Raw genomic sequence first — 70,613 nt, forward strand, 5'->3', positions numbered from 1 at the left:
TCTTGGGAGACAGATATCCTTTTACAGGTGAAGAAATTGACTTAATGAGTAAGTGGCCCAGAGAGAACCTCAGTTTCCCTTCATGTGACTCCCAAAGTCCAAACAAGGTAGGCTATTTGCAAGGACAGAAAAGGCGGGCAGGGCATCATCCCATAGTTCCAACTCTGCTGTGAATCCACTGTCCATGAGCCTGCCTCCCCCAGGAATCTTGGTTCCTGCCTAGGTTGAATGCTCAGCCCAGTGACTGGCTTAGCTGCTCTGCCCACACTATGCTAGAACCTTAAGGTACTTCAAAGTTGATGGCCCATAGCTGCTGTCTCAAGGTGTCCCCCCTCACAACCCTCTCCCTGCTTCTAGTCACTGTCATAAGTCCCAGCCTCTTCCACATCAGGCTCAGCACACCACCTTCATGTCTAGTCTGACTATTCAGGACTAGGCTAGCTTCTGTGTCATCCATGATCAAGTGATGTGACCAGCTTACCCAGGCCGGGAGCCTCATCTATGAATAAAATGGGAGCTCTCCATCTGGAACTGCTTCTCCAGAGAGAGGTTTCGGACACTGAAGGATGCATCAGGCCCAGCCTGGGAGTTGGTCTTCCCTGAACCACTAGCTCCAAATGTGTCTCCCTGAACTGCTGCAGATCTGGTCCTTAAGGAAAGTTCGGTTCTAAGCCACTCTGTTTGACATGGTCTCCAATAGATGAGGCTGAGGCTGGTTCTGTGGGCTGATATGCAGCCTACTGTTTGGAAGAGACCAGCAAGCCCAATGACAATAAGAAGACAGAGCACAAGCTGCTCTCCTGCCTAGGCAGCCTCAGGAAGCAGTTGTAGGGAACTGTACAACCTGTAAGCATCATCCCTCAGCTCAGCATGGCTGTTTCCTGGGATGGGCTTTATTGCTTTCATTTGTAAGTGTTATGTGGGGATCAGAAACTGGGTACCCCCGTGTTTGGGAGTGTGAGCTGGGTATGTGGCTGCTTTTGAGTCTGTATATCAGCGATTGTAGTTTCCAGGAGTGGCTGTCCATGAGAGCACTACATAAGCAGGAGGGTTTTCTTGTCTGAGAGTTCACCAGATAGCTCAGACCTCTCTGGAACATGCTATGTAGCCAAACTAGGCTCAACTTAATGATCTTCTTGTCTCTAATTCCCAAGTGCTGGGATAACAAATGTGAGCCTCCATACTTGGTTAAACATGAGTGTTTTTATTGCTGGTTGAATGACAGTAGTAATTCCTGACCCTCTCTGCCTGTTCTTTTAAAACAAAACAAAGGGCTGGAGAGATGGCCCAGTGGTTAAGAGTGCTTGCTGCTGAAGCCAAGGACCTGAGTTCAGTTCCTGGCACCCACATGGCTCTCACAACTGCTTGCAACTCCACTTTGATAGCTTCCATGGGCTCCTGCACAAATGCAGTGCACATAAATTAATCCAAAAAAAAAAACCCCACATAACATAAATATATCTTTTAAAATTTAGAAGACAAAATACAAAGGCAGTCTACGAAGTGCTCAGACAAGTGTTGGGAGCTAGCTGCTTTTATTGGGTGTTCTAATTTCAAAGATAACTCCCACAGATCCATCTGTCACAGTCACGTGCCTTTGGTGCTTCTTCTAGTCCTAAGCAGGGTGTGAGAGCATGGAGTCAGCCAGGAGGCCTCAAATAACAGGCTTCAGTTGAAATTCTGGCATGTTCTGAAATAAGCAGTCAAATCTCTTTACCTCACTGAAGCTTTGTTTCCTAATCTGTAAGGTTTGGTGATGACAAGACCCACCTCTTGGGCGCATGTAAGCAGGCAGGGTGCTTAGCACAGGCCCCTCCCAAGTCCAGGTGTAGGTATTTCCTCTGGGTTTAATGAACATAACCATCACCATCATGCAGCTAAGCAGCTGTGGTGACCTACAGACTACACTGGCCTGCAACCACAGCTGTGAAATAAATAACAATATCCTGATGTGGAGGTCTATGATAATGGTTATAGGGTTAACAGTCCCCGCCGGGTAGGAAGCAGGTCACCCAGCCCTCACAGGAGATTCCAGCCACCACAGCCACCGCACCCAGCTGCACCATTGTCTTGGTATAGGAAGTAGAAAATCGGCTGGGGGTGTGAATTACAGCGATGCACCTTTCATGAGTTGTTACCTATCCTTGGGTAGGGGCTTGGAGTGATGCAACTATTTGAGAGTCACTTACGTTCCTGTAAGTAACCCCTCACCGTGTTACCATAATCTCAGAGAACTCACTGGTTCATCAGGCTAGACTTGAGTGGTCCTTTGGTCTGTAGTGACCTATCTGGGGTGAAGAGATGTCCGTTCATATCTCCCCAGGAAAAGTCACATGATGCTAGCAAGGGACCAAGAGCCAGCTTGGCTTCCTCCCAGCAGAATCCCACACACTCAGAGGCCTCCCAGGTGCCTCTGCTGCTTGAGCACCCTAAAGGATAGGTGGACCTGATACTTAGGTTCACCTGAGTACCAAGGTGCCCTGTCCACCCAGGGAAGAGAGCCCACCATATGTTCACTACTGAAGAGAACCAAGGTACGGGGCAGAAAAGCTGCCCTTCCTCCATTCCCCAATCCCTTCCAGCCTTTCCAAGGATTCCTGAGAGGAAAGGAAGAGGGAAGGTTTCTGGAATAAGGTTGGCCCTAAATGAACTGTAGGGCAAAGAGACAATGTATATAAATATAAATATATAGGCTGTATATATATTATAAATATCTATATATGTATATATGTACATGCGCAAGGGGGTTGATGGCAGCTGTGTTCCAGGATGGGGAGCAGGGTGGCCATCACAACAGTCATTGGAAGTTGAGAGTCCTGGTGTTGGGGATATAGAGGGACTGGGTCTGGCGGCTGCGTTGGCTGCGTTGTGGAGTGGCATTGAGGACATCCACACTCTTGCGGCTGGAGCATACTACATCAGCCACGAAGCTGGTGCAGTCACTGCAGACATCCTTCAGGACACAGCCATGGGCATAGATGTGGGGGAACTCCTCCTCTACGCTCCGCCACTTCGGTCCTTGCAGGGATCTAGGATGGAGAGATGCCAGGAGAGAACCATGAGAAGAGAGAACCCTATTTAGGCCAGGATCCTCCAGAGGCCTTGTCCTGCCACTTCAAAATCCCAAATCTTGCTTTTTATGTCTGCAGTCACCCCTCCAAGCTGCCTGCTGCCTCTTCTCTCCTTCCCATGACTCATCCACAGGAGTCTGACTGAATATACCTGTCAGTGTGCATCCCTGCAGAAGCTCTTCCTCAACCGGCATTGAGGTCCTGAGCCCAGACCACCCAAGCTCAATTCCCTACAACTCTGCCTCCAGAGCCCTGCCAAATGACTTGACTGTTCCTTGGAGAAATCCTCACAGTGCCATAGGCACCTGCCCTAGTTTCCTGGTTATTTTCAGTTCCTCACTACCACAGGATACCAGCAACAAGGCAACAGAACATACTGAAAGGCATCTCTCCTCAGCATTGGTGTGGCTTTGGTAGTTGGCACCTTCTGAAGACTCTCAAAGCCAAGTGTGTAGACAGGGATGTGTGCACACTTCTTAGAAGGCATCTTCATCTGCAACACAGGAAAGAGTGTGGACAAGGTTCCTCACCAACCATCCAGGCACCCCTGGGGGCCTAGAGACCCAAAGTGGCACCCCATACACTCATCTGAGGGCCCAGCATAGACTCCTCCCTTGTCACACCCCAACTACGTTTCATGCTCATCCAAACTGTAACTTCTTAGGGTTTGGGAACTATTTTATGCCACAATGGGTGTAATTTTAGGTTCTGCACACAACCAGTATTTCACATTGACAAGGATGGAGTGTTCCTGTGGTCCAGGGACAGATTAGAGAATTTGAGAAAAGTAGGTTCCTCTCTCTGCGCTGAGGCATGATGGTCAGTACACTTCCAAGGGCTTCTGTCCTTTACCTCTGAGTGGAAGCTAGCATCCAAAATGCAACATGGTCTTGCTGAAAGCTTTCTCATGGCAAAAGGAGGATTTTTTAGGAGAGAGAAAAGCTGTGGGTCTCCAGCCTACTCACATAGAATACTTAAAAACTGTTCAAATATTTTACTTATTTATTTTTACTTTATGTGTATGGGTGTTTGGCCTGCATTTATGTCTGTGCACTATGTACATGCAGTGCCCTTGGGAGACAGAAGAGAGTGTCAGATCTTCTGGAACTGGAGTTACAAACTTGTTAGCTGTCATGTAAGTTCTGGGAACCAAACCCAGGTCCTCTGCAAGAGCAGCAAGTGCTCTTAACTTCTAAGCCATCTCTCTAGCACCTTAAAAACAAGATTTAAGACTACTTATGAGGACTGGGCACAGTGGTGCACACATATAATCCTAGTATTCAAGGCAGAGGCAGGCATATTTCTGAGTTCAAAGCAAGTTTGCTTTACATAGCCAGTTCCAGGCCAGCCAGTGCTATACACAGCAAGACCTTGTCTCAAAAATATAAAAGAAAATACTACCTATGAGTGTTTTAAGAAACTATAGTCTTGGCCAGGCATAGTGAGTTCCAGATCAGCTAGGGTTACATAGTGAGACCCTGCCTAAAAGAAACAGCAAACAAACAAAACAAACTGTCTAATGTAATCCCAGCATGTGGAAGGCAGACAGGAGGAACTGGAGTTCAAAGTCATCCTCGGATACATAGAGAGTTTAAAGTCAGCATAGACTTTATGTATCTTACAAGCAAATATACTAATTGCAGTCTTGAGAAGTGTTAGATTCTTCTTAGAAGGGAATGGATGAAATGCCTCATAAGAGGGCGGCTGTCCAACACATCCAGTTGGAAGCAGCAGTACCCAATCCCACATCACCGAGACCTGAAGGTTTCCTGAATCCTCACCTTTACACTGCAGGAAGTGCACACAGCTCTGGAAGGAACAGAGAGAAAGCAGTGTCAGTGTAAGGAAGGCCTTCCCTGTCTGCTGCACACATCTGAGTCAGCCAGCCTTGCTTTTGGCCACATCCCTGGTCACTCGGTACTTCACTTTCACTTTACTCCAGAACCTTCCATCTTCCTGGAGCACATTCATTTACCTCTGCCTCTTATCTCTCTCGGGGATATCTGGTGCCTTTCACCATAGAAGCACCATCTACGTAGAACGGCTTCGAGTAAGATGTTCAGCTTTATATAGCAATTAGCATTTTCAAGTTTCCACATCCAATTTCAGAAGTAAATGCCTGCCAGGTGTGGTGAAAGAGACCTATAGTTCTAGCACTGAGGCTGGAGGATTGAGTTTGAGGCTAGCCTGAGCTATATAGTGAGGTCCTGTCTCATTAAAAAGAAAACAAAAACAAATTCCTTCTTGTAAAAATTCAACCCTAGCCGCGCAGTGATGGCGCACGCCTTTAATCCCAGCACTGGGGAGGCAGAGGCAGGCAGATCTCTGTGAGTTAGAGGCCAGCCTGTTCTACAGAGCAAGTTCCAGGACAGGCTCCAAAGCTACACAGAGAAACCCTGTCTTGAAACAAATCAAAACAAAACAAAAAACCTTCATTCTCAGAATAAGCAGGGAGATGTAGCTAGGGGCTGCATTTTGACAATCCATGCTTTAGGATTAGGATGAGGCTAGTTCTTTTCCAAGCTCTGTTCTTCCTTTTGCATGCCTGCTCCAGGCTCAAGGACATCTCGGAGGCATCTCCAGGTCTGTCTGTGCTGCTCTCTCCTCTCCTAACCCCTTTCTAAGATCTCCAGTGCCCTGGCCTCCTGCCCCAGCTCCAGTTGGTGAGCAGAAACTCCCAAGGCCAGCACAAACTCCCTCATCTGCCTCCTTCAGCTGCCTGTGCCCAGTGTCTTAAAGACTGTTGTTTTATAACCTTTGCTTGATTGTTTGGGGCTGTTTCAGCCAGAAAGTGGAAGTTACCCCATCTTGGCTAAACATGGGTGTCCCTTCACTATTTAAATTTAACCTAAACCAAATGTGGTGGCACGTGCCTTTAATCCTAGCTCTTTGGAGGCAAAGGCAGGCAGATCTCTATGGTTCCTTCCCCGGTCTACATAGTGAGTTCCAGGCCAGCCAGGGCTACATAGTAAGATACCGTCACAAAACAAAACCAAACAAATATAAATAAATTTAACCTAAACAAAGCATGGTGGCACTAACCTACAGTCTCTGCTACTTAAGCAGCTGAAGCAGGCAGATCATGAGTTTGAGGCCAGGCTGGGGTGTACAGTGAGACCCTGTCTCAGGGGTTGGGGATGACAGGAAGGAAGAAGACAAGACTGAATTGGCTGGGTGTGATGAAACATCCCCCTTGCTAGTCTGTCTGCTGATAAAGGCTCACCTCTTGCAGAATAGACAGGTCGGCGGCCAGGAAAACAGGGGAAACTTGGTTCTGCAGCAGCAACAAATCTGCAGGGAGAGGCGAGGTTAGAGCATGGCTGTAGAAGGCCACTGGAGTCCAAACCCAGTCCCAACAAGCGCTTGCCTCGGGGGCTTCTACCCAACCACCCAGACACCTGGTCCCACCCTCTGTTGCTCAGAACAGCCCCTACCCTGCTGCCCAAGGCATCCAAGTCTCACCTTCCCCCTCTTAAGGCTGCTAAAGAGCTCCTTGTCCTGAAGAAACTTCTCCATCTCTGCCTTCACCAGCACTCGGCGCACATCCACCACCTCCTCCACAGTCAGAGCCAAGCTCTCCACAGGGTGGCTGAACTCCTAGGGGCAAAGGGTAGGGTCCTGCTTGCTCAACATCCTGGGGATCCCACAGTTACCTGGTCTCAGTCCAAATAACCTGGCTACTTACTAAAGTATGTGAATCAGCTCACTCACTACCGGGGGCTGGATCTGCTTTAAGGAGGCCCTGCTGATGTAGCAAGGTTCCCCAGTGCCAGGGCCCCAGGACCCCATCCCTTGTCCTCACTGACCCCATGCCAGAAAACTCCATCTCCTGCTTGCAAACACACACCATGGCTCCAGCCTTCTCCAATCTGCCCACCCCGCTCTGCCCCTGATCTGTACTGTCCCCAAAAGCCCTGGGAATCATCTGCCCTACCTAACCGGAGTGTGCTCTTTCGTACTCAGCAGGCCATCTACCCTATCTGGCATTATGGTGAGTGATCCTGGTTTAACCTTACTAGTGTGTGGCATGAGACTAGACATTAAACCTTCCAAGCCTACTTTTTCTGTAAAATGGGGTTGCTTCAGCTCCCTTGAGGCAATACAACATATAATTCTTTTTTTGTTGTTTGTTTTTTTGTTTTTGTTTTTTGTCTTGGTACCTGTCCTGGATCTCGATCTGTAGAGCAGGCTGGCCTCGGACTCACAGAGATCCGCCTGACTCTGCCTCCGGAGTGCTGGGATTAAAGGCATGCACCGCCCAGCTCAACATACAATTCTTTTGTCTTTTTTTTTTTTTTCTCCAGAGCCAAGGACTGAACCCAGGGCCTTAAGCACTCTACCACTGAGCTAAATCCCCAACCCCTCAACATACAATTCTTAACATGGTACTAGGAACACAGAACTCAAAACACTAGCTCTTGTTCGTGGAGGCAGATGGGGAACAGCATTCTGGGTGCTATAAGGATGGTAACTGGATGTTTTTTCTAGGATGTGCATTGGTAGCCCTGTGCAGGGCTACTTAGTCCTGGAATAGCACTAGCATTTCTGCATGTCCCACAGGATCTGAGGCCCCAGGACTTCCAGCTTCTTTCTATTGTTAGTATTTACAGTCAGGAGTTGCCATGTCCAATGCAGAGGTTAGCAGCTACCTCTCAGGGGCTAGGGCAGGACTAAAAGCCACACCAGGTTCTCTGATTTTTATAACCTAACTTTCAAAAAGTACTTTTTGAGATCCCAGAACTGAAAGGCTACTGTGGGACTTGTGGAATTTTAAAACATGCCCCTTCCTTCCTTGAACAAGAAATGGTCCTTAATTTTCTAGCCGTAAGAAATGGCTAGATGGGCCAGGCGGTGGTGGCACATGCCTTTAATCCCAGCACTCAGGAGGCAGAGGCAGGCGGATCTCTGTGAGTTCAAGGCCAGCCTGGTCTACAGAGCAAGTTCCACGACAGGCTCCGTGGAAAAACAAACAAACAAAGAAATGGTTAGACTTGTTAACACTTGCAGTGCATAGTGAGAGTGTGTCAATGCAGACACTTGGTCATAAAATATGCTGTGGCTTTCAGCTGCCGTAGCATGCAATCCCTGTTTATATTCTACCTGAAACCTCAGGGAGACACTAGCCATACCCCCTAGTTAAATTGCTTCTGAGGCAGAAGTGGAGCAAAGCAAGTTTGAGGCTAGCCTAGGCTATGTGATTTGTTCCAGGCCAACCTGGGCTACATAATTTGCTCCAGGCCAGCCTGAGGTAGAACGTGAGACTGTCTCAAAAATAAAAATAAAGGGGCTGGAGAGATGGCTCAGTAGATAAGAACACTGTCTATTCTTCCAGAGGACCCAGGTTCAATTCCTAGCACTAACCCACCTCTTCTAGTCTCACAGGCATGGCATGCATGTGGTGCACAGACTTTCATGCAGACAAAACATCCAAACACATATGATAAGTAAATAACAAGTGAATAAGTGTTTTTTAAGAGCTGATGCTTCTGAAATTTTAATGCTCAGAAACTGTAAGAGAATGTTTATTATTTTTTTTAAGATTTATTTATTTATTATGTATACAGTGTTTTGCCTACATGCATGCCTGCATGCCAGAAGAGGGCACTAGATCTCATTATAGGTGGTTGTGAGCCACCATATGGTTGTTGGGAATTGAACTCATGACCTCTGGAAGAGTAGATGGTGCTCTTAACCTCTGAGCCATCTCTCCAGCTGGAGAATGTTTATTATTTTAAGTTGCCAAATTGAGAAGTCATTTTTTTTGTTTGTTTTGGTTTTATTCTTTGAGACATCGTTTCTCTGTGTAGCCCTACTTATCCTGGAACTCACTTTGTAGACCAGGTTGTCCTTAAACCCACAGAGATCCACCTGCCTCTGCCTCCCAAGTGCTGGGACTAAAGGCGTGCGCCACTACTATACAGCTAAAAACAGTTCCTTAACATGTATTAATCTTATGTGTGTGTATATGTGTGTGGAAGTTAAATGGCAACTTTTTGAAGGCGTTCTCTCATTCTACCATATGGACATTACCTTTCAATTAAAGTTAATGAGAGGGCTGGAACAATGGGTCAGTAGTTAGCATCACTTACTGTTCTCTCAGAGGGACTCAGGTTCAGTTCCCAGAACCCACAGATTGGCTCACTCTCATCTGGAATGACAGTTCCAGGGGATCTGATGCCTTCTGACCTTGGCAGGCACCGGCACGCACATGGTGCACAGACATACATGCAGGCAAAGTACTCAAATAAATAAATAGCTTTATTCTTACATAGAACTTACACTTTGTAAAGCATTTTAACACGTTTTAATCCAAGCCTCATGAGATGATGGTGTCACCCCACAGTTAATCTCCCTTCACACACATGTAGGATGCCCTGTAGGCTACCATCGGCTTTTACCTGTTACTTCATTTGATAAATCTGCACAGTGAAATTCGGGCCCAGGTCAGGGCTCCAAGGCAGAGTATCAGTTCTTCACACAAACAACACAAAACGCATAGCTGATGGGAACCAGCATGTCAAAGTCTCAGCCAACAGCACACTCCCTGCAACACTGTACTGCCTTCAAATCCCACAATTTTCCCACAGGGTTCAATATCCTGACCACCCTTGGAATTGAACAAAGAGCACTTTAGGCCAGGGGCAAATGGTTGAAAGACAATTCTCTGGGTTTGGGGTCGCAGTACCAATGTGCACCAGCAAGTGGCAGCAAAGAGCAATCTCCCCAGATACAAGGAACTGGACCCTGGTATCCTTAAAGACAAAGCCAGCCACATCCTGAGGAATGCTGCCCATCTCTCTCTTGAGCATCAGGCTAGTGAAAGGATGAAGAAAATGCTGAAGAGGCCATCAAGGGCAACCTACCCTGTCACTTACCAGCCATAGGTGTCTGGTATCTGGTGCAGAGGCCTCCGGTTTATCCACTGAGCTCAAGCTGCTGGGCAAGGCGGAGCTGAGGTAAGGCTGGGACTGGCCACTCGCAGGACAGAAAACTGGAGAAAGAACACAGGCCCATTGGGACCACCAGGCAGGAGTGCTGTGCCAAGTGGACAATGGGGTCAGCACGTATGTCCCAGTGGGGAGAGGGAACGAGCTTTAAGTGGAGCCGAAAGAGTTAGTGTTGGTTCTGTGGTTAAGAGCGCTTATTCTTGCAGAGGAACCAGCTTCAATTCCCAGCACCTACATGGTGGATCACAACCATCTGTAACTCCAATTCCAAGGAATCCAAAAGCCTCCTCTGACCTCAGCAGGTACCAGGCATCCATATGATACACAGACATACACAAACATGGTACATTTACATGCAAAACACCCATACTCATAAGATAAAAATTAAGTTAAAAATTTTAAATTACTTTTAAAATTTTGTAAGGAAGCTACATGACAGAAACCCACATTCTGCCAGAGTTTGTACTTCCTGATATCAAAACATATGCTCAGGGTTGCACTCAGTACTGAAAATTGCATTCTGCTCATCAACTGTCATTTTAATTAGGCAATCATGAAAGAGCATGAGACCAAGCTCTGACCACTCAGAGGCACAGGACTCCTTTAGAAATAAAAACTGAGCCTGGTGTGGTGGCCCATATCTTTAATCCTAGCACTCAGGAGGCAGAGGCAGGCAGATCTCTGAGTTCGAGGCCAGCCTGGTCTATAGATCGAGTTCCAGGACAGCTGGGACTGTTACACAGAGAAACCCTGTCTTGAAAAACAAAACAAAACAACACACACAAAAAAAAAAAAAAGAAAGAAAAAGAAGAAGAACTAAAAGCTCACTGGGGTCACCTCTGGATTTTGACATGGCCGTGCACCCTTCTGCAGAACTGAAACGTTTTGGCTTGCCCAAACCCTCTGGATTGTATGGTCGTGTTCTTGGAACCCCAGACCCATTTCTAACACTGACAGCTCTTGATGTAAGTCCAGCCACTGACTGATGGGACTAACCCTGTGCACCCAGGCCAGAGGGGCTATTTCTAGCTTGAGTCCTCTGGTGGGGGACGGTGGCTGGTGACAGGTCAGATGCTTCAAGAGCCCAGCTGTGCACAGAAAAAAGAAAGAAAGGATGCCAGCCTCCTTACTACATCTCAGGATACCACCACTAACAATTATCCCTACGGAACAGAATCATGAGAATTTGAATTTTCTTTAAAAAGATTTACTTAGCTTTCTTCCTTTCTTCTTCTTCTTCTTCTTCTTCTTCTTCTTCTTCTTCTTCTTCTTCTTCTTCTTCTTCTTCTTCTTCTTCTTTTTTCTCTTCAAGACAGGGTTTCTCTGTATATCCCTGGCCATCCTGGAACTCGCTCTGTAGACCAGGCTGGCCATGAGCTCAGAGATCCACCTACCTGCCTCTGCGTCCCAAGTGCTGAGATCAAATGTGTGAACCACCACACCTGGCCTGATTTACTTATTTTTATTCTATGTGTATGAGTATATGTATGTGTACTACTTGTGTGCCTGGTGCCCACAGAGGCCAGAGGAGGGCATTCGTTTCCCTGTAACTGGAATTAGAGATAGTTATAAGTCACCATGTGAGTGTTGGGAATCATACTCTGCAAGAGCAGCAAGTACTCTTAACCACAAAGCCATCTCTCCACCCCCCAAGGATGCAGAAATGTTTTGCTATGAATATGGGTTGGTTAGCTGGTTTAAAAAAAAAACCTCCATGGAAAGCAGGGATGCGTGCTTTAGGTGGTGAGGGACTCAGCACTACCCTTGCAGGCACAAGCTCCACACTGTGGGTACCTACCGGCTCGAGGAAGATGTGAGGCTGCAACACCGAGTCCATGGAAATGAAAAGAGCAGCTGGTGTGAAGACTTACCCTGGTCTTGGGTGCTGGGTCTCCAGGAGTGCATGCTTCCTGCTCTGGCCCGAGGTGGCTCCATCCCTCCTGGGGGCTGAGTGACTGACTGCAAACCAGAGACCATTTCACTCCGAAGCTGAGCTAGGTCATGTTCCGAAAAAGAGCGGTCCCGCTTCAGGGTCACCTCTCCACAGGGGGACTCTTCTTCCTGAAAGCACACCAGGCACAGCTCCTTCCAGACCGCTGCCCCCTCCCGACCGCTGCCCCACCCTGACCACTGCCTCTAGTTCTGACCACTGCCTCCAGCACCTCTTGCTCATCCTTGGACCAAGGCAGTGGATCCAGGAGTGCTAACTGAGCCCACCAAGACCTGCACTGTCCTCTACATATTGCTAGCTCATATCTCTTATCTTCTGGACAGTTCATGGCAAGTGTCTCTAGAGTCAAACCATTCCCTGAGGTCTTCCTGAGAACCCTGGAGACGACAGTTCTGTAGAAGGCTGAGCCCTCTGAGATGGCCAGCACCAAGGTCATCTTCCATCCTAGTGGGTCCGAGGTCCTCACCAGGACCAGCTTCTCACGCTGACAGAGGGCTACTCAGGCTACTCCTCCAGCCACAAGAAGAAAATAACTTACCCAACAGACCCCTGTCCCGTTAAGCCTTTCCCAGCCCCATCAGCATGATCTTTTGAAGAATCCCTATTCTCTGACCTCAGACGTGTTCATTTCTTCCATCTCTGCTAAGGTGGGGGCTTTAAGCAGGACCCGGGGCCGTGGACGCTGGCTTCCACTCCCAGCGTCTGTGACAGACAGGTTGATGCAGGAAGTGGACTTGATGTCCCCAGAGCAGGCATTGAGGATGCAGGGCAGAGAACCAAACCCTGAAGGCAGGAGAAACAAAGGCAGAGGTGGATGGTGAGTGGAGAGGGAGAGGAAGTGAACAGCAAAGGCAAGGAGACCAGGGCAAGGGTGGATGTGGGGCAGGGAGGGAAGGAGCACGAAGCCAGAGTGGATGATGAGCAAGGAAGACAAGGAAGCAGGGCAGGAACAGGGAAGGATGTGGAAGGTCAGGGAAGGAGTGGACAGTGAGTAGGGAGATGAGGAGGCCAGGGCAGCAGTGGACAGTGAGTGGGGAGGACGAGGAGGCCAGTGTAGAAGTGGACAGTGAGTGGGGAGGACGAGGAGGTCAGGGCAGCAGTGGACAGTGAGTGGGGAGGACGAGGAGGCCAGGGCAGACATGGACAGTGAGCAAGGATGAGGAGGCCAGGGTAGGAGTGGACAGTGAGTGGGGAGGACGAGGAGGTCAGGGTAGGAGTGGACAGTGAGTGGGGAGGACGAGGAGGCCAGGGTAGGAGTGGACAGTGAGTGGGGAGGACGAGGAGGTCAGGGTAGGAGTGGACAGTGAGTGGGGAGGACGAGGAGGCCAGGGCAGACGTGGGCCATGAGTGGAGAGGACGGGAAGAAGGTCAACATGGAAGTGAACAGCTTCCTGAGCACCAACCACTTGGTTTAATTCTCCACTTAGAAGGGGAAACGGAAGGCTGCTGAGCCAGTTAACAGTGAGTATTCTAGCTAAAGAGGAGAGCCGCCTAGCCTCCCAAAGGCCTGCCAGAAGCAGGGTTGAAGTCCACCATGCTTAATTTTGCAAGGAAGAACAAGTCTCAAATATCTGAACGTATGTCTGGCTTCCAGTCACTTAGAAACTTGACTTTTATTTCATTTGACTCCCAAATGTTGAGATCTGTCATCCACTATAACAACATATAAAGGCAAAATCTGATCAAAACCTACAGGACAGCATTATTTCACTTCACAGGGCCATTATAACTCCTCTAAGTTTACAGTTAAAAAAAAAATTAAGGGGTCCTGGGTCCTCTACCCATACAGGACTCTCGGGGCTAACAGTCCTCAGATTTGATCTGTAGCCCCAGCAAGGTCTCCCCCATCACTCACCCCCGCCCCTACTCACCACGGGCACCCAGGTGCTGGGCCCCTACTGGACGAAGCCTCCGTTCCTGCTTGATTTCCTCCAGGATCTTCTCATGCAGCGTTCTCTGCTTTTGTGGTATAGGGCGAAGCCGTCTCTCCGAGACCTGCCGCCGACATGACACACTAAGTAGGAAGGGGAGCCAGGTGGTGACACGGGCCTGCTCTAGAGTAGGGACATGCTGGAGTAGTCCGGGAGACTCAGCGCTACCTCTCAGTACCTCAGAAGGAAGCACTAGCCAAGGAGGCTTTGTGCACACCTGGTATGAGGTGTAAAAATGGCTAAAAGTTCTCCCCAAGAGGAAGAAGACACAGACCCAGAAGCCCTGTGCCAGAGATCATGTCCAACCATCCAGCCAACAGGCAAAAGAGCCCCCAATGGCCTCCCTCAGAAAGTGGACGTGATAAGACACCTCCCGGGTTGGTCACAGCAGAGCAGCAGGCCCCACAATCTCCAGAGGACGAAGTGCAGAGCTGGTACCTGCTTTAGTGGGGGCCGTGAGCGGATGAAGTCCAGGATGAGCTCGTGTGCATCCTTCTTCACTCTGGGAGGGATGTCCCCATCAACCTGCCAGGAGAAGCAGGGTCACCCTGAGCTCGCAAGGGCCAGCTGCTGGTGTTAGGGTGACCAGGAGGGACTCACACAGCCCTGACTACAGCCTCGTCTTCACAGTCAGCTTCCCTCCTATGGCCTCTGTTCCCTGGAACTCAGCGGCTTCTCTAACGTGGGCCACATCCAGCAGTGGCTACAACATTCAAGGTCTAGTGAGTCCTAAACTCAGCAGCCCGAGCTTCCTGAACCTAAGATTCTTCAGGAAATGGGGCTGTAGGACCCATCTCAGGGGTTGTCAGAAGAGTGACACCAGTGCACATAAGGCTATGCATATATGTGTTACATGGGAAAAGGTGGCTGGCTCTTAGGGCCCCTCCTGACCCTCAAGAACCTTCTCCTTTCCCTAATTATTATACCGTATTCCCAATACAACCAAGAGCTGTGGAAACCAGCCACATCTGCCTTATTCATATCTGCAGATGAGCATCAAACTCTACTCAAGCACAAGGAACAGGGCAAGGGTTGCTAGCAGACACAGAGGGCAGGGCCACTAGTCGACGGCAGCAGGGTAAGAACTTGCAGAAGGGAACAGGGCCAGGGGTGCTGGTGGAGGACAACAGGGCTATGGCTTACCATGACCTTGCGCAGCTTATAATTCCTGGCACGGATGTCCTGCATCAGCATCTCGAAGGGGGTGAGCTGGAACTCGGTGGGCAGTGGGTTAAACTCCTGCTCCTGCACTTTCTTCAGCTTCACCCCATGACGTAGCTCCCGCATGAGCTGGACCCAGAGCCGGGCCTGACCCAGACAAGAAAATGGCCTCAGCTCTGGCACCCGCGGCTCTTCCGGCACAAACCTTTCTGGGTGTATTGTGCTCTCCTCTGTCCCAGGTCAGGAGGGTCCATGTCTTACCCAGTCTGTGTGTCCCAGGTGGTCGAGCTCGGCCAGTGGCTTCTCTACCCGTGGCTCATCTTCCCCCAGCTTCTGCAGCATCTGGGACCACATGTCTAGTTAGTGTGGAAGTGGCAGAGGAGTGGCCACAGCAGGACCCTGCAAATCCCATCTAGCAGGAGGCACTTCTCTAGCACTCAGCCAGCTAAAAAGGAGTCACAAAGGCACCTGGCCCAGGCATTGGAGCTTGGAAAGATCTGAGGAAACTATACCATAGCTTTGGAATGGCACAGGGAACTTTTAATCTTCTCTCTAATGGCTTCTCTTGAGCAGGGCCTGGTGAGAGCCTAGTGTCCACATGCACTGGCTCCCATCTGACCCACATGCTTCAGAGAGGCACTGTCCTTCACAGGTGGCTGATGCAGAAGGGGAAGCACTCCCTGTTGCCCTCCAGATTTCAGTTCACCCAGCACCTCAGGACACCCTGGTCAACCCACAAGCCCATCCATCCTCATGGCTGCTTCTCTATATGCACGGCCCATACTAGAGGTCACCAAGAACCCATCTCTTAGAGGCTGTGTATGCTTCCTCAGCTGCTGTTCTAAGTCTGGAGCCCAGCACAGTGTGGCAAGTGTTAGTAGACTTCAAGGACTGGTGGAATTGATGAAGGCAGATGACCAGGATGAGTTAACCAGCAGGAGGCCGTCCAGATATGGAGTGCTAACATCATGGTGAGGGCCCAGGAAAGATGCCAGGGACTCAGGCAACTAGGAATTTGGGGAAAGATGCCAGACTTGCTGCTTTGATGGTTCTGGGTCTAGGGGGCAGCCTGGGGCTTCTGCTTTCACTAACTCCCCACAGTAGGGAAGCATCTGCCCTTCAGCAGCACCCAACGAAGACAGAACCAGTTACCCTGGCTTTCACCTTAAGCTACTTGCCAAACTGCGTTAAGACACACTATTGTGTGGGACTCCTGGGGCAAAGGGCATAGAAGATGGTTCTCCTGTCCTACTTAGAATAGCTACACCTGACCCTATGCACCTGTCCAAAATCGCCAGCCCAGACAAGCCCAGGTTTGTCTGTCCAGGACCCCGTATGCCCAGCACCCATCCCCTGACTGTCTCTGGGATCAGTGGAATGGAGTGTAGAGGTGTCTGTTCCTGCTAAAGCTCATTTGGGTAAGGAATTGATTTGAGCAACACAACAGACCATGTTCACAGAAGGACAAAAAACCCAAGGACCACCTGCCAGCCACAGGGAGCACAGGCAGATAGTGTCTCTGAGATGCCAGGGAGGAGCTGAGAGGGAAGGGGAGCTGAGAGGGAAGGTGGGGATATTGCACGGAATACTGGGAGCTAAGTGGAGAGCCTCCCAAGACTGGCATGTGACAGTTACAAGTGAGGATCAATGGGTTCAAGCTGGGTCCCAGATTCCATCACTCAAACATCCCTGAAAGCCTATGCAGGCTCCAAGGGTCAGGATGCTAGCTATGGCCCCTCTAGGCTACAGGAAAAGGGATACAGCACAGAAAAGGGCAGGGTGGAACCAGAAACCAACATCAACTAACTTAAAAATTAACTTCTGGTACCTGAGCAAGAGAGAATGACTTGACCCTCACCTGACCTGTTCCCAGTGCCCCTTTCATCATCAGTGAAATGTTCACAGAAGCCTGGACAGCCTACTTCACAGGGGAAAAAAATGGTTCTCCTCCAAGGAAGAATGGAGACAGTCACAAGATGCCAAGCCCTAACTCTGGGTCAGGGGAAGTCAGGACAGCCTAGAGGGAATCCAGTTTAGGAGCCGGCTGTATCCTAGACAGGCTCTGACACTGGGCTGAGGGACCCTGACTCTCAGAGGTAGCATCTGTTCATTTGTAAGACAGGAGACCACCAAAGAATGAAGTAGTGTAGTGGGTAGCCATTCCAGCTTTGATCTGGAACTTCCAACCCCCATTGAGACTTCGGCAACTGTCATGCCTACAAGGCGGGGCCAAGGGAGGCGCCTGGGGACCCGAGATCTGGATCGGCGGGCGCTCTCACTCTCTGTTGCGGGACCCTGGATAGTGGAGGTGGACCGAGCAGAGCTCCAGAGAACACCACTGAACTGCGATACACCTTCCCCAGACTCCGCGACCTACCTATCCCTTAATTTGTAAGTTACACCATTAAATAAATCTCCTTTTAACTACGTGGAGTGGCCTTAATAATTTCACCAATAAAGTAGGACTGTGGCAAGCACAGTAAATGCCTTGAGGGGTTCTCACCAGCCCACCCCAAGTCTCCAAGCCCATGGGCCTGCCTGTGTGGTGGCCCAGGGAAGAAGTGGCTGTCTTTAGCATCCCATTTTCAGAAGGAACTGGGGCTTGGAGAAGCCAGCCAGTGAGCAGTAAGCAGATCTCCCTCTTGCAGAGATGAAGGAGGAGGCAGGGAGGGGAATGGCTAATTGAGAGGCAACAGGAGTGATGGCCAGGGGCTACTGACTGATTCCCTTCTCTGAAAACCCGGTGAAAAGAAGGCATGAAGTTAAAAATGTATGAAACATATTGGGCACTGCCCAGCATGGGGGAGGGGGAAGTTATGGGTATTCATAGGAAGGTGCAGTCAGGCACCAAAGACCTTAGCCCCTTTGGACAACTGAGGATGGGCCTCCATCGCCTCCCTAGCCTCATTCCCACCCGGTTTGCACCCCCATGTCCCACCCATCCCCCTCACTCCACCCAGCATCAGCCCTTCCATTTGCAGCCCATATCTCACTCACCTCCTTGGCCTCCCTCACCCGGGCCAGGAAGGCACGAAGCTCCAGCGTCTCCACAAAAAGAGCTCGGCACACTGCCTGGTAGTGGGCCTGTGCGCCATGGGGGTCGGTCAGGCGCGAAGCGCACAGCCGCATGGCCTGGGCAAAGGTTCGCACAGCTCGGGGGCCGCCCTCGGCCTCCTCCTCCTCTTCTGGACCCCCATAGCCCTCATCCGCTGCTCCACAGCTGCTGTCCTCACAGTCACTGTTGGCCATGAGGTCGATGAGCCTCTCCAGCTGTGGGCTCAGCTCTCGTTCCTCACTCTCATCTAAGCCCCAGTCCAGGGCACGGTAGATAGCGAAGCCCAGGGACTGCACCATCTAAGGGACAGAGATGTCATATGGTCAGCAGAGACAGTATTCTGAGCCACAAGGGCACTGGGGCCCACAATCAGCAGCACCCTCCATCATAAGACAGAGATGCCAGACAGAATGACAGGCAGGGAGAAGAGGAAATCACAGCATGGCTTATAATGATGATATAGAAATACCACCTCAGGGCTGGAGAGATGGCATAGGCTGCTCTTCCAGAGGACCTGGGTTCAATTCCCAGCACCCACATGGCAGCTCACAACTGTCTGTAACTCAAGTCCCAGGGGATCCGACCCCCTCACACAGACATACATGCAGGTAAAACACCAATTGATATACATCAAATAAAAACAAAAAATCATTAAAAAAAGAAATAACACCTCTTTGCCAGAGGGGAATCACAGCACAAACAAAACATGGACCACTGTTAAAAAGATGTCCCCCAAAGAGCACAGTCACTTCAGGAAAATTCTTACCAATATGCATGGAACATGTGATTCAGCACCTCCCCTCCTCCCTGGCATTTAACCCAGAGAATGGAAAAGTACATCCACCCAAGGTTTGTTCATAAACTACTCATGTGCTCTTCATAGTGGGGACAGGTATGTGCCCACAGCGGGGCACTATAGAACAGGAAACAGACAAACACACGCATATACCACACAGATCAGCCGAAAAACTGTTATACAGTGTCATCCCGTTAGCATGACTCAAGCAAGCTGACCCATCCAAGGCAAGAGAAGTTAGTAGCCCTCTCCCTGAGCTGGGGCACAGCTGGGATGGGAAGGCTCAAGATGCCTTTTACGTAAAAGGAGACGACTTGTCTTAACTCTGGTGCTGACTGCACAGTATGTATGACCCCAAAAAACATAATTAGGAATGAGATAACCCAGCTAAGTATTAGCTTCTCATGCAATATAACAGGGTGGCTGAAATCAAAGGAGAAGGCCCGGTTGATGCGGCAGTGACCACTGCTGTGATGCTGTTTAACCACTGGAGTTTTGGGGGCTGGGGGGTTTCTTTCTTTTTTTATTTTTCTTTTTATTTTTTTATTTTGCAGTGCTGGGTACCAAACCCAGGCCTTCACACATATGGGAGTACTCTACCACCATATCATACTCCAGCCCTAGAGTTTAATTCTTAGATGTCCCCCAAAGGCCCATGTGTTAAAGCTTTAGTTCTCAGCTTCCTTCCATTGGGAACTGGTAGAACTTTTAAGAGGCAGGCTTGCTGGGCATAGTCACACCTTTAATCCCAGCATTTGGGAGACAGAGTCGGGCAGATTTCCATGTGTCCCAGGCCAGCCTGTGCTACATAGTGAGTTCCAGACCAGCCTGGGCTACATAGTTAGACCCCGTCGAAAGAAAGAAAGAAAGGAAGAAAGAAAGGAAGGAAGGAAGGAAGGAAGGAAGGAAGGAAGGAGGAAGCGTTGAGTGGGAAGTCTTCAGCTCACTGAAGGTGTGGCCTGGGAGGAGCCACTGGAAACTGGCCTCCGACTTTTCTTCTTTTCACACTCAGCCAAGAGATAAGCGGCCTTCTCCTCCAAGAAATCCTGCCATGAATATGTTGCATCACCATAGTCCCAAAGCATTAGGACTACGTGGCCATGAACTGACACTTCTGAGACTGTGAGCCCAACAGCCCGTCTCCCCTTTGTGGCGCTTGAACCAGAGCCACATGGCATGCTGAGTATGCACGCTACCACTGAGCCACACTCCCAGCCAAACCTCACCTTTCTGATTATCCGAGAAGTCTGTTACAGCAACAGCTGACTCACATCATTGTAAGGACAAACTGACATCTGTACCCACTCACACACACAAATTATGTCATGCTGAGCAAACAGCTCACACCTTTAATCCTGGCACTCAGCAGGTAGAGGAGCTAGTGAGTTTGAGGCCAGCCCAAGTTTTAGACCAGCCAGGGCTATACAGTTAGACCTTGTCTCAAAAAGAAAAATATTATACTTCATTATACTTTGTTGTTTGTTTGTTTGGTTGGTTTTTTTTTTTGAGTCAGAGTCTCTCTACCTAGCTGTCCTGGAACTCACTATGCAGACCACATTGGCCCCAAACTCACAGAGATCCGCCTACCTCTGCCTTCCAAGCGCTGGGACTAAAGGTGTGCACCACCATCCCGACTAAAAAGAAAAATTATGTGTATGAGCATTCTACCCAAATACAAGCATGTGTAGCCTGTATGTGCCTAGTGCACTCTGAAGAGGGGTTACAGACAGTTGTGAGCTGTCGTGTGTATACCAGGCATTGAACCTGGGTCCTCCGAAAGAACAAGTGCTCTTAACCTCTGGTCCAACTCTCCAGCACTATTTTTCTCTTTATTTCTTTTTTGTTTTGTTTTGTTTTTTTTTTGTTTGTTTGTTTTTTGAGTCAAGAGTTTCTTTGTGTAGCCCTGGCTGTCCTGGAACTCATTCTGTAGACCAGGCTGGCCTTGAACTCACAGAGATCTACCTGTCTCTGCCTCCCAAGTGCTGGGAATAAAGGTGTGTACCACTTCCACCTGGCTTTTTCTTTTTAAAGCAATTATTTTATTTTTATGTGTATTGATTGGTATCTTGCTTGTACCTCTGTGCACCACATGCATGCAGTACCCACAGAGGCCAGAAGAGGGCGTGAGATCCCCTAGAACTGGTGTTACAGATCATTTGTGAGTACCCACGTGGGTGATGGGACTTGAACCAACGTTCTCTGGAAGAGCAGCTGATGTTCTTAGCTGACAAGCCATCTCTTCAGGCCCTCTGTTTGCTTTTGTTTGTTTGTTTTTTTGAGGTAATATCTCATGAAGCTTACTCCTAATCCTCCTACCTCCACTTCCCTAGAGCTGGGACTACAGGCCTATGCCCAGCTAGTTGTTTGTTATTTGAGACAGGGTATCTATGTAGCTCTAGCTGGCCTCAAACTCATGATCCTCCTGCTTCCGCCTCCTGAGTGTTGGAATTGTAGGCACACTCCACCATACCATACCCAGCCTCATATCTTTTTAAAGAAATGTAACTTTTCTATGTCTATACATTTAACCTGACCAAAGCGGGGAGGAAGCACTCTACACAATAACCACTCCAGAGGGCAGGTGATGGAGCATACAGACTCCTGAGGGCATGTGATGGAGCATGCAGACACCGAGGGCACGTGATGGAGCATGCAGACACCTGAGGGCATGTGATGGAGCATGCAGACTCCTGAGGGCACGTGATGGAGCATGCAGACTCCTGAGGGCACGTGATGGAACATGCAGACACCTGAGGGCACGTGATGGAGCATGCAGACACCTGAGGGCACGTGATGGAGCATGCAGACACCTGAGGGCACGTGATGGAGCATGCAGACACCTGAGGGCACGTGATGGAGCATGCAGACACCTGAGGGCACGTGATGGAGCATGCAGACACCTGAGGGCACGTGATGGAGCATGCAGACACCTGAGGGCATGTGATGGAGCATGCAGACACCTGAGGGCATGTGATGGAGCATGCAGACACCGAGGGCATGCGATGGAGCATGCAGACACCGAGGGCATGTGATGGAGCATGCAGACACCGAGGGCACAGGGGCAGACCCTGGCTACTGGCGGAACTCACTGTGAGAGGCTCTCGGTGCTTGACTGTGCTTCCTGAAAACCTCCATAATACTTATTTTGAGACAGGGTCTTGCTATGTAGTCTTGGCTGGCCTCAAAGTTTTAAGCCTCCTGCCTTAACTTCCCAAAAGATTATAAGCATGTTCACCATGCCTGATAATAACTCTTTAATTTTTTTTTTCATTTTATTTTGTGTGTATGGGTGTTTTGCCTGCATGTAAGTCTGTGTATCACATGTATTCAGTGCCTGTGGAGGCCAGAATAGGGTGCCAGGTCCCCAGGGACTGCAATTAAAGACAGTGTGAGCTGCCATGTGGGTGCTGGGAATCAAACCCAAATCATCTGGAAGGGCAGCCAGTACTCTTAATTGATGAGCCATCTCTCCAGCCTCAGTAAATCTTTTTTTAAAAGCACATCAAGCATCTCTGAGGTCTTTCTGTAGAGTCCTCTTACCTCAGCATTTCTCGATTTCACTTGGCAAGGAACCCTGTCTTCACAATTTACCATCAATGACCTGGAGACAGTGGCTCTGTGGGGTGCACTGGAGGATGTTGTTTTGTGTTCACCCCCTAGATGCTGCCTGCACCTTGATTCTCTGTGCCCATGTGACCACCCCCCTGCCTCAGTTAGGTTTAGTAGGACCGGAACACTGCAATGGGCTGCCAGCATAGCTGAATACACAGGGGGATTAACAGTATCCCTAATTTGCATAGCATTTGCTTTTATGTTGCAAAGGACTTTCATAAATTTGGATGAGGAGGCACAGACCTGTGATCCCAGCACTTGAGAGGCTGAGGCAAGAAAATCCTAACCTTGAGGCCAGCCTGGGCTACACAATGAAAACCTGTCTCAAAACAAATAAATATAAATATGAGGCTTAGAGGCAGGGCTTGGTGACACAGCTTGTTAATCCCAGCTGCTCAGGAGGCAGCGGCAGGAAGACTGCAAGTTTAAGACCTTCCTGGACTACAGAGTAAGTCTGAGGCCAGCCTGGACAATTTAGTGAAATCCCATCTCAAAATAAAAAGATAAACTGAGGCTGGAGATATTGCCTAGCACATGCAAAACCTGAGGATCAATCTCCAGTACTACTGAATATTTTCCTTCTTTGGACAGACTATCTGGGACTGGAGAGATGGATTCTGTGGTTAAGAGCATTGGGTGCTCCTCCAGAGGACCTGGGTTCAACTTCAAGTACCTGCATGGTGGCTCACAACTTTCCATAACTCTAGTTACAGAGGATACAACACCCTCTTATGACCTCCTTGGGTACCAGGTATACACATAGTACATAGACATACATGCAAGCAAAATAAATAGCTAGATAAATAAATACAAACACATACATTACATAAAATATTTGTTAAGCAGAAAGAGAAGACTATCAAAGGCACATACACAAAAAATAACAGCTCTACTATGTAGACACTATGCGAAGCCTATGTAAAACATCCTGTTTAACCTCAACAACCCACCGACACAGCCTCCTATCTCGTATACAGAGGGACAGAGGCATAGAGGCTAGGCCACTTCACCACAGCTAGAAGCTGGCCAAGCTAGCCCTTGGAGCTGGTCCTGTCTGTGCTATGCTCTAAGTTTTCTGTTATAATTGCTAGGGTGAGAGGACACTGCTGTAGCAGATGGAGCCATAGCCCCATCAGGAGACTGTCCACTCTCTGGTACTACCTTGCCCCAATGGCCTCTGCACTCATTTCTGGCTAGCAAGGTATCCCAGGAAATCTGAGCCTGAGGCAGGCAGAGCAATAGCAGGCCAAAGACAGAGTCAGGCGAGAGATAAGGGTCTCTGAGTCCTACAGGGACATCTCAGAAGACGCTGGAGCCTAAGGGGTCTGAGGAAGGTAACCCCTGACTCATCAAGACTGGTGGAAAGGGTAAAGTCACAGTGGACCAAAGCCCTGGACCACCCTCGGGGCTGCCCTCCCCTACTTTTATCTCTACTTTAAGCAGGTTGAAGTCAGACTGTTTCCAAGGCACACCCTGAACGCAGAGGGAGAGGGCATGGCACTAACATCTAGTGGCTGGTCACACCTGACAGGTGGCAAACAGCAGGACTTTGGCCAGCAGCCAGGATGGAGGACCCTGGGAAACTGGAGACTCCAGAGACTATCTCAGGACCACCGCTCTCGGGTATGACAATGGAAAGGGAAAGCTAGCACGGTAAGGGGACAGAAACATGGAGAGTTCACACAGTAAATCCATTGGTTGTAGAGGTAGAGGCCAGGTAAGGGCAAGGTGGTGCATGATCTCTAGTGTGCTTCATAGCTCTGTGAGGCTCAGTTGTGAGGCACAGTCTCCAATGGAAACCACATGACTCCATGGAGGGAGACAGGCTGAGAAGCAAGCAGGAAGCCCTCCTACCCATCCCAGTGCACACTGCAGAGAGGTAACCGGATCCATCCAGGCCACTCTTTTTCCAGAGTGCTGGCCTACACTAACAACAAGTGAGGGAAGGGTTAACTCCAGCAAGCCTCTTCTCTGATGGCTTCTTTGGTAAAAAGCTTTTCTGTGCCCAAACTCGCTGGAAACTTTCTCTGGAACACAAAGAATGCTTTCCATTAGGAAAATCCTGGGCACCTGCCCAGTCTCAGGACCTCCAACCTGCACGTTCAAGCATGGCCATCAGCCTGGAATCTGACTGCAATTAGAGGGGCTGCCTGGGCAGTTCTTGAAACCTAAGTAGTCAGAATGAAGCACAGGTTTTGAGTGGCTCCCCTCACGCTCTTTCCTGGGATGGAGCTTTCAGGTTAACATTTGGGCCTCTGAGAACAGTCCATATGAGACTCCCTCATTCAAAGCTTTTACAAGGATTTTTTATGGTGTGTAATACTAGGCATCCTTTAGGTGGTAGGTAACAGTTTCACCTCTGTGAACTCTGGACAACAAGGGTCAGCTGACCTTCCAGGCCAGCAGACATGGACTTAGAGAAATAAACTATCTAGGATATTATACAGCTGTGAATACAGATAACTGGCAGCCACATGACAAAGCAGATGTCTTAGAAAGAGTTGTTCTTCCCCCCAGTTTACAGCTACCTATATGTAAAAAATACCATCTTCACAGAGTTCCTAAGTGACACACAGCGGTGTCACTTAGGTGACAGCATCCCAAGGTAGCAGGGGTATCTTGTCACTGGCATTAAGAATTATGTGTGGTGGTGAGATGTAGTGCCAGCCGGTGTACTGGCACACGCCTTTAATCCTAGCACTTGGAAGACAGAAACAAGTGGATCTCTGTGAGTTCAAGGCCAACTTAGTCTGCATAGTGAGTTCTAGGACAGTCAGGACTAGGTAGAGAGAGCCTATCTCAAAAAAGAAAAAAAAAACTTAAGGAAATATAATATTTTTCTTTTTGAGGCAAGATCTAAGTAGAGAAGAAAGAGGAGGCAATGGCAGCAGCGGCAGCACATGGTGGAATCCCTTTGGTCTATGCTCACCTCTCCCTTGGAATGCTACCATGCTAAATACATAAATGCAAAGGTTTCTTTCCCCACTCCCTTCGTATCTCTTCTTTATTTTTCCTCAAAGCTTCAGTCTCCCAAATAGCTGGAATTACAGGTATGTACCACAGCATCCAGCCCTATAAATTCTTATTATATTAAAATTATGCTTTGAGGGGTTGGGGATTTAGTTCAGTGGTAGAGCGCTTGCCTAGCAAGCGCAAGGCCCTGGGTTTGGTCCTCAGCTCTGGAAGAAAAAAAAAAAAAAAGTTGGATGCTACCAGAATCCAAACTTAAAATTTGGGGTTGGGAATTTAGCTCTGGGTTTGGTCCTCAGCTCTGAAAAAAAAAAAAAAAATGCTTTGGAAAGGCCACATTTCAGAGAAAGAAAACATCAGAGCAGGCAACATGTCCTGGAATCCCTCTCTCTGACCCTGTTTGCTGCTCAGATGCTGCTCTTCTCTGGTCCCCAAGGGTCCCTTCTCATCCTAGGACACGAGTGGTCTCCACTCTCGATGCCTTTTGGCAAACAAGCAGAAGAAACAGATGCATCATCACTCATTGAGAAAAAAAAAAACCACTGAAAGAAATAAAGGAAAAAGGCTGTGGAGAGCCAAGCACCGAAGCTCACGCGTGTAACCCCAGCATTACTTGGGAGAATGAGCCAAGAGGATCGGGTTCAGAGTTCAAAGTCTCACCCAGCCTCAGCTACACGGTAAGTTGAGGCCAGTGCTGGTTACACAAAACCATTAAAACAACAACCGAAATAAACATCACACTCAGACCATTACCACAAGACAATGGAGGTTTGGAATCTAGGCATTGGCTGGTTTCTCATTTGTCCTAAACTCCATGCCCTGCAGACCACATCACTTCCGGTGGGCCAGGGCGAGGTCAGCAGTACTGTCTCCCTTGCTTCCCTGGTACGGGAGTGAGATCAGTATCTAGGGCTGTGACCACACTAGGTTCCTTACCCTGCCTGTCCCCTGTGAAGAGTTTCATTAAACTTCAGTTAAGTCCTTCATGTGGTTTATCTGTCTTCCCTCACCTAAAGGATTGTGTGAGTTTGTGTACTTTATAATTTACATTCTACAATAAAGGTGTCTTGGTTAGGCTTCTACTGTTGTGATAAAGTACCATGACCAAAAGCAACTGCAGAAAAGATTTATTTCGGCCTACTACTCTCAGGCTGTAACTCCCATCACTGAAGGAAGGAACTCAAGCAGGAACCTGGAAGCAGGAACTGAGGCAGAGCCCATGGAGGGGTGCTGCTTACTGGGGGCTTGCTCCTCATGGCTTGCTCAGCCTGCTTTCTTAGACCATCCAGGACCACCTGCCTAGGGGTGGCACCACCCACAATTGGCTGAAATCCCCATCAATCAGGAACCAAGAAAATGCCCCACAAACTTGCCTATAGACCAGTCTTATATTGTCATTTTCTCAGTTCAGGTTCCCTCCTCTCAGATGACTCTAGCTTGTGTCAAGCTGACAAGCTAACCAGGACAACAGATACATTTTATTATATATCAGGTAATCTAAAATTGCCTTTCAGTACCTGGGCTTCTGAGCTGGCTGGTGGCATCACTGTAGTTGTAGGTTCTGTAAAAGAAAACAGTGAAGGTTACATTGGAAGCCCCAGACAACACTGCGTGCTCCTTCTCCCTCTGCTCCACCTTCCCTAAGGCACAAAGCACATCCCCCAAAGAACACCAGAAAGCTCACAACAGGCTGAGACACCTGGCCCCTTGAACAGAAACCCCAAGGCCTAGCCTAAGCCAGCCCTGGACAGGATTCAGGCTACAGAGCACAAGTGATGTGGACCCTGCTCTTAGACAGCTGTCCATCCCCTGGTCCATAGCAACAGCTCGGAGGAGTAAGTCAGGGATGAAGGACAGTCGGCAGACTGTGTGTATGTCCAGGTTCTGAAGGAGAGGGGCTGCTCAGTTGTCACTGCAGGAAAGACTCATGATCTGAAATGGGGATACCACTTCCTAGAACCGAGTTCCTGTGAGCCAGAACACAACAGGAAGATAAGAAACCCTGACGGCCCTGGTTTGGGGTTTTTCCAGTGGCACCTCTCAAAGGAGTCACTGGGTTGAAGGGCAGGTAGAAGCTGGACTCTACATTTTATTTACAGAACACATCACTGGTAAATGCCAAAAAGTGAGTCAGCATTTTCCAGGGCTTATTCATGTGGCTCAGCTACAGCCCAAGAGGTGGATAGCTCCAGCACCCATTTCACAGATGAGAAGCCAAAGGCAAAGAGTAAAATCTGACTCCAAGGCATCACAGGGAAAGGGGTGGTGGCTCAAGGTGGCAGGCCAGAGACCCTAGGATCTGTGCAGCCAGCAACCCCCAGTTAATTACCCCACTTCCAACTGACCCCTCCTCGGGCTTCCTTTAACCATGTATAAAGGTAGAACCATGTAATGATATGACTACAGCTTCCTTAAGTTCTAGGATGAAGTGAGACATAAAAAATAACAAACCATAAAATTGCCTGCTAGGTAAATCTGCTAACTCCACAAATATGTTCAAATTGCATCAAGAACCAGGAAGATTGCCAAAGATAGAGACTGTGAGATCCATTAAAATAATGGAAAACAATCCATTCTCCAACATCAGTGAAACAATAAAGAAAGTGAGCTCAAAGAGCATGCTCTCGGAGGATTTGTGATCCCAGGGACTCGGTCCCCAGCCCACTTTGGATGTTTAACAAAACTTTGTAGATGTGACTGGACTCACACACTAGAAAGATGAAAGAGAACTGATCGAGTATAAAGGTACTTCCTGGAAAAGGCGAGTGCTCTGAGTCAGGGGGTCATGAAGGCAGGGCAGGCTGGTGGACATTCGCCAGTTCCGCACACAGCCAGTCCTGGTATTCAGCTCTGAGCAGCTTTCTGGTCAGAACTTATTTTTATTTTATTTTATTTTATTTTTAAAGGTTTATTTATTACGCATACAATGTTCTGCCTGCATGCCAGAAGAGGGCGCTAGATCTCATTACAAATGGTTGTGAGCCACCATGTGGTTGCTGGGAATTGAACTCAGGACCTCTGAAAGAGCAGCCGGTGCTCTTAACCACTGAGCCATCTCTCCAGCCCTGGTCAGAACTTTTTAAAAGACAACTTCTCATGTATCTCAGGCTGGCCTTGAAAGTCACTATAGCTGAGTGACTACAACTTCAATTTCTGACCCTCTTGCTGGCATCTCTCAGTAGTGGGATTATAGATGTGTGCAAACACACCCAGTTTATGTGGTGGTGGAGAGTGAACCCAGGGCCTCATTGCTGTGTAAGTACTATACCAACTGAGGTACAATAATAGCCCATGAGTAGACTATTTTTAATGCTTAAATAGTCAATTTTAACAAGAAAAGTACTGGGGCTGGACAGATGGCTCAGTGGTTAAGAGCACTGGCTGCTCTTCCAGAGGTCCTGAGTTCAATTCCCAGCAACCACATGGTGGCTCACAACCATCTGATGCCCTCTTCTGACCTGCAAGCATATAAGTAGGCAGAACACTGTACATATAATAAATAAATCTTTAAAAAAAAAGAGAGAGAAGTCCCAAAATTGTTTATGGACCTAATTATGCTTCAAGTTGCAAAGATTTAGGGAGTTTGGTCATTGCTGTTTTGGGGATAGAATATTATTGTCTAGCTCAAAGACATGACAATCTTCCCGCCTTGGCTTCTTCAGTGCTGGGATTACGAGTACATCCCACTATGCCAGGGGAGTCTTGGGTTTTAATGAACAAGCTATGACTTTGTGAGATTCTGGGATGACAGTGACCACCACTCAGCCAGAGGCCAGGCCCAGAGATGATACAAGACTAACAAATGTCAATGGTTTCTCCGACACTGTGCTGAGTGGAGAGACTGTGAGTGTGCACCATCACACCCAGCTTCCGAGATGTCTTCTCTACATAGGAAGAAACTGGAACTCAGGCGGACTAAGAATTTTACTTGAAATCATACAGATGACAAATGATGGAGCTGGGCCACGGAGTTCCCATTACGTCTGAAATGCTATGTCGAGGTGGAGCTGGAAGTGGACCACCAAGTTTCTATCGGCATCATTTCTGCGAAGGACTCAGACTCAGCTTAGTGCTCATTTCCCCAAGAAGGGCAGCCTCATGCTGAAAAGAAAATAGCCATTCCAGATGATCTTGTTAAAACAGAAACTGAGGAGAAATCAAGGGGCTAGGGAGTTTTCCTGGAAACAACCCTGTGTCGTGGAAGTAAGGCAGCAGGTTTGGAGAACTGTCTGTGGCTTCTGCAGCCCCAGCCCCTTCTCCAGAGGGAGCATCCAGGGAAGGTACGTCTGTCACCAACGGTGGGAGGAGCAGCTTGGCAGCTGGAGCCACCGTTTGCCTCCAGGGAGCCAGCTGTCCTCCAGGAGACTGAAGCCAGGTTCTGACCAGTCCACGGTGATGGGGCAAGTGCCTGACATCACTTCAACACCCTCGCCAGCGCTGCCCAACTTATGGTATCACCTCAAGGAAGAAGCGAGGTAACAGATGCAGAGACGCTTCCTAGGGTGCAAAACCGGATGAATGTGGAGTGCCCGGTCACGCAGTGGTACAGTGGGATGGTAGGACCTCCGGACTCTGACTCCTTTTGGGGCTTAAGGGCAGGGGCAGGGATAGCTAACCACTCTACGTGATATGACCCCTCTTCACTCAGCTAAAGGGGACTTTATACATCTTAGGAAGGCCTTCTTCGACACAAGACGTTTCCCCACCTCAAGTCTAGACTCCTGAGAGTATTTTGACAGTGAATGAAAGCTAAAGAGCAGCCGTTTTAAGTCCAAAAGACTTCCCGTCCTGCATCTCAGGCACAGTGCTCACAGGTCCCTATATGGCCAAAACACACAGTTGAGGGGCGTGCGCAAAGAAGACAGGGATACACAGTTCCTGGTGGACAAGGGAACTGGCCACAGCCCTCACAAGGCAACCTGCCAAGTCCGCAAAGTTCCACACTCTCCCCTTCCAATCTGGCAGGCCAGGCTTTAGAAGGCACACCCACGCATCATAACACCTATGAGAACACTGCTGAATCTATCCTACACCAAAATGCATACGTGCCCACTGAAGACAGACACACAGAGCATCCACACCCAGGACATTAGGTGCCACTAAAAAGAACAGGTGGCCAGGAAAGGTAGCAGATTAAGAAATTTACTTGAAACCAGATCTGGGTAGCTGAGGCAGTAAGAGTCCAAGTTTAAGGCCAACCTAGGTAACAGAAAGAAAGACCCTGTTTCAAACAAACAACCCAATAAGATGTCTTTTGTGTGCTGAGTTGATCCAAGGCCCCCACTCAGGGGAGAGAAAAAACAGCAGCCTGACTTTAGGAGGAAGTGCCCAGGCCTCGGGGCTGGCATGTGCAGGAACCCTCACATTCTTGGCAGCCTGTGAGGAGGGAGGAAGGGCATCCAGGCACCGTGACACAGGGCTCCTTCAAGGTCTTCCCTTTCAAGTTTCTGAATCTGAGCGCTGGCTGCTCTTACAGAAGACTCATTCCATTTCCAGCACTCACAGGACAGTTCACACCCACCTGTAACTCCAGTTCCAAGGAATTCGAATTCAATGCCCTCTTCTGGCTTCCATGGGCATCAGGCATGCACATGAGACACATACATACATTCAGGGGAAACACTCATACACAGAAAATAAAACTTAATGTGTGGATTTGCTAAACTCAAGAAATAAGTTTGGAGAAGTGAAAATACAGCACCTACATATCTCCTAAGTCAGGGTGCAGCCTCCAGCCAAGGGACTGTGGAGTCAAAGGTCATGTGACTGATGGTGGCAGTTCCTTCTCACAAAAGTGATATATCACTTACTACCGAGGGCTTGTCAGGATTGAGTGAAAACACACCCAGTGACTGGCACTTAGTAAGCCACACGTACAGGGGGGTGGCTTCCATTGTCAAGAAATGAACAGTAAAATGAGTTGTGACCCAGGTCGAGTGTCAGCCTTGGAAACTGGTGAAAGCCAAGAGAGAACCACCCACAGGAAGGCACAGAGTCAGAGTCCTGTGCTTGTTGAACAAACAGAGTTCTGTGGGGCAAAGGGATACAGGTGTGTCCTTCCTCCTCTTCCACATATGGGTGGCGGCTCGTCCTGGACTGAGAACAGCAGCCTTCTCTAAGCATACACACACACACACACACACACACACACACACTGCCTACACACCCCTCCCAGGAAGTGTCTTCCTACAGCAGGAACCCAGTCCACCAGTGGCAGATCTGGAGGGGACCCACATCAGCAGTGATGATATCAGACCCACGCCACAATTAAGGTCTGCCTTACATGTCAGCAGTGCATGATGCGGAGGCCTGCCTGGCATCCCGGGCCTTGAGCACTCATGACTCTCTAACAGTGGGCAAACCGTGGGGACTGTGAGGGTGGGGTACAACACAAACAAAACAAAACAACGGGCAGGCCTGACTTCCACGTTACACTTCCATACCCAACCTCTGGCGACACATCTGGGGACGTCACCAAGACCACACCACTGGTCCTAGCAGGAAGATAGAGCACGCAGCTGGCAAAATTTGATTCTGCAAGATGGCTCAGCAGATAAAAGGGCTTGTTTTGCAAACCTAATGACCTGAGTTCCATCCCCAGAAGCGCGGTGGAAAGAAGGGTCTGAACCCTGGAAGTTATCCTCACGTGTCAAGGCATGTGCCTGCTCATACTCACAGACGTCTGTCTGTCTGTCTGTCTGTCTCTCTCTCTCTCTCTCTTTCACACACACACACACACACACACACACACACACACACACACACACACACACGATGTTATAAAATAAAATGTTAAACAAAATGTGTTAGAAAGGGGAAGTCTGTATTCCTTTGGGGTGGGACATTGGTGAAACAGCTCGGAGGGTAAGGACACTTTTCCCCAAGCCTGACAACCTAAATTCAACCCCTGGGGTCCCTGTAGTGGAAGGAGAGAACCGGCTCCTGCAAGTTGTCCTCTGACTTCCATATGTATGCTCTGGGATATATATTTAAAGATTTATTTACTTTTATTTTATGTATATGAGTGTTTGGTATGCAGTGCCCACAGAGGCCAGGAGAGGACATCAGATCATTTGGAACCAGTTACAGATAGCTGTGAGCTGTTTTGTGATGCTGGGAACCCAACCCTGGTACTCTGCAAAAGCAGCAAGTTCTTTCAGGCCATGAATCATCTCTCTAGCCCCACACTTTATTTTCTTTCCTTCCCTTTTTTTTTTTCCCTCCTCTCTCTCTCGATAGCCCTGGCTGTCCTGGAACTCTCTATGTAGACTAGGCTGGCCTCAAACTCACAGAGATTCGCCTGCCTCTGCCTCCCAAGTACTGGGATTAAAGATGTGCACCACCACCACACGCTGGAAGTATTTTCTTGCTGGCGGTGGTGTCGCACGCCTTTAATCCCAGCACTTGGGAAGCAGAGGCAGGCGGATCTCTGTGAGTTCAAGGCCAGCCTGGTCTACAGAGCGAGATCCAGGACAGGCACCAAAACTACACAGAGAAACCCTGTCTCAAAAAAAAAAAAAAAAAAAGAAAGAAAGAAAGAAAAAAAGAGAATGTCATAATGAATTCCATTTTATGTATAAATAATATGTGATAATTTAAAACTTTTGGTATTTTTTATTTTTATTTATTTTGGTATTTCTAGATATATGGATTCTTAAACTGGAAGCGAATATACTTGTGTTATTTTAAATCAGTTTAAGGGTTTTACAAAGCCATAGGAACCTCATACATTCTCTTTTAAGCTCTGCCCACCCTCTCCTCTTGATTCCCTGGGGAAAGGACCACAAACCCACTGCCCTGGAGTAAAGTAGGATTCACTGGACTGAGAAAGCAGTGGCTGAACTTCCTCTGGTCCTTAAACTGATTTGCCTAACCAGCAGGGTATCATCTCCAGGCAGAAGGCCCTCCCCCTTAGCACTGTCTTACCTAGAGGCCAACTCTCTCTGAGGAATCAGTTAATGACCAGAGCAGAAACCCTAGTACCTCTGTTGAAATGGTCTACATTCTGGGACCAGAACTCCCGGTATGAAAGGCTGAGAGGACCTTAGCTGTGCCCAACACCTTTAATATACTTGTGCTGTGCTGGACATTAAAGGATTCTCTGTGGACACCATGTTGGCAACAGATGAGTGTGGAGAAGTCCAGGGCCTTAGACATGGCAGCAAGGCTACAAGCTGAACCAGGCAAGTTACACAGAGTCCCCACAGGTGCCTTAAGGCTGAGGATTTCTCCTTCTAGAAGCACAATGAAGAGCATGTAAACAAATGTGTGGGCTAGTATCCTCACGTCATGTATCTTGAGGCCTTCTGGGACAGCCAACCTTAGGCACAGGCAGTATCGCAGAGGGAAAATATACTTGAAAAATTGCCTTCTTGCAAGGCCTAATTCAGAGGTGAAACTAAATCGGAAAAGCTGTACACACACATACCCAGCTCACAGACACACCCAGCTCACACCCACACCCAGACTGTCCAGGCATCCTGCCACAACCCCACAGCATTAAGCCCTTACTTCTGAGTGGGAGGGCTCAGCGATAGGGCACTGGCCGTCAAGAAGTACACAGGCAGCCCTTTGCAGAACTGCATTCCTCGGATGCAAGCCACATTTGTGTCAAGGGTTCATTTGCATGGACCCTGGACACTGCATCCCAAGCTGAGTCTGGCCAAGGTACACAAAGGTGTGGCACATGGACACCTGCTGTTGTGCCCTGGGCCAGAGCTCCCCTTTGGTGCTGTGCTGTAAGGCTACAGAAACACAAACACTAGCTCTGAGGTGCCAGGTGCCAGGTCATGCCCATCTCATTGACTTTGGACAGCTGCTTCTCTTGTGTGACCTTCAGTTTCTTTGTGTGCAGAGTGGGGATCTCAACAGCATGCTCTGGAGGAAGAGTAAACCCAACATTGTTGTGCACTTGCCCTGTGAGCACCTCTAAACAGGCTCCAGTCACCTATCCACGGTAGCCTGATGTTAGCCCCACCGTAACTTAGCTGAGGGACCTTCACAGAACACAGGACTCAGCTCTGGGGTGCCTTGCGGTAGTGAGGTGGGTAACACAGCTGTGACAGGGACTCAAGAACTATGGGCAGGACCTGGCTCAATAACCATGTTTCAACCACAAATATTCTGGTATCCAGGAGGCTCTGGAGGGACAAATTCCCTCCTCTGCAATGGAATGTTTCCTTCCTAGTCATTTTTGGGTCCTCTCGGGATGACTGGGAGCACTGTCCCTGGACAGGGCCACATGCGATACTAGGCTGTTTAAGAAGAAAAGCCAGCTGAACAGGCAGCCCTAGTCATGGTGAAGCTCGGGGGCTTCAGTAGCCAAGACCCAGGTTGTGGCTTCTCAACTCCAGTGGTCCAGTGATATTTCTCAGAAGCCAAAGATCTACTTTAGCTCAAAGAGGGAGCATGGGCTGAGAGACAGACAAGTGAGCACCCAGTTTAAATAGATGGCCCATTTACACACTCAGTTACAGTGACAAGCTACACAGGCAAGGTGGAGGACAGAACCCTGGCTGTGCTTCTTGGACACGTTCTCTCACTCGCCCACACTGCCTCATTGTAACCTGTCCCCACCACTGCTCTGTGACATGCAAGTGCCTACTCTTTAGCACTGTTGGGCAATAAGAGTGAAAATATACCAGGCGGTGATGGCTCACGCCTTTAATCCCAGCACTCAGGAGGCCGAGGCAGGTGGATCTCTGTTCAAGACCAGTCTGGTCTATAGAGTGAGTTCCAGGACAGCCAGGACTGTTACAGAGAAACCTTGTCTCGAGTGAAAACATAATTGTAGTTCCACGGACACTGTGTTGGTTCTAGTCCATACTGGAGCTCGGGTCTACAACACAAGCAGGTTTGGGAAGCCTCACATCCACGCAGGATAAGCTGGAACAGGAAGCTGCCCACAGAAACCCAACACAGATCTAGAACTTTTCAAGGGACAGTGAGCCTCAGACCTGCAAGAAGAAAAGGGTGGGTGGAGAAGGGGTGTGGAACTGAGAGGCACCCCAAATGCAAGATTGGGCCACGTGGGAAAAGGCTTATCAAAACTTATTAAGGGCAGGTGTAGGGAATATAGCTCAGTTGGTACAATGCTTGCCTAATGTGAAGGAAGCCATGGGTTCCATCTCCACTACTGCACAAATCACATGTGATATTACACATTTATGACTCCAGTCGTTGGGAGGTGGAGACAGCAGTAACAAAAGTTCAAGGTCAACCTCAGTTACTGTCTTAGGGTTTCTATTGCTGTGATAAACCACTATGATCAAAAGCAATTTGGGGAGGAAAGGCTTTATTTTAGCTTACAGTTCCATATTATAGTCTATCACTGAGGGAAATCAGGGCAGGGACTCAAGGCAGGAACCCAGAGGCAGGATCTGATGCAGAGGCCATGGAGGGGTGCTGCTTACTAGCTTACTCCCCAAGGCTTACTCAGCCTGCTTTCTTATAGAACTCAGGACCACCTGCCAAGAGTTGGCATCACCCACAATGTGCTGAGACCTTCCACATCAATCACTCATTAAGAAAATACCCCACAGGCCAATTTGGTGGGGCATTTTCTCAGCCGAAGTTTCCTCTTCCCAGATGACTCTAGCTTGTGTCAAGTTGGCATAGAACTAACCAACACAGTTACACAGTGAGTCAAGGACAGACTGGGACATCACACACACACACACACACACACACACACACACACACACATACACACACCCCCACTAAACAAAAACCCCAAACCCCCTAAAAATAGAGAATTGTATGTACACGAGCATGAAAAGAGAGCAGGGAGGTAACAGGAGAAGAGACGACATAATGTTCACCCCCACTTTGGAGGACGGTGAAAGATCCTAACCCTCAGTTCAGCCTCCGCCTGTCCACACGGGTTTCCTGCAGGAAGAGACGACTGACAGCAGATTCAGGCTGGTGGGCCTGGAAGCTGCAGACTCCATGAAGCTGATGGCCAAACCCCACTTAGGAAGTGGTCATGTCATGTTCCTGAATAAACTACCCTGGAGCTTGAGATAGACAAAGGTCACTGAGAACACTGTGGGGGTCCCTGATCTCTAACCAAACTCCATTTAAAGAACTGGCTTTGTCCCTGGAAACCATCACCTGATAGTTTCTTATCTGGGCTTTAAAAAAAACACTCTATCCTAGCCGGGTAATGAGAGTGCACACCTTTAATCCCAGCACTCGGGAGGCAGAGGCAGGCAGCTCTTTATGAGTTAAGTTCGAGGCCAGCCTGGTCTACAAAGCAAGTTCCAAGACAGCCAAGGATATACAGAGAAATCCTGTCTTGAAACATCCCAAAAGAAAAAACAATCACTCTTTCCTCAACGTTCAGTTTTAGTAACTCTACACGCTACTACATGTAGCTCTGTTTCTTACCCTCCGCTCCCCACCAAACGGCTCAGGGGTTAAAAGTATCTACTGTCCTTCCAGAAGACCTGAGTTTATTCCCCACACCCAGGTCAGGTAGCTCACAACCTCCTGGAACTCTGGCTCCAGGGGACATCCAATACCTCCTGAACTCGGGAATGTACACACACAATTAAAAATGATAAAAATAAACATTAATTAAAAAAATAAGTCAGGTGTAGCGGCAACGTTAGCACTTGAGAGGCTGGGGCTAGAGGGTCTTGAGTTCCAAGAACCTGTCTCTGGTATGTACACACACACACACACACACACACACACACTTCTAGGGTGACTATGAAGCTGTCTTCCATGAAGAACTGAATTTGGATCTGTAGCATCCATGTAAAAGCTGAGCTTAGCAGCAGGGGCCTATAACCCCAGTGCTGGGGACATATACCAGGTGGCAGCCAGTCTAGACAAAATGGTGAGCTCCAGGTTCAGTGAGAGACTCTGTCTCAAAAAAAAAAAAAAAAAAAAAAAAAATAAGGTGGAGAATAAGACCTGCATGGCTTAGAGATTGGCCTAACTGGGTGACAACCTCCAATGGACCCAACATCCACCGCGGCAGATTAAGAAACTCTACTGGCGTCAAAAACAAACTCAAATGCTGACAATGAAGAATGAGCATTTTTTGAACAGCTACTTCAAGAATAAGCTACACAAATTCTTTAGGGAATGCACTAGTCGCTCAAGTCCTACAGAAAAATGCTGGGCTGGCTACTTCTAGGAGGGTGGCCACCTTAAACTTACAGCTGATTTGTGACGCTCAGAGACTGTTCTGGTAAATACAGTAGTTTTTTTGTTTTTTGGGTTTTTTTCCTTTTGGTTTTTCAAGACAAGGTTTCTCTGTGTAGCCCTGACTGTCCTGGAACTTACTCTGTAGACCAGGCTGGCCTTGAACTCACAGAGATCTGCCTGCCTCTGCCTCCCAAGTGGCTTCACACTTCTCTTAACTCTTTTTTTTTTTTTTTTTTTTTTTTTTTTTGGTTTTTCGAGACAGGGTTTCCCTGTTTAGCTTTGTGCCTTTCCTGGATCTCGCTCTGTAGACCAGGCTGGCCTTGAACTCACAAAGATCCGCCTGCCTCTGCCTCCCGAGTGCTGGGATTAAAGGTGTGCGCCACCACCGCCCGGCACACTTCTCTTAACTCTTAAAAGAGCCAACGAGGCCCTGTAGTCCCAGCATCATAGGGCTGAGTGGGAGAATCACTAGACCTCAAGAGTTCAATATCAGCCGGAACAACAAAGCAAGATCCTATCCTTAAAAAAAAAAAAAAGCAAGTCATAAACCTCATTCAGCTTCATAAGGTTTGTTAACCAACAGACACCAAAGATAAGCTGAACAGAAAGTGAAATTGGACCCCTTGGTGCTACAGACAGGTTCCCCTCCCCAAAGGTCAACACTGAGTGCCTTCCCTGAGCTTTGACCCAGCAGGAAGCGCTACTGGTCTGAGAACAATAAGGCAGTACAGACACAACTCTGGGGGATGGAGAACAGGCTAGACTGCCCTTTTGGATGCTCCAGAGAGACCCAACAGCTCAGCTTGGTTTGGTCACAGTGTAGCCCACCACTGTGAGAGGGAGCCACTTGCAACCCTAGGCCTCAGCTTCCCTGTCTCTAACATCAGCAGGCTAGCCCGAGCGGGCTCCCTGCAGTCTTGCTCTGCAGTCCTGGGAGCCAGATCCTGGGTTATATTCTCTATGGCAAGCAGTGGAGTAGGTCCAGGAATAGTCTTCTAAGGAGGCTAGAGCCTCAGAAGTAAAGCTCCATGAATGTGCAGGCTGCAGGGTCCCCAGGTCAAAGCAGTTGATGGTTCTTGTACCTGTCCCTTCAGGCCAGCCTTGGAAGGGTGAAGCAATACAGTGATTCAGAGCATGAGCACCAGTTTCGGCAAATTATGCCACTTTCTGAGCAGATGTGGTCAAGGTTAAACCTCAGCCTACCTGGGTGCTGTGCTTATTATTTCCCTGTGAAATGTATCAGTGCTTGTGTGAAAAATTTAACAACTTGCAAGTGTCAGGCAGGGGTGTGGAGGGAGGAGGGAAATGGGTACAGGCTGAGGAGGCCTGAGAAAGCAGGGATGGCTCCTGTGTGCGTACAATGGGCCCTCCCTGTTACAGAAGCAGCTGTTGTCCATTGCTTCTGTTTGGCTTTGCTTCTCATTCCTATTCCCCCGCAGATGCCTGCTTGGGGGAATTTCTGCAAGCCCACAGCTCTCAGGGTTGGAGAGAGGCCAGCCTTCATTCAGCAAACACACAGCCTGCCTTTGTGCTCCCAACAGGGTATCAACTTTTAGGGTAATATCACTGTATGCTGTATACTAGAACTACAATTCTCCAGGGGGAAAAATAAAGGGGAACAGTAAATAGCTGCTTGAACTCACCACTTTGAATAGACTTCAAGAATCTTTCAAAAGCTTAAGTGTTGGTTCTTATTGATGTTTAAGTTTTTTTTAATCACAAATCATACACTTTTCTTGCACTTACAATTAAATTCAGGAAATTAGTATCAACTCAGAACAGATTCAGAGCAAGGCACACAACCTCCTCACACACACAGAAAAAGACTCACATCTCTATGTAACCTTACGGTCTGCAATGTCACTAGGAGAGTGCCAGCTTCATGTGAAGCCTCAAGGATTCACCCCCCAGGCCCTACTAGAGCAAGACCAAAGGGCTACAGACTCCCCCAAACCCAGCTTGGAGAGAATAGATTACAGAAAGGTTTCGAAAAGAAGCCCTCCAGGACTTTAAGGTAAAAGATACTCGGGCTTCTAGCTAATGCCCCTCTCCCTAGGCGAAAGCGTCCCTGGGCGCGAGCAGCCAACCGACCGACCGCTGGCCTGCACATTAGGAACTATGGGCTGCTGCTAAGGTTATCCTAGACGGTTTGTGTGTGTGTGTGATGGTGGGGCTCTCCTAGGTCGAAAAGAAGACAAGGAGTCCCAGATTCAGAGGGCAGGGTGGGGCCTTCCCGGTCCCGCAGAGCGCTGTCTCCGCGCTGATGAGAGAAGAAAGGTCGAGGCCCCATCACCTGGCACCCGGTGTCCTCAGCGGCCTCCCGCCCGCCGCGCCGGCCACACCCCCACCCACTCCACGGCGCCTTACCCGGCTCCAGCCGCGCGCCAACCGAACCGTCCCTGCGCAGGAGGATGTCTGCCGTGTCCCGGATGCGCCGCACGCCCCCCGGCTCGCCCCGCAGCCCGCGGCAGCCCTGGAAACACACGGCCCAGGCCTGCTCCTCGTTGATGGGCTGCTCGTACACCTTCAGCACTTCCTCTAGGGACAGCTCCCACGGCTCGGGCCGCGCCGCGCCCCCCGCGCGTTCGGGAGCTGCCGCGCCGCCGCCGCCCGCCCGGGCCATGGCCGCCCATCATCGCCGCCCGCGCGCGCGGCGGGTCTCCATAACAGCGGGCGGACGCACCGCCGAGCGAGGGGGCGGGTCCCGCGCCGCCCGTGTGCTTTGTCATTCCGGCCCCGCCCCTCGCGAGCAGATGCAGGTGAGGGCGGGGGCTGCTGGAAAGGAGGACGCAGGCGGTCAAAGAGGCAGGGCCGGACAGGGCGAGAAGGGAAGACTGGGTAGGGAGGGGCGAGCCTGGAGGAGGGCTGAGGGCCAGCTGGAGGTGGGGGGGGTGCACAAGGGCAGAGGACTAAGGAGATTTGTTAGAAGTGGGAGGGTGGGGGGAGAAGGCGTTGAACATGACTGGGAACACACACACACACACACACACACACACACACACGTACACTCGCTCCCTTGGCTCTGGCTCTTTAAAGCAGAGTGGTCTTTCTGGAAGGCCTGGATGGCAAAGTGACCTTAGAAGGTTTCTATCATGTGATAGACACGAAAATGACAGCAGCTTTTAGGTCTTTCTGGAAGACCTGAAAGGTCCTGTCTCTGCTAGGAATAGAGGCAAACAATGTGACCGTGATAACACAACACCTCATTTCCAGAGTGTATTGCCTTCATTCTAGGCCAGTTACTACAGGACACAGAAGTGGTATCAAGCTGAGCACAGCACACAGCTTTGTTGAAAGAAATCTCAGCCATATTTATAACTGTTGAGAACAACAGAGCAAGAAAATGCAAGTGAAAGATAAATGATAAGGCGATTGGTCTCAGGTCTGGCCACCGGACACAAAGCCGGGACCGGATCTGACCGGATCTGGAGCAAACTCCGAACTGTGGAGTTCCCTGAGGTTCTCACAGCCAAGGATAGAACCATAGTCATAAGATAGTTTCACCTCATTTGAGGGAGACTTGGTCTAGGGGGTAGCTGATTGTTTCTTTTAGGTTCTTAATCTTCAACTGGAAAGAAACTTGATACAAATGAATTTTGCCTGGAAGCGTTTATAATCAACAGCTGGGCAAGTTTCACATCCTTCTCCCAGTTTGCAAGCTTATGAGACACAACTGATTTAGCAGGACCAAAGGACACTGGAGAAGAGGAAATGAAAGAGGAAGCTTGCTTTGTTCAGAATACATTGTGCAGACAATCTGGAACTATGGCTCCTCTCCCCTAATCATCAGAAATGTCAAGGGCTACCTCAGGAACAGTAGGAACCTCCCACCGAGGGTCTTGTTTGTGTTAGGAGTGAGAGTGTGTATGCCAGTAGTTTAAGGAAAGCCTCCGACTCACACAATGCCAAGTGTGTGGTGACAGGGCCCACTGAAGAGGCCAGGCTGCCTCTTGTGGGCCGACTCAGGGAGTAGTTTCTGCTTTTAGAACTGGTGGGAATATTACCTACTAGGAAAGCCTCCACGCCAGCTCATCAGAAACTGGAATCATGACTCACTCAGTCAAGGAGTGAGCCACCTAAAAGCTTTGTTTTCCCAGGAGTGATGGAGTACAGCTGGGGATATCACAGCAGGGGAGAGTCTCTCAGGTGAACAAGGAAAAGTACGATAGGGAGTCCCAGTGAATAGGGGTCCCTGATCCAGAGGCAGAAGACAGGCACTGTGGGGTGGGGTAGGGAGTGCTCTCTCTTCTGGGCTCCCTCTGCCTTGCCCTATTTTAGTGACAGAAGTACCCATCATTACAGTCAGTGAAGTGAATGGATAGAGTTCTGGGGCATTTGGACATAGCATGGAAATTACCTATGGGGAAGCTATTTAGGATGTAGCAAAAAATCCTTATTATCATTACAGTGCTCATATGTGGAAGATTTGAGCCCTAAGCTGTTTGCAGCAATCACTAACAGGTGATTGAATCATGAGGTCTCTGACATAATCGGTAGCTAATCTACAGAAAGGTTCATAATTTTCGTATTGTTATTGTGTGTGTATGATGTGAGCGTGGGTGCATGTGTACCATAGCATGTGTGTGGAGATCAGAGGGCAACTTTAGGGAGGTGATTCTCTTCTTCCACTGTGGTTTCCGACTCAGATAGTCAGGCGTGTATAGCAAGGCTTCTACCTAGCTCGCCATCTTGACAGTCCTCGAATTGCAATTTAAGTGGCATCAGGGAAGTGGTGGGGATGTTTGGAGGTGGACCCCAGTTGGAGAAAGCAGATCACCAGAAGCAGGTTCTTAAGGACTGTGTCATGTTCTAGGACTCTTCTTCATTCGTCTCTTTCAGTTCACCGCGAGGTAAGCCACTTTGCCACTATGCTCTGCTTTACCACACAGGATTCAGAAGCAACAAAACCCAAGTGACCATTGACCGAACCCCTGAAACTAAGCCAAGCTAATTCTCCTTCCCTTCAGTTGTTTTTCAAGGAACCATGGCACAGCAACACACTAGCCAGCGCACCTGCCCTCTTTCTGTGGAAGCTTTGAATTTTCCCCATTAGCTACGACTGTTCGGGCTCTTATCTAATAAGTGTAGGCCCCCAGCAGCTGCTGGCTTTTCCACCTGGAATTATTGTCGGGAGAATCCCTAAGTACTCCCAAGATATCAGTCATGTTCAGAACAGTGGGTTACACATGCACACTCACACGTGCACACAAACACACATACATACACACATGTACCTGGAGGGGGGTTTCTGTCCCACCAGCAACCCCCACATACCCCGAAGCCACTTCCCAAATTGCCACTCAGAGTCTTATATTAATTATAAATGTCTGACTGATGGCTCAGGCTTATTATTAACTAGCTTTTACATTTAAACTAACCCATTCCTATTCATCTCTTTATTGGCACGTGGTCCATGGCTTACCGGTCCTCCAACATCCTGCTTGAGCGGCTTGCGGGCGGGCGTCTGTCTCAACCCCTCTCCTCTTCCTCTGAGTCCTAGTTCGATTCTTTCACCTAACCTTATCCTGTCTTGCCACAGGCCAAAACCACCTTATTATCAACCAATGAGAGAAATACATATTCACAGCATACAGAAGGACCATGCCATAGCACACACATCTTTTTATGATCCTGGGGATTAAACCTAGGGCCTTGTGTGTACTAGGAAAACGCTCTAAAACTGAACCAAGCTGTGACCCTATTACTAATAAATGTACAAATTAGGTTCTACTATCCATCTCCTCTTATCTAAAGGAGAATGACTGATTCCCCCTAGCCATGGCCAACATGAGGAAGCAGAAGGGCTAGTCATCTCTGTAGTCACTTGTAGAAAGCATTGCATTCTTTCCTCCCAAGTCATTTACTTATATATTCCCCAAGTGCCAGAGGAACCCAGAAATGGACCTCAGATAAGACGTTAGACCCAAACCTCTTGATGGCCGCCATAGCAGCAAGAAGGATTTCTGCCTTGTAGCCTGGGAGCCCTGAGTGACTTACAGCCAGCCATCAGAATTAAAGAGTGGGTCAACTGACCCCTGGTCCTTCAACTAGATGAACTGGGTTCTGACTTGATTGGTGTTCTTGGTGCAGTGATGAATTCACCAGTTTGTATCTGATGTCAGTCAAGACAACTGTTTCCACTATTTCCTACAGTTAAAATGGCATGGCCCCCGCACCCTGCCCATCAGTGCCTGAAGCAGGTGGGAGAGATGGCCCTGAGGTCATAGGAGTGGGAGAGCTGTCCCTGCCCTCCACCAACTGCAACACTCGGGAGAGCAGGCCCTGCACCTCACCTACGCAACACAATAGAGCCAACCCTGTTGGTGGAGGTGTGGGTGAGCCAGGCCCAATGCAATGAGCATGGGAGAGCTGTCCCCACTACTCATCTGTCTCATGGCAGCATGGGTGGGAGAGAGATGCCCCCTGCCCATCAATACCTGAGGCATGGGAGAGCTGGCCCTGAGGTCATCAGAATGGAAGAACTGTCCCTGACCCACACCAGCTGCAGCACTCGGAGAGTGGCCCCTGCATCTCAACACAACAGAGCTGGCCCTGAAGGTATAGGTGTGGGAGAACCAACCCTGAGGATGTGAAATCAGGAGAAATGGCTCATCATTGCAAGGGGTGAACTAGCCAGGGCAATGCTGGAGAGCTCACCCTGGTGGCGAAGACTGGAGAGCTGGTGGGCTGACCAACCCTGCAGCTACCCAGGCCCAGAACCAGGGTTTTGTGTTGGCCCACCCCAATATCCACCCCATCTGTGATCTCCTCCAGCATGGGGGGAAGGGAGCTTGGTCCTGCAGACCCAGGGCTGCAGGATCTCCACAACACAGGTCAGCAATGGGATGTCCAGGAAGAGTCCCAGTGAGGGCCCAGTGTCGATGGTGCAGCAGAGATCAGTGGCCTCAAACCAGACCAATGATTCTTTGGGATGAACACCTGTGTGTGAAAATGTATGGATAAAGGGGTGTGCTGCACGACTCTGTGTCACACTGCAGCTTCCATGAGGAGATTCTCCCTTTCTTCCTTTTTTAAAAAATTAATTTATTTTTATTTTATGTGCATTGCCTACATGTATGTCTATGTGAGGGTGTCAGATCTTGGAGTTACAGACAGGTATGTGCTTCCATGTGGGTTCTGGGAATTGAATCCAGATCCTCTGAAAGAGTAGTCAGTGTTCTTAACTGCTGAGCCATCTCTCCATTAAAAATAAATAAATCTTTAAAAGTGGCACTTGGCTGGGCGGTGGTGGTGCATGCCTTTAATCCCAGCACTCGGGAGGTAGAGACAGGCGGATCTCTGTGAGTTCGAGGCTAGCCTGGTCTACAGAGCGAGTTCCGGGAAAGGCACAAAGCTACACAGAGAAACCCTGTCTCGAAAAACAAACAAACAAACAAAAAAGTGGCACTTGCCGGGCGGTGGTGGCACACGCCTTTAATCCCAGCACTCGGGAGGCAGAGCCAGGCGGATCTCTGTGAGTTCGAGGCCAGCCTGGTCTCCAAAGCGAGTTCCAGGAAAGGCGCAAAGCTACACAGAGAAACCCTGTCTCGAAAAACCAAAAAAAAAAAAAAAAAAAAAAAAAAAAAAGTGGCACTTGAGTTGTGGCACATGAGTTGGGTGGTGATGGAACACAACTTTAATTCCAGCACTTGGAAGGCAGAGGCAGGCAGATCTCTGTGAGTTCAAGGCCAGCCTGGTCAACAGAGTGAGTTCCAGGACAGCAAGAACTACACAGAGAAACCCTGTCTTGAAAAACCAAAACAAACAAACAAAAACGAAGAAGAGGAGGAAGGGTAAGTGAGGGCTTTGGGTACTTGGTAGGAACTGGTTTATTTATGTTTTTGGTCTTACTCTGTGCTTGGTGCTTTGAAAATACTAATGGGAATTTTCTGAGGGAACTGCAATTTTTTCCTGTGTAGTAGCAACACCTGGGGATGGCTGTGGGCTGATGATTATGCAGCCACAGATGGAAAGCTCTAGAAGTTATGAGCATCTTTAAAGACACAGATGCTAGAAAAGTCCCAATTTTACGTTTCTGTAGGTCAAATGGGTAAGGTGGGGGGGGGGCCTCGGAGTGATGGATCCTCAGGTATTCTGTGACTGCAATTTGGAGGCCATTTCATGGTATGAATTACAGGGCTGCAAGATTCTGGAGCCTCTAATGACAGCAGAACAGGTGAAGCTCCTGGCACCAAGGCCAGAGACAATCAGGCACACAGCCAATTTCAGAGCAAAGGTCTCCTCCATTCACCTAGACACAGGCAGAACCGATCCACTTGCCAAAAGTAGAGTGCTGGGGCCCCTGCCATCCAAATCCAAGTCCATTTCAGATTCAGGTCGGCTTCTCCCCAGAGACTCCATGTATACTGTTTGCAGTGAGCAACCAGGCTTTGTGTTACCTGAATTCAAAGGCCCCTGAATGTGCTCTTTGTCACATTCTGTGCGGCCAGGTAGAGCCAGAGTTCAAGGGTCCAAGAGGAAAAACTGAAATGTGAGAGACTGGTTTTGTGTTTAGGTTTATTTTTGGGATAGTGATAAAGGCTATGAATCTCCAGGGGTAACAGATAGAGCCATGCTGTGCTCAGCCAATGAAAGAACTCAGGACAGCTTACAGGGAGAGATGCTGGGAATTGGTGTCACAAGGTTTCTGGGCTAGTGGTTGGAGATACAGAGGCTGAACCTGGGTAGTGAGAAAGGATTCAGAGAATAGGACCACAATTGCCACAGGGCACAAGAAGGTTCCAGAGCAAAGACAAAATGAAGAGAGGGAACCTAAAATCCAAACTGCAGAGAGAGAAGCAGTCAGAATCCTTTGAGATGCATGATGCTTCAAAACACAGATCATGGCCTGGGGAGATGGCCCAGTGGTTAAGAGCACTGGCTGCTCTTCCAGAGGACCTGGGTTCAATTCCCAGCACCCACAATACAACTCTCTGTAACTCCAGTTCTAGGGAATCCAATACCCTCATACAGATACACATGCAGGCAAAACATCAATGTACGTGAAGTTAAATATTTAACACACACACACACACACACACACACACACACACACACACACACGTCAGTGAAGCTGGAGATGGGAGAAGGGAACCTACTGTCGAGATCAGGAGGTAAAAGCATTTGAGTGTTTGATGCCCATTGGGAACAGTTGAAGTCATTTGCCAATTTTGAAACTTTTCCAGAAACTCCAGTGACCAAACATGAGTGGAATGCTGTCCTAGAGGGTCACTAGTTGTTGCTACAACTGCTCCTCACAGCTAACATCCAGTCTTGGATGGTGATATGAGCATCTACTACTTTCCCAGGGGCCCGAACACTGTAAGACTGAAGAAATGGTTGTGATACATACCGTTCAAATTGAGTTTGACCCAGTTTGATGTTCAAAGATTCAAAAATGGTATGTACTGGAAACTCTTACACTCCACACTGGTCCCAGCCACTCACATTCTTCTCGGAGACAATTACTGCAGTGGTGTGCTGGCTAGTTTTGTATCAACTTGACACAGGTATTAGTCATCTAAGAGAAGGAAGCCTCAATTGAGAAAACGCCTCCAGAAGCTCAGGCTGTAAGCAGACAAGCCTGTAGGGCAATTTCTTAATTAGTAATCAATAGTTTAGCCCATTGTAGGTGGGGTCACACCCTGGGCTAATGGTCCTGGGTTCTATAAGAAAGCAGGCTGAGCAAACCATGGAGAGCAAGCCAGTAAACAGCACTCCTCCATGACCTCTGCATTAGCTCCTGCCTCCAGGTTCCTGCCCTGTTTGAGTTCCAGCCCTGACTTCCTTCAATGATGGATTAGAATATGGAAGTGTAAGCCAAATAAACCCTTTCTCCCCCAATTTGGTTTTGGTCATGGTGTTATATAGCAATAGTAACCCCAAATAAGACAAATGGGCTTTATGGTTTGAGTAAAAATGGTCCCCATAGACCCATAGCGGGTGGCACTATTAGGAGGTGTGGCCTTGTTGGAGGAGGTGTGTCACTAGGGGATGGACTTTGAGGTCTCAAAAGCTCAAGCCTAGTCAGTGTGTCACTATCACTTCCTGCTGCCTGGAGATCCAGATGTGGAACTCTCAGCTACCTCTCCAGCACCATGTCTGCCTGCCATGATGATAATGGACTAAACCTATAAACTGTAACCCAGGCTTAATTAAATGTTTTCCTTTATAAGAGTTGCTGTAGTCATGGTGTCTCTTCACAACAATAGAAACCCTAACTGAGACATTTTCCTTCCCAAAGTCATTTACCCATGACAATAGGCACATCTCCTATTTATATAGAGAGGCATATCACATACCCTGCTCTGCATTTTGATTTTTACCACAGTCATGAGAAAATAATTTGTACCTTCGTGCAAAGTGCTTCTGCGTTCTACAGAACTGCAGATCTCTTTGTGGGTATTCCAGAATCGGCTTTCCAGTTCTCACTGAGGGACATGAAATTTGTGTGCAATCCTATCAATAGTCCACACTGTTTTAATAACTGCCTCACCCAACTTTTCACAGGGTAAGAGTTTAGATGATTCTTTTCCATTTCTATACGTGTGGTGTTTATCTCAAGAAAGGAACTCCCTACGGGCTGGAGAGGTAGCCCAGCAGTCAAGATCACTTGTTCTTTCAGAGGACTAGGGTTTGGTTTCCAGCACTCACATGGTAGCTCACAACCATCCATAACTCCAGTTCCAGGAGATTCAGTGCCCACTTCTGTCCTCCAGGGGCAACAGGTATGCACACAGTGCACATACATACATGCAGGCAAAACTCTAACACACATAAAATAAAAACAAATGGATCTAAAAAAATTAAAAAGAAGTTTCCCTGGATGAAAAGGATATAAATTTATAATTTTCTTGCATGCCTAGGAGTTAAACTCAGTCCCATTCAGCCAGTGTTCTACATTTGACTTACTCCGGACTTCAGTACAGGAACTTAAAACAAGTATCAGCAAACAACCCTCCCAAGAGGCTGTCTCCACTTGTGCACACATCTGTAATGTTTGAAGGTATCTGTTTTCCTTAGCTCCCCTGACAGAGAATAGGATGAGACTCTTCAATCCACCAGATGTGGTAGCTCATACTTGTCATTAGCACTCAGTGGGCAGAAGCGAAGGGATAGGGAGTCCTTATGCTGACATGAGCTACACAGTGAGACCTTGTCTCAAAAGCAAAACGAGCCAGGAGTGCTGGCGCACACCTTTAGTCCCAGCACTTGAAGGCAGAGGCAGTTGAATCTCTGGGATTTCAAGGCCAGCCTGATCTACATAAAGAGTTCCAGGTCAGTCAGGACTATACACTGAGACCCGTCTCTCTCACACACACACCCAAAAAAACCCCCAAAAAACAAAACCCAAACAACAAACAAAAACAAAAACAGGCCAGGAAGATGACTCAGCAAGTAAAGGATTTGCTGCCTAAGCCTGATGATCCTGATGATGATCCCCAAAACTTACAGGGAAAGGAGAAAATAGACTTCAGGAAGTTGTCCTCTTACCTACATATACACCATGGCATGCACACACCTAAACACTCTCACACCCTGTCTCTCTCTCTCTCTCTCTCTCTCTCTCTCTCTCTCTCTCTCTCTCCTCTCTCTCTCTCTCTCTCTCTCTCTCTCTCTCTCTCTCTCTCTCTCTCACACACACACACACACACACACACACACACACACTAATAATAATAATATTAAAATCTTTGTGAATCTTGGATAGGTGTAAAATGGCTTAATATGTGTTTTGCTTTTTAGAGTGAAGAACAGATTAAAAACTTTCGTGTTATTAGCTGGGTGGTGGTGGTACATGCCTCTAATCCCAGCACTTGGGAGGCAGAGGCAGGAAGATCTTTGAATTCTAGGCCAGCTAGGGCTATATAGAGAAACCCTGTCTCAACCCCCCCCCCCCAAAAAAAAAACTGTATTATTGTATTATAAATTAAAATTTATTTTAATATTTCTTTCTCTTTTTTTTTGAGACAGGGTCTCTCTGTATAGCCCTGGCTAGGCTAAAACTTGCTTTGTAGACCAGGCTGGCTTTGAACTCGCAGAGATCTATCTGCTCGTCTCTGCCTTAAAATGCTGTGATCAAAGGCATGCATCAGTAAGCCTGGCTTTTTTGTTTTGTTTTGTTTTGTTTTTATTTTTTTTTATTGTGTATGCCAGTATAAGTGCACTGTGTGCCCCTAGGGGCCAGAAGAGAACAATGGATACCCTGGAATTGGAGTTATGGACTGTTGTTAGCTTGTCATGTGGGCACTGAGAATGGAATCTGGTCCTCTGGGCAAGCAGCCAGTGCTCCTAACCACTGAGCCATCTCTCCAGTCCCCTAATCTCTTTCTAAAGCCAAGAGTGAAGGATGGCAATGACTGAGAGTGTGTGCAACTCCCATGGCCAAATAACACTTCGATTTTGGTAGTCATCTACTCCTGCTCTTGCCATTCAAACCTACCAGCTCTCTTCTCCAACTCCTGGGATCACCATAGCTGACCCAGGGCCAAAACCATAGTTTTTCTTACCTGGAAGATCAGCTTTCAAATACAAGCTGATTCTCCTAATCAGAAGCACCTGGCTTGCTCTAGGTCCGTCCCAAACACCTCAGTGTGTTTTCGGCACAGAGCCCAGCTCAGGTCCAGTGGTCCCTTTCAATGATCCTTTGAATGAATGCCAAGGTTTTCCACAATACTTAAAAAGACCCTGGTGGCCCTGCTCTCCCCCTCTCCCTTCTCTTTCCACCTTCCCATTGGTATCTTATAGCATTTGTTTATTTGTAGTACTGTGGATGGAACCTGAGGCTTCCTGCATGCTAGGCTAACACTGTTGAGCCCTACCCTGGCCCTAATTTACAGTTCTTTATATCTCTCAGGGCACTGTATACCATCTGCTATGCTATATTTTACTTATTTATGCCTCTGCTGTCACTAGACCACACGGCCCTCAAAGGCAGGGATTTCTACCTCGTTTGTTGTTGCTACTGTTTTTACTGCTTTGTCCTCTGGCCTAGAACAGCGCATGGCATGGAAGGGGAATCCAACCAAGCATGCACACAGCTCTCACCATTATGCTAACACTTGCAAAACAGTCACAGTAATTTCACTGATAATACTTCATTGTAGTCTCACCGTATCCCCGTGAGACAGGTAGAATATGTTCTTTATCTGACAGAGTAGGTCAAGCTGGGATACAATCTAGATTTCCTCTTTTTTTCTTCTTTTTTTGTTTTTGTTTCTTTTTTTAGACAGGGTTTCTCAGTGTAACCTTGGCTGTCCTGGAACTCTGTAGACCAGGCTGGCCTCAAACTCACAGAGATCTCCCTGCTTCTACCTCCTGAGTGCTGGGATTAAAGGTGTGCACCACCACCCGTTTTGTTTTTTTCTTTTCTTTTCTTTTTTCTTTTTAAGATTTATTTATTTATTATGTATACAGAAGAGGGCGCCAGATCTCATTACAGATGGTTGTGAGCCACCATGTGGTTGCTGGGAATTGAACCATGTGGTTGCTGGGAAGAGCAGTCGGTGCTCTTAACCTCTGAGCCATCTCTCCAGCCCTTCTTTTCTTTTCTTGAGACAGGGTTTTACACTGTAGTTCAGGCTGGCCTGGAACACACAGCAATACTTTTTGCTCAGCCTCCTAATTACTGGATCATGAGGAAAAGTCATCATACCCAGTGTTTTCCTTATTCTTGGTACAGGGATCTTTTGAGAGACCAGAGGCTGGAAAACTCTGGCATGCTGGTCATATTTTGGCCCACTCACTGTTTTTGTAAATTAAGGTTTTTGTTGTGTTGTTTTGTTTTTCAAGACAGGGTTTCTCTGTGTATCTCTGGCTGTCCTGGAACTGGCCCTGTAGACCAGGCTGGCCTTGAATTTACAGAGATCTACTCTACCTCCCGAGTGTTGGGATTAAAGGCATGCACCACTGCCCGGTGTAAATCAAGTTCTATTGGCACATAGCTACATTTATTTGTGACATACTTGTGGCTGCTTTAAACTACTATAGCAAGTTGGGTAGCTATGATGAACACTACATGGCCCACAAGGCTAAAATATTTATTCTCTCCCTTTACACTAGAGTTCTCTCTGCCGGGGCAGCTGGCCTCCACCTGTGACCCATACACGGAGGTTCCAGGTGCCCTTCAGGATATCCACTACATCAAAGTAAATTCCATACTGATACTGTTGTGTAAGTTTTCACTATGCTGACACTTATAATGATGATACAGAAGCAGCAGTGGGTGTAGGAGTTTCCTGTAGCTACTGAAACAAGGCACCACAAATGACCACGGGACTTAAGCAGAGAAATTCATTCTTTGTTTGTTGAGATAGGGTTTCACTATGTATCCTTGGCTGGCCTAGAACTCGATATATAGAACAAGCTGACCTCAAACTCACAGAGATCTAATCTGCCAGCATCAGCCTTTGCCTCTGGGACTAAAGGTGTGTAGCACTATACCTAGTCAGAAACCCATCCAGAAACCTTCTGGAGGCCAGAAGCCAAAGTGTGTATGTGCTGGAGCTCCCTCCAGAGGCACCAGAGGATAATTCTGTTCTTTGCTTCTAGGCTGACCTGGAACTCATGGCAATCCTCCTGCCTCAGCTACATCTGGTCTTAAATCTGTCTTCATGCTTTTGTCCTTGTCTCTTCTGGGTCATCTTTTATTCTATCTCCTGACACTTGCCATTGGGTTCAGGAGTCTCTCAGCAATTCAGGATGCTCCTAAGAGCCTTTATTTATATCTGCAATGGCTATTCCCAAGATTCTTGTGAAGTAGAAGCAGGAGGAGCAGGTGTTCAAGGTCATCCTTAGATAAAGGGTGAGTTTGAGGCCAGATTGGGCTATATGAGACTTTGTCTCCTCAAAAAAACTAAACAAAACACGGGCTGGAGAAACGACTCTGGGTAAAAGCACTTGACAATCTTCCAGAAGAATTAAGTTCCTAGCACCTACATCAGGTGCCTTACAACTAACTACCTATAACTCCAGCCCCAAAGGATCCAGCGTCCTGTTCTGGCCTCTGCAGGCACCCACATATGTGGCACACCTTCACACAAGCACACAGCCATACAAATAAAAATAAATCTTTCAAAGCAAAACCAAAATCTAAGAGAAAATAAAAAGGAAACAACAGTCCCAGCAACAGCACTGTTTAAGGAGCCTGTGGGAATCACCGTAGAACTGTAAGGAATGAACATAGGGGAATGCTGCAATCATAAAGTAAAAGGTATTTATGACCGTGGATGGAACATGCAGGTTATTTGTGTATGTGTGTGTTCCTGCTTGTGTATGTGTGAACATTTGTGTGCACGTGTGGATAGAGTCCAGAGGTTCACATTGGGTGTCTTCCCAGTCAGTCTCCACCTCAGCTGCTCTCCAGCTCTATTTTTGAGATGGGAGTCTTGCTATATTGCCTAGGCTGCCCCAAACTCCTAGGTGGAAATGATCCTCTTGCCTCAGTTTCCAGAGCAGTTGGGATCTCTAACTTGTGCCACTGTACTTGTCGGAAGTCAGATTATGAAGTAGCAATTAAAAGAAAAATCTCTGCAACGAAAGCTTGAAAACACATAGTAAATATTAGTGGTCTGTTGGTATGATTTGGGACAAGCTATTACTTTTTTGTACTCCTAGTCTGGTCAAGCAGATGATCTCTTTCGTAATGGAGGAGAATGGCCCTTTTTGTGTTGCATTAAAACAGCACTTCCCTGTGAAGATGCAGGCAGGGACCATGAGTGTGGGGTGGACTAGATTTGTGTTGGAGGAGAGTCCACCTTGTGGCCAGTGATGGAAGTACAGCCAAATCTTCTGAAGTCTGAGAGAGCAGAAGAATCTAAGTAAGGCACTTCTGATGCGAGATGCAATGTGGAGCTCCCCCACACTCAACCCATTTGATCCTGAACTGCAAGGAGGCCCGGCCACAGGGATGAGCTTTTGTTGAATTTTTTTTTTTTCTGCATTGGTGCTCTTCAATTTTATATCTTTCAAGTTAAATGTTCTCTTTGACCTGTAAAGTGGCTCTTTGGCAACCAGGACAACTGTACCATCTTCTGGCCATGAAGGCAGATAAACCTGATCCTTGGAACACTTTGGTCAGTCTTTGTCCCCTCCACTCTGGCTCTGATAATGCCTCCTCCCTCTGCTGACTCACTTCAGCTGGGAGAATTTTAGTCACAACCTGGCGATCATGGCCATTTCGAGCTTGTCTCCAGTCTCCTGTCTTCCATTTAGGAGTGTGAGTGCGTGCCTGCGATAGTGCTGAAAATCCAGCACAGTTATGTTACTGCAGTGCAGATAACGCCCACTCTTTCTGTTTTTATGCTGCCACCCATTAATAATTTTGCTGGAGGAGGAAGAAGTAAAAAGTAGTAAGACTTCATTGAAAGTATGTGTGTGAAAATGCACTGACTTTGTGCAGTGTGTGTGTGCTTATTCTAGTCAGGACGAGTGGCAGCTAGAACTGAAAGGGCTTCCCTTCAGATTCTCACAGTTTCTTCTTTGCCTTGTCCCCTTCCCTCCCTTATGGTCAGTTGTCCTCAAGGAATCTGGAGCAACGAGGCCTCTAAAAGCCATTAGGAGTGGTGGGAATCTGCCCACCTCAATTCTTGGTGATGAGTCCTAGGTGCTTTTACCCCATTCGGAGAACTGAGGCATCCTAGACTAGCCGGTATCCATCAAGGGATGTGTATCTGGGGCAAAAGGGCTGCTCTTTTTCAGTGGGTCTTGGTGGCTCCAGCTCTGGTTCAAGTACTCGGTACTTCCACGCACACTCCAAGTGCACACACAAAGTAGAACCCCTCATCCTTCCCAAGGAAACCCCTAAGCATGTCAGGTGGGTTTTACAAAGAGAGAAACAGAAACGAGAGCATTCCATGGCTGGTTTTTCTTCCTGAGTGCTTTGAGTACTTCGCGGGAGGGGTAATAGCTCAATTCTTCCCCAACTTTTGAAAAGTCACATCCCAGCACCAAAACTCCTTTGGTTAGTTTTCCTGCAACCAGAGTCAAATCAGTACAGCACAGTATTGGGGGTTGACTCGGCGTATTTTTTTTTTTTTTGGTTTTTCGAGACAGGGTTTCTCTGTGTAGCTTTGCGCCTTTTCCTGGAACTCACTTGGTAGCCCAGGCTGGCCTCGAACTCACAGAGATCCGCCTGGCTCTGCCTCCCGAGTGCTGGGATTAAAGACGTGCGCCACCATCGACTCGGCGTATTTTTGAGCAAAGAAGGTAAGAGGTTTTTAGCATCTTCCCAGGCCTGAGTCTGGGCCATTATTTTCACCAAAATCGCGTCTGAAACCACGCGATCAGCTGCAGTCAATTCGCACTGCCCACTCCAGCTCCAAATTCTGCGACACTTTCCCCCTAGTTGTCATGCGCCGGAGTATTGCACCAAGGCAGCCGCAGGATATGCCTACTCCGCGACACGAACGCTGCCAGACTCTGCGACCTGCGCCACAACAAAGATGGCTGCGGAGCGAGGCTCAGCCCGCGAGGGGTGTGGTCAAGCGTGCTCCTAGCCAATGAGCGCTAGCGCCTGGCCGCCGCCAATCGGAAGGCAGCGCGGGCTCCAGCGCGGGTGTTCCAGTCACTATGTCGGGCTCCCCGGCCAGGGGTGCTGCGGTACGCGGTGGGCCCCTGGGCCTCCGAAAAACATGGGCCGAACTGATGGGTAGGTCTCGCCACCACTACCTTCCGACCTCCACTTGTGAGCGCCCGGTGCAGTCCTTCCGTTCTCCTGGGGCCATTCTCCACCGTCCGCCCCTTCAGGTCCCAATGTGGTGCATCCCTGCGACCTGCTGAAGAGCCCCAGCCTGCTGGTCTAGAGCTGGTCTAGAGCGGCGGTGGGCTCCCGGCTTTCTGGTCCCAGCTGCTTGCTTGCGGCAGGTGACCGTCCTGATCTTGGGCAGCTCTCCCTGGACCTCCGCGCAGGGTGTCACCTGGTGTACGTTGCGCTGTAATTTTTTGCAAAAAAAAAAAAAAACAACCCAATAATAATAAAAAATGTTTTTTTTAAATCTCCTTAGCGGGCAGAGTCAAGAAGCAAAAATATAATCCTGAAAGGGAACAGAAATTAAAGGATTCCGCTCTGCAACTCCTGAGATACCACCAAAACATGAATGACCTTTTACTAGAGGTAAGAGGAAGTTGGCATGGCTGGCAGGTTGGGTGTTCCGAGCCCAGCCAGATCATAATCTTGATAATATCCTTGTAAGCCTGTGTACCTGGTGAATAACTGGTAACTGCAAACCAGGTGAGCAGAAAGCTGAATGTATTTTCTGCCTTTGGAGATTAAAGCAGTTGGATAGTAAATTTAATAATTCTCGAAAGACTTTAGTAATTCCTTCTTGAAAAAAAAGAACTTGAGGAGCCGGCTGGAAAGATGGCCCAGTACATACTGGTTTTTTGTTTTTGTTTTATGTGTATCAGTGTTTCACTTGCATGTATGTACGAACCACATATGTGCCTACAGAAGTCAAAAGAAGGCATCAGACTCCCTGGAACTGGAGTTGTGGATGGTTGTGAGCCACCACGTCTGTGCTAAGAATCAAACCTTTGTAAGCACAACAAATGCTCTTAACCATTGAGCCATCTCTCCAGCTCTAACACATCGTGCTGTTCTTAAAAAGGATCTGAGTTCAGTTCTCAGAACCCATGTCAGGTGGCTCAGAGCCACCTGTAACTCTAGTTCCAGGGGTTCTGACACCCTCTTCTGAAGACACTGCACAAACTGATACACATACACACAAGCAGGCTAGCTTTATGTCAGCTCAACACAAGTGAGAATCATTTGGGAAGAGTTATCTCAATTAAGGAACCGCACCCCGCTAGACCTGTGGGCAAGCCTGTGCTACATTTTCTTGATTAATGATTGATGTGGGAGGGTCCTGGACTGGTGGTCCTGGGATCTATGAGCAAGCAGGCTGAGGTGGGGAGGTCCTGGCGTAGGGTTTTAATTCCAGTGCTGAGAAGGCAGAGCCAGGCGGATCTCTGTGAGTTCAAGGCCAGCCTGGTCTACAGAGAGAGATTCAGGACAGGCACCAAAACTACACAGAGAAACCCTGTCTTGAAAAAAAAACAAAAACAAAAACAACAACAACAAAAAAGAAAGCAGGCAGGCTGAGCCAGCCATGGTGAGTAAACCTGTAAGCAGTACTCCATAACTCCATCAGTTCCTGCCTTCAGTTCCTGTCCTGACTTCCCTGGATGATGGACTACAAGTTGTTTTATATGCATGTTTCTTTCTTTTTTCTTTTCCTTTTTGGTTTTTTTTTTGGGGGGGGGGATGGTGGGGGAGGAGACAGGGCTTCCCTGTGTAGCCCTGGCTGTCCTGGAACTCTGTAGACTAGGCTGGCATTGAACTCTGAGATCCACCTGCCTCTACCTCCTGAGTGCTGGGATTAAAGGTGTGTGCCACCACTGCCCAGAAAGATGGACTGGACTACAAATTTTAAACTGAAATAAGCCCTTTTCTTCTCAAGTTGCTTTTGGTCATGGTGTTTTTTTTTTTTTTTTTTTAATCACAACAATAGAAATGCTAAGACACACAGAAACATGTACATACAAAGATGAATTAAAAAACAAAACAAAACCAAAAACCAACCCAACCAAACAAAAGAAAACACCACTTGAGAGCCCCACTATGCCCACTACACACAGTCGGACTTTGACAGTGGAGTTCTTCATGTTTTGGTTTATAGGTAGAAGATCCACAGTGTAAAAAATTGTGTCTCAGCAAACTGATTGATCGTGACAGTGCATCGGCCTACTCTGACCGGTCCAGTTCCTTTATCTGTAAGTTGTCACTGCTTTTTTTCAATTCATTGAGTTAGAGAACGTTTAAGGAAAAAGACTTGATCTGTTTATATTAAGTAGAAATTTAAATTCCACCAAATAATGCCTTTCCTCTTATGTATTATCACTAGGTGACACAGGTTTTATGGCTTGTTTTGGAGTTACTTGGTTGCTGATTTTTTTAAATGTATTTATTGTCTTGTTCTCTCTTCTCTGTCTCTCTGTCTCTGTCTGTCTGTCTCTCTCTGTGTGTGTGTGTGTGTGTGTGTGTGTGTGTGTGTGTGTGTGTGTTTATGATGTGTGTGGGAAGGGCACATGTGGAAGTCGGGACAGCCTCGTGGAGTTGGTTCTTCCTTCTATCTTTACATGGGTTCCAAAAATCAAACTCAGGTTTCCAGGTTTGTGTCAAAGCACTTTTACCTAACTCTGAGCCGTCTCACTGCCCCCCAACCCCACATACACACACTTTTTTTTCCTTTATTGAGACAGGATCTGTATCCCAGGCTGGCCTAGACCTTGCTGTGTAGCTGAAGATGATCTTGAACTCCTGACCCTCCTGTTTCTACTTCCCGAGTGCTGAGATTATACTGGGGATCGGACTTAGGTCTTCACTCCTGCCGGGCAAGCATTTCATCACCATTCTCAACTCCTGCTGCTGGTTTGAAAATGTACTCAGCTTGAGCTGGAGAGATGGCTCAGGGGTTAAGAACACTGACTGCTCTTCCAGAGGTCCTGAGTTCAATTTCCAGCAACCACATGGTGGCTCACAACCATCTATAATGAGATATGGTGCTCTGTTCTGGCCTGCAGGCACACATGCAGGCAGAACACACTGTATACGTAATAAATAAATAAATCTTAAAAAAAAAAAAGAAAATGTACTCAGCTTAAGGCGCAGGTTATAAGGAACCCAAGTTACCCTTGGGAAAATCATTTGGTGTGCACTTCCTTCACAGCAGTGATGACTGCGGTGAGGAGGCATGAAACCGGAAACATGCTCCTAGGTGTTACTCCCTCCCAGTTCCCAGAGTCTGAGAAAGCAGGGGATGGGGGCAGGTAGAGGAGGGAGGTGGGTAGATGGGGGAGCAAGAGGTAAATTTTTTTTTTGCACCTCACGTTTTTTATTCTACAATGATTTTTTTCAAAAAGTGATACTAACGTCATTATTCATTAGTTTTTCATCTTTTTGTTTGTTTTCGAGCCAGGGTTTCTCTGTGTAGCTTTGAAGTCTGTCCTGGAACTTGCTCTGTAGACCAGGCTGGCCTTGAACTCATAGAGATCCGCCTGCCTCTGCCTCCCAAGTGCTAGGAGTAAAGGCTGTTTTTCATCAATTTTTTACATTTATTTATTTATTTTGGTTTTTTGAGGCAGGGTTTTTCTGTGTAGCCCTGGCTGTCCTGGAACTTACTCTGTAGATCAGGCTGGCCTTGACTCATAGCAATCCACCTGCCTCTGCCTCCAGAGTGCAGCAAAGGCGTGCGCCACCACTGCCCTGCTTATTTTTTACATTTATTTATTCATTCATTGAGAGCTTGTGTGCCAAGGTGACCATGTGGAGGTCAGAGGTCAACTGTGTGAATCAGTTTTCTCCTTCAACCATGTGGTTCCTGGGGGCCACACTCAGATCATCAGCCTTGACAGCAGGCAGCTTTACACACGGAGATATCTCGACCCTCGGTACTTTGAGTAAATTTATGAGTATCTGTGAGTGCTTGTCACATGTGCGTGGGTACGCACAGAGGCCAGAAGAAAGTGTTGGATGCCCTGGAGTTGGAATTCTAGGTAGTTGTGAGTAGTTCACAGAGAATTTAGGTTCTGTGAATTTAGGTCAAGAGCAGCTGGTGATCTTGACCGCAGAGTTGTCCCTCTCAGTCCCTCACATTTGTTTTGTAAAGTTTATTGTTATTTGAAGTTCTGGGGATCGAACCTGGGATGTTGTATATTTCACTAGCTCTTGAAACACTTTTAAAAAAAGTCAGGATCTGTCTAAGTCAGTCCTCCCGAAGCCATCCAATAGCTGGGATTATAGGCTTTTGTCACCAGCCCCGCCTCTGATTTCTAACACTTGTAATTTGGAGCCTCTGTAACTGCTGCATGTGGCTTTACTTACACGTTGATTCATGTTTTTAGAGCCTTGATGATAATGAGCGTGCATGATAAAAATACCATATATATGATAAATATATATGTGTTTTTTCTTTTTTTTAGATTTTTATTTTTATGTGTATGGGTGTTTTGCCTGTATATATGTCTGTGTACCACATGCATGCTTGGTGCCAATGGAGGCCAGAAGAGGGGATTGGATCCCCTGGAACTAGAGTTACAGGTGGTTATAAAGCCACCATGTAGATAGTGAGAATTGAACCTGGGTCCTTTGGAAGAACAGGTGCTTTTAACTGCTGAGCCATCTCTCCAGCTCTTCTTACTTTTTTTTTTTCTTTCTTGACAATTAGTTTTGGAAGTCAAATAAATGAGAAAATGCTTGTCTTGTTTTTTTTTTTTTTTTTTTTTTTTTTTTTTTTTTGGTTTTTCGAGACAGGGTTTCTCTGTGTAGCTTTGCGCCTTTCCTGGGACTCACTTGGTAGCCCAGGCTGGCCTCAAACTCACAGAGATCCGCCTGGCTCTGCCTCCCGAGTGCTGGGATTAAAGGCGTGCGCCACCACCGCCCGGCAATGCTTGTCTTGTAAGCACTGCCTTTTCTAGGTTGTCCAGAACATTTCACTTTAGGGGTTGCAGGCCACAGACTGGGTCAGGAGCCTGGTGACGGCCATAGGGCCAGCTGTCCAGCCTCTGCCAGGTATCCCAGAGGACTGAGTATACCTGTGATTCTGTGCTGCCCATCAGGTACAGGGTAGAGTGTCTGGAAGTCCTATCCAGTTTGGACTTGCTGTTTGTAAGTCACAGGGAGTAAACTCATCTGTAAGGCTAAAGTCATATAGGGACTGAGGGTGATATAGCACTTATCACTGTGTCTGAGGCCTTGGGTTTCATCCCTATCACACAGCAAGACACAGAAGAGACTGATAAGTTCTGCTTGTGGTGCTCCCTTATAAGGAAGATGATAAAGTTTTCTCTCCATGTTGCAGTGGAGTGTATCTGTTGTGGTACATGATGTATATACATGTTTGTGACTTTGGGTTCTGAGGTTGCCTCTAATTGTACTGAGAGCTACTGTGGGATGTCTTTCTGTATGCTGTGAATATGTGTTGTGAGTATTGGTTGATAAATAAAGCTGTATTGGCCTATGGCAAGGCAGCTTAGAGTCAGGCGGGAAATCCAAGCAGATATACAGAGAGAAGAAAGGAGAGCGGGAGAGAGGCCAGCTCCTGCCAAAGGAACAGCAAGATGCCAGCAGACCGGTAATGCCACGGCCATGTGGCAACTTATAGCTTAATAGAAATGGGTTAAGTTATAAGAGCTAGCTAGCGAGAAGCCTGCCATTGACCATACAATTGGTAATTAATATAAGCCTCTGAATGATGATTTTATAAGCGCGCGGGGCCAGAGAGCTTTCTGGCTACAGAGAGCTGCCAATTTGGCCCTGAAATTCTCTTCATTTTGTGTCTCTTGTTTTTCCTTTTTTATCTATTCTTCCCCCTTAAATGCAGTTTAGTGTGATGTTACAACCTAATGAGCATTTTTCTACTGAAGCCTTCTTCAAGTTTTTCTCGGTTTTCAGGGAAAACCATAGCTTTGTTTTGTTTTTCAGCCTCTGCTTTTCGGGATCAAGCCTCGGCGCTGGGAGTTCCTGTGGGCATACTATCTGCCAGAGTGTTTGCTCACAGTGTGCAGCAGGTCTGCATGGAGCCCAGCCACCCTGTGCTGCTCAGCTCGGAGCAAAGAGTGAGTGGCCAGCCCCATAAATGAGGACATGTCCTTTTAAGCTGTTTGGGAAAATAAGGTCTTTCTTTAATACTGTTTTTAGATAATTCATCTTTTAAAAAAAAAAAAACAAAATTGTATCTGTTTTTAGAAGAAACTATCTTCCTTGTTAGAGGTTTCTCAGCATTTGTTGGCCCGTAATATGTTCTCCCGTCTCACCTTCTGTCAAGAACTGTGGAAAGCTCAGGTAAATTTGAAGTTCTTCCACTTGGGATTTTTTTTTAAAGCGGTTCTCTGTTGGTTTGGGTCTATGAGTTTTCTTAGGAATTTGGCCAAATATCTCATTAATTAAAGAGCTTGAAAGAAGGGTTCATCAGATCCTCCTGAGAGTGGAAGAGTGCTTCAGTATTGTATGTCAGTTTCTACCCATCATTAGTCGTATTTATTAGCATAGGGTACATAGCTCTCTGTAATCCCGGCATTTGAAAGATACAGGCAGGAGGATCTCTGAGTTCAAAGCCAGCCTGGTCTACTTAGAGAGTTCCAGGACATCCAGAACCACATAGTGAGACCCTGTCTCCCACCAAAAAGATAGAACATAACATATCAGAGGCATGATCCTCTGACTTCTTGGGTATACTATTAGGAAGGCTCTTCCAGAGAACATATACTTTTAAAACTATAGTAATAAGAACTAGAAATGTAGCTCAGTGATAGGGTGCTCATTTAGCATGCATGAGGCACTGAATTAGACCCCCAGTTCCTCATACACTGGGCATAGTGGTGCACACCTATAATCCTAGCGCTTGGGAGTTAGAGCCAGAGGATCAGGAGTTTGAGGTCATCCTTGGCAGCATAGTAAGTTCCAGACCAGCCTGGACTACATGAGACCCTATTTCAAAAAAAACAAAATAAATTATACTAGTAACCTCTATTTGAAACATTAAAAATTTTTTTAATCTTTATTGTGCATGTATGTATGTATGAGTATGCTCGAGCTATGGCATGTGAGTAGAGATCAGATGACAATTTCCGGGTAGTAATTTAGAATGCATAGGGCAGAGTGTGCAGTGACTTACTGGAGACTGCTGGGAGGAGGTCAGAGCTGTCCTAGACGGCAGAGGAAAAGCCATGCAGGACAATAAGGGATGTGAATGCTGTGCAAATGGGAACCTGTGACATGGACCCTTTAGGCCATGCTGTGATACTGTTTATTTTTTTCAGTGGGCATAGGAGCATAACCTGAGCTGAACATTCTGTAGGGAGATGCACATGGTAGGATAATGTTGTTGTATTTTTCAGAACTCTTTGTTGCTTGAAGCTGTGTGGTGTCTTCACATGCACAACGTTGTGAGCCTACAAGAGCTGCTGCAAAAGTAAGTTTGTTGTGGGATGTTTGAGCAAACTGTGTAAAGATGTGTTGCTGTTCCACCTTGCCTGCCTAAGGCACCTGGTTGGTTTAATAAAGAGCCAAATTGCCGGGCGGTGGTGGCACACGCCTTTAATCCCAACACTCAGGAGGCAGAGCCAGGTGGATCTCTGTGAGTTTGAGGCCAGCATGGGCTACCAAGTGAGTTCCAGGAAAGGCGCAAAGCTACACAGAGAAACCCTGTCTCAAAAATCCAAAAAAAAAAAAAAAAAGAGCCGAATGGCCAATAGCTAGGCAGAAAAGATGGGTGGAGCTTCTGGTGAGAGAGGGGAACTCAGGGTTAGAATCTGATTGTGGAGGATTCACCAGTGGGACACATAGGAAGTCGGATGTACATTATGGAGGAGAGGTAACAAGCCATGTGGCAGAACATAGATGAATATAAACGGGTTAATTTAAGTTAGAAGAGCTAGTTGGGAACGCGACTGAGCTAAAGCCAAGATTTCACGATTAATAAGTCTCTGTGTCATTATTTGAGAGCTGGCAGTCCCCAAAGAAAGTCTGACAACAGTAATTCACTAGTCATTCTGCATTACTTAATATCACGTGGCCTTTCTTTTATAAAATAGCTGTATTTTTAAGCTATTTTAAAAATTAATTTATTTGCCGGTCGGTGGTGGCGCATGCCTTTAATCCCAGCACTCAGGAGGCAGAGACAGGCAGATCTCTGTGAGTTCGAGGCCAGCCTGGTCCACAGAGCGAGATCAGGAAAGGCGCAAAGCTACACAGAGAAACCCTGTCTCAAAAAACAAAAACAAAAAAAAAATTAATTTATTTGTTGTCGGGTGGGAGGTGCATGTGCCATGGTGTGTGAGTGGAGGTCAAAGGAGGAGGAGTCAGTTTCTCCTTCCACCATGTGGGTTCGGGGTGGGGGAGGGGCGTCAAATTTTAGTGGTAAGTGCCTTCACCGGCTAAGCCGACTAGCCTGATTACATGTCCTTTTTTTTTTTTTTTTTTTTTTGGTTTTTCGAGACAGGGTTTCTCTGTGTAGCTTTGCGCCTTTCCTGGAACTCACTTGGTAGTCCAGGCTGGCCTCGAACTCACAGAGATCCGCCTGGTTCTGCCTCCCGAGTGCTGGGATTAAAGGCGTGCGCCACCACCGCCCGGCTTTGTTTTGTTTTTAATTTATATTTTTATGTATGAGTGCTCTGCATGTATACCTACATGCCAGAAGAGGACATCAGATCCTATTATAGATGGTTGTGAACCACCATGTGATTATTGGGAATTGAACTTGGGACCTCTAGAAAGGCAGCCAGTGCTCTTAACTACTGCGCCATCTCTCCAGCCCCTGATATGACCTTTTGTTGAGAGAATGTATTGGGATTAAAGTGTACTTATGCGTGCTTTCTTTGTACATGCCTTGTGATGATGATTTTTGTGTATATTTGTAAATGTATGTGCTTGTATGTGCATATGTATACACATGCTTGTAGAGGCCAGAGGCCCATGTTGGTGCCTTCCACAGTCACTCTTCACTTTACTCTTTGACCCAGGGTCTCACTGAACTGGGAGCTTGCCAACTTGGCTAGACCTGCTAGCCAGTAAGCCCCAGGGATCTTGTCTGTCTCCCCAGCACTGGGCACAGGGGGCAAGTCACTGACTGAGCCATTTCCTCAGCCCTTCTAATGATAATTATTAAAAAAACAAAAAACAAAAAAACTATGAAAAAAGATCGCTTGGGAGGCAGAGGCAAGTGGATCTCTGTGAGTTCAAGGCCAGCCTGCACTACATAGTTTTAGGATAGCCAAGGCTACATAGACTGTCTCAAAACAAAATAAAAAGCAAACAACAGTAACAAAAACTGAAAAGAAGATGGATGACTGTAGAGTGTGTACACTGAGTGCACAGATCCCTGAGTGCAGCCCCAGTATTTCATAGCCCAGGCATTATGCACGGTCCTATAATCCCAGCAGTTGGGAGGGAAAGAGAATCAAAAGTTCAAGGTCCAGGCCAGAGAGATAGCTCAGGGGTTAAGGGCACTTGTTGCTCTTGCAGAGGACCTAGCATCCACATGGTAACTCATAACCATTTGTATCTCCAGTTCCAGGAGATCTTTCAAGGCTTATTTATTTTTCTGTGTATATGTGTGTGCTTGGGTATATGTATGCGGTGCCAGAAGAGGGTATCAGATTTTGAAACTGGAGTTACAGGTGACTGTGAGCTGGCGTGAGGGTGCTGGGAATTGAACCTGGGTCCTCTAGAAGAGCAGTCTATGCTCTTAACCTCTGAGCCATCTCTCCAGCCCCCCTCCCCCAAATGTTTTTTAATGATAGCGTTCCACTATGCAGCCCTGGCTGTCCTGGAACTGACAGTTTAGACTAGACTGGCCCCAAGCTCACAGAGATCCACTTGTCTCTGCCTCCCCAGTGCTGGGATTAAAGGCATGTACTACCATGCCCGCTTATTAGAAAACTTGTAAAAACGGTGTTTTTCTGGAATTAGCAGCAGCCAGGCAGGTGTCCTGCCCCTGTCCACTTTGGTCCTTGAGACAGGATTTGGCAGCTGCTATCTCGTTCTTATCAGCCAACGTTTCCAACTTTGATTCTTTGTGTCCTCAGCCACCCTGACACGAAGGCCATGACCATGTGGCTCTTCAGGAACCTATGCATTCTGTGTGAGCAGATGGAAGCATCCTGCCCATCCTCTGATGCTACTAAAGCCATGCTTTCTGGTATGTTCATAGCAGGCGGGTTCCTGGGGACAGTTACTCATTTTGACCCTGGGGACTAGAGCAGCCTCTCCATTCCTGTGGGCCTAGGGCCTAGCATGTAATGAACTCACCAGGTCAACCATGGGCTTCTGTTTTCTTGAGTGGCAGGAGTTGGGTGTTCTCTTGGGTAGCCCCAGCTCCTTTTGCTGTCTAGTCTGTACTGCCAGCGGTCCCAGAGACGTAACACCAGCTCAAAAAGGAGAAGCATGTACTCTGTACAGGCAGCTTGTAGGTTTCTTTTCTCTTCTTTGTCTTTTGAGACAGGGTCTTACTGTGTAGCTCTAGCTGGAACTTGTTATGTAGAACAGGCTGGACTCAAACTCAGGCATCTGCCTGCCTCTGCCTCTTGAATGCCTGGATTAAAGGGGTGTTCCTCCACACTTGCTCTTCACCTGTTTTTTGAGAAGGGTCTTACTCTGTGGCCCAGGCTGACCTCTCATATTCACAACAATCCTGCGTCAGCTCTCCCCCCATCCCCCGCCCCCCAAAAAAGCTGGGATTATAGGCATTTAACCATCATGTCTGGCAAGTTTGTATGTTTCTTTGTTTGCCAAGGATACTTTTCCAGTGTTATGAACTGCTTATATTTCCTGTAATCTGCCCTAGATAGGTAAAGTTCAAATATAAGACAGAAAACCTCAATTCCAGGCTTCCTTGTTCTGATCTTTAAAATTATGGCTCAGCCAGGTATAGTGGCTCATTCATTTAGTCCCAGTACTCCAGAAGCAGAGGCAGGCAGATCTTTATGAGTTCAAAGCCAGCCTAGTGCATATAGGGAGCTTCAGGCCAGCCAAGTACTAGCCAGACTCTATCTCAGCCCCACCCCAAATATAAAATTATGAATCAGTTTGTTTTTCTCATTCCTCAGAATGTGATGCTTCTGTGAGATAGTGGTTTAGAGTTTAATCACAGCTACCCCGATTGGATTGGTAGGACTGAGATTGAAGGTGATATAGGCAATTTAGCTTCAAGACTCCAGTCTCAAAGCAAAAAAAAAAAGCATGTGGTTTTTCAAGTCCTTGACTTAATGGTGGACAGCTAGACTGGCCCGAAACTCACAGTCCTGGGCTGGAGAGAGGGCTCAGTGGTGAAGAGCTGTTCTTCCAGAGAACCTGGGTTTGATTCCCAGCCCCCAAATGGCAGTTCACGACCATCAGTAAATCCAATCCAGGGTACCCAATACCCTCTTCTTCTGGCCTCTATGGGCATTGAGCTCACCTGGTGTACCTGTGTCGGTGTAGGCAAAACACTGAAACACATACAATAGAAATGAAATCTTAGAAAAGAAGTCCTTATCATAAACTTGACTCTGAGTAGTTGGATAAATGCTTGGGCCTCAGTCACGTGGACAGTGGCAGCCACAGGAGTTCACCCGGGGCTCGCTGCTCTACTTAAGAGCAGTTTCCCGATCTGCACACATGTATACCCTGGAGGTGGCTTGTCTATGAGTCATTGCTGTTTGGAGAACATAATGCTTATAAATTACTTTGAGGTTTTTTTCTTTCTCAGGTTTTGTGCAACTATTAGTTTCAAGGGGCTTTCAGGAAAGCTCGGATCCAAGACCTGTGGAGCCTGAAAAAATGCCTCAGGTAGGAAGGGAAAGTTAGAAAGGAGAATTGGGCTTTTTTGGGGGTGGGGGTGGGGGAGTTGGTTTTTCAAGACAGGGTTTCTCCGCATAGCCTGGCTATCTTTGAACTCGCTATGTCCAGGCTGGCCTCAGACTCAGTGATCCTTCTGTCTCTGCCTTCTGTCTGGGCTCAAAGACTGTACCACCACACCCACCTTAATCTTGAACTTCTGATCTTCCTGATTCCACTTCCCAATGTGTTTGGACGGATTATAACTTCACCACCACTCAGTTTTATGATGCGCTAGGGACCAAATCAAGGGCTTTCCTCTCTGTAAAGTTAATCTGCCTATCTGCCTGCTTGCCTTCATCTCTGTCTCTCTCTCTCTTTCTCTCTCTCTCTCTCTCTCTCTCTCTCTCTCTCTCTCTCTCTCTCTCTCTCTCTCTCACACACACACACACACACACACACACACTCATGAGCAGAACTGACCTGGATTTATTAAGGAAATGAGAAAGACCTCCCAAGAGTGGGAGGATGCCAAGGGAGGAACACCTTAACAGGCAGTTAGTTTCTTATTTTGCTTCAACAAAACAAGACATTCTCTTGTGTATTGCCAGCATGTGACTACTTGAGAATTACTGAGTGAATTTATGTTCTGTTGGCAGGTTGCTGCAGATGTCCTGCAGAGAATGCTGACTTGTAAGTGGCTTGCGCCGAGCCCCAGACTATAAATGACTAGTTTGTTTACTAACTACTCTAGCAGGTTCCAGCCTTTACATTTGAAGCAACCCACCTCTGCTTCACTGCCTCTGGAGGCCCTGTTTATGGCATATGTGTGGTGTGTGCTCACTTCTTTCTTTTGCTCTGGCTCTCAGTTCCTCCTCAGGACTCCACATTTAATTTATTTTTTAAATATTTATTTGTTTGTTTACTTACTTATTTTGAGACAGGGTCTGACTTGAACTCATAGAGATCAATCTGCATCTGCTTCCTGAGTGCTAGGATTAAAGGCATGCACCACCACACCCCGCTAACTTTTTAAATTATTATTCTTATTATTTTTACTTTTTATATATATGGGTATTTTGCCTGCACACATCTCTAAGCAGCATGTGTTCCCAGGGCTTACAGAGGCCAGAGCAGGGTGTTGCTTCCTCTGAAGTAGAGTTAACGGACAGTTAGTAGCTGCTATGTGGGTGCTGGGATTTGAACCTGGGTTCTCTGAAGAGCAGCCAGTGCTCTTAACTGCTGAGCCATCTTCCCTACCCCCACGTTTGATTTCTTGAGCCGTGGCTGGGGTGTAGCCCAGTGGTAGAACACTGACCTAGCATGTTCAATCCCTAGCACCACAAAGACTCCAGAGCTGTGACGTGTTTACCAGCTCAATACAGCATTTACATTCTGTGTGTTCTCCTTCACTTGAAAGCTTGCAGATCCCAGTGTGATGGCGCTTAGATGCCTTGGTGGACCTGGTGTCATCCTAGAAGATTCTGGACCTTCAGAGGCCTATGACAGAAATGGGTGTGTTGTCACCTTGGGGTGACACAGGACAGGCCGTTTGTGGGGCTGATCCTTGGTCTTTGTCCTGTGTTCTGTTATCAGTTGCACTTGATACTCTGGATGCTGATCCACAGGTGACGTCGGCTTCCCAGACAGTGAGGGGCTGGTACGTCTGTGAGGCCTGCTGCTCATGTGAAATGTGTTCTTGCTTCGCTGGGAAACATGGCCACTTAAACACTTCGATGGTAGCAATAGTCAGCTGGGTACTGTCTGCTGCTCGGTGACTTTGGGGAAGATTCTTGCTAAAGCACGGGAGGTCTGTCCAACCTTCTCTGAGATGGGGCGAGAGATTCCTTCTTATTGTAGGCTCCTGTTCAGCCTGCAGATTTCTAGGGCGTGGGGTCCTTCAGCCCCTCTTTTCTGTCATTTGCCCGGTGTGACCTCCCTCCCATGTGTCTATCTTCAGCTTTGGTATGCAGCTCCAACCTTCCTAATCCGTATCTAGGCTCCTGCCTGCTTCTGGCCTCCTGACACCCTCGGAGAATTCACTTCTCTCTGGTTGAAACGACATAGCCCTGGATTCATTTGATACCTGTGGCTTTGTGACCTGGTGGGGAAAGAGCTTCCCAGTTTTCTCCTCGTGCACCCCCTTCTGCTGTTTGTAGGTTTAGTGTCTACTCTGGACATGTATGCTGTGGTATGACGGCAGGGGATTCTCTGAAGAGGTTCTTCAGTCACACTCTGACTCAGATTCTGACTCACAAGGCGGTGCTGAAAGGTAGGACCCGTGCTGTGGCTGCAGTCCCCTGCCCAGTCTGGGGTCTCTTCCCCTATCCTTCTGGTGAACTCCGACAGAGATACCAGTGACCCTTAGGTAGATTTGAGGCTCTGTCCTCGACAGGTGACTGAGCTCTGATCCCTGTGGGTTAAATAGAGCACTTTAAGACCCCTTGAGATAATGACACTTTATCCCAGAGTCTGACATCCCTGTTGTCTGGAACCAAAATTCCTCTGATCCTGAGGGATGACCTCAGTTAACAAAAGGAAATGAGTGTCAGCGATACTTGGGGGGAAAATTAGGACAGGATTGTCTTTTCACATTGAAGCTTTTATAAAACAGGAGGTTTTGTTGGTTTGTTTCTTTTTCTTTTTTTTTTTTTAAAGATTTATTTATTTTGTATACAGCATGTATGACTACAGGTCAGAAGAGGGCACCAGATCTCATTACAGATGGTTGTGAGCCACCATGTGGTTGCTGGGAATTGAACTCAGGACCTCTGGAAGAGCAGCCAGTGCTCCCAACCTCTGAGCCATCTCTCCAGCCCCCTTGTTTTGTTTCTTAACGAACTCTTTTGTTGTGTTTCCTCCGCAGTGTCTGACGCTATTCAAATGCAGAAAGAGTGGAGCTTTGCAAAGACTTGCCATCTGCTCACCACTCTGTACTGCAGGGTGAGTGTGGGATCCCATCCATGCCTTGGGATTTAGGGTTATAGACCGGATCAGACTGACTCCGGTAGACACTGCCCGTGGGAGGAGGTTCAGGAGTCTCCAGCAGGACACAACTGTCCTCATCAGGATTGCGGTTCAGAATCGAGAGGCTGACCTTGTCCTTGGGCAGAGCCCTTCCTTCTCAGAATGGGAATTCTTCCAGCCCGTGCTGACCACTGCAGGGAGGAGAAATATGGCAGCCCTGGGGCTCCTCACCGAGTCTGCCCTTCTCTGGTGCTGGAGTGGACGGGCTCGAGAGAGCCGAGGGGCCGGTGCCTGTCTGGCAGTGGTTCACTTTGGTGTTGAAAGGAGCTGGGGCTGTTATTGCAGGTTTTTGTGACACTAGGTCCAGAGGAGTCAGTTGGCCGTTTGCGGGAAGTCCTGGAGACACAGGAGGTGAACTGGCAACATGTGCTGTCCTCTTTGTCTACACTGGTCGTCTGCTTTCCTGAGGCACAGCACATGGTTAAAGGTATGTGTTCGTGGGCGCCCCATGAGACTGGGAGCATGTGTGTGTGTGTGATTTGCATGCTGATATCAGTTGAATCCCACACAACAGAGGCTGAGCACATTAGTGATGCCCTTCACTCACTTACAACTTCATAGAAACCTGTCTGTCTGTCTATTGATGTTAGTGCTACTTCTGTGAGTCTTGGTCAGGTTGTATCCA

General features: G+C 47.8%; 2 protein-coding genes across 5 annotated transcripts in view; one reads left to right on the plus strand and one right to left on the minus strand.

Annotated features, from left to right (window-relative positions):
* Positions 1-2,675: 2,675 nt before the first annotated feature.
* Positions 2,676-40,288, minus strand: Spire2 (spire type actin nucleation factor 2). Its single transcript, XM_052728230.1, has 15 exons — positions 40,018-40,288; positions 27,012-27,055; positions 18,059-18,415; positions 15,323-15,403; positions 15,044-15,208; positions 14,339-14,425; positions 13,841-13,964; positions 12,583-12,752; positions 11,890-12,079; positions 9,947-10,062; positions 6,534-6,668; positions 6,295-6,362; positions 4,853-4,880; positions 3,449-3,564; positions 2,676-3,029 (listed from the first exon to the last, which is right to left on the minus strand). Exons 1-15 carry the CDS (start codon positions 40,271-40,273, stop codon positions 2,798-2,800), a joined length of 2,169 nt encoding a protein of 722 aa, XP_052584190.1. The 5' UTR covers positions 40,274-40,288; the 3' UTR covers positions 2,676-2,797.
* Positions 40,289-54,849: 14,561 nt separating this feature from the next.
* The window catches only part of Fanca (FA complementation group A), a 63,408-nt gene continuing 47,644 nt past the window's right edge, over positions 54,850-70,613 (plus strand). The window contains exons 1-13 of one of the 4 annotated variants that reach the window (XR_008215647.1): positions 54,850-55,297; positions 55,653-55,762; positions 57,327-57,420; positions 61,130-61,263; positions 61,394-61,489; positions 62,545-62,618; positions 65,233-65,345; positions 66,894-66,973; positions 67,621-67,654; positions 68,558-68,621; positions 69,121-69,233; positions 69,828-69,904; positions 70,290-70,415. Coding sequence is in view for 2 of the 4 variants with exons in the window: in XM_052727324.1 (XP_052583284.1) it covers positions 55,219-55,297; positions 55,653-55,762; positions 57,327-57,420; positions 61,130-61,263; positions 61,394-61,489; positions 62,545-62,618; positions 65,233-65,345; positions 66,894-66,973; positions 67,621-67,654; positions 68,558-68,621; positions 69,121-69,233; positions 69,828-69,904; positions 70,274-70,415 (1,210 nt within the window). In the remaining 2 variants the exon portion in view is untranslated. Of the gene's footprint in view, positions 55,298-55,652; positions 55,763-57,326; positions 57,421-61,129; positions 61,264-61,393; positions 61,490-62,544; positions 62,619-65,232; positions 65,346-66,893; positions 66,974-67,620; positions 67,655-68,557; positions 68,622-69,120; positions 69,234-69,827; positions 69,905-70,273; positions 70,416-70,613 lie in introns of all 4 variants that reach the window. The other 3 variants (XR_008215646.1, XM_052727324.1, XM_052727323.1) reach the window with 3 other exon arrangements.

Source organism: Peromyscus californicus, unplaced genomic scaffold (genome assembly GCF_007827085.1).
Source record: "Peromyscus californicus insignis strain IS unplaced genomic scaffold, ASM782708v3 Scaffold_8__1_contigs__length_139910024, whole genome shotgun sequence".
Lineage (NCBI taxonomy): Eukaryota > Metazoa > Chordata > Mammalia > Rodentia > Cricetidae > Peromyscus > Peromyscus californicus.

Excerpts from the sequence above, each read along its gene's own strand:
- Spire2 (XM_052728230.1), bottom strand. The coding sequence starts at position 40,273 with ATGGCCCGGGCGGGCGGCGGCGGCGCGGCAGCTCCCGAACGCGCGGGG. Across the intron at positions 15,404-18,058 it reads GGGTGAGGGAGGCCAAGGAG|ATGCTGCAGAAGCTGGGGGA; the intron begins GTGAGTGAGATA and ends ATGTGGTCCCAG. Across the intron at positions 13,965-14,338 it reads CACGGCCCCCACTAAAGCAG|GTCTCGGAGAGACGGCTTCG; the intron begins GTACCAGCTCTG and ends TGTCGGCGGCAG.